Below are 72089 nucleotides of genomic sequence, written 5' to 3' on the forward strand. Positions count from 1 at the left end.
TGGATCCTGAAGACTCCCTGCTGACGCTTTACCCTCACCTTCAGTCTCAGCTCCTTGGAGTTTGCAAGCCTTTCCTTTCCCCTTATTTTTAACAACCCATTATTAAACATTACACTTCCCAGTGATGCTCTTTGTGAAAAAGTGCAGATGCTAGGTATGATTAGCGCACAATTTAGCACAAAATCTTTAGTCTATTTACATTGTTCCTGCTGACTTGAGCATATTTGTTTATATGAAAGGTTTTAAACCTAAAATGTTGCCATAGTATTTATTTGTATTATTTTATTATTAAGACACCATTTTAAACATGTGTATGCACAATCTTTATTGTGTCACTGAACTATTAGTGTATGTAATAATTATATCTCTTCTTAAAATTGTTAATGTTAGTTAATAAAATATGTCTTCTGTAACGTAAGGACAGAGGCAGTCGGATCCATATGCAGCACTTTATTTCAACTCACACACAAGTAGACATAAACTCCGGCATACAATTAAACAAGGGGCAATCCAGTAACTCGTAGTGATAACAGGCTTAGGTCGAGGCAGGCAGCACAGGTTCATACACAGTCCAAGAAGCAGGCAAGGGTCAAGAGTCCAGAGAAACACGGAATACTCAAACAGGGAAGAATGCTCAGAGATGTACGTTTACAGTGTGACAAGACCTCGCAAAGGACACAAGGATTACTCAGGCTTAAATAAGGAACTCAATAACCGGTAATCAAACACAACTGAAACATAATTAAACATGAGTCCATGGTGAAACATAATACCGGGAAAGAGTGCCCTCCAGTGGCTCACGCGGGCACTCCACATGACATCTTCATGTTAGTTCAGTGCATTAACTAATGTTAAAGGGATACTCCACTTTTTTCGGAAATAAGCTCATTTTACATCTCCCCCAGAGTTAAACAGTTGAGTTTTACCGTTTTAGAATCCATTCAGCCGAACTCCGGGTCTGACGGTACCACTTTTAGCATAGCTTAGCACAGATCATTGATTCTGACGAGTCCAGTAGCATTTCTTTCAAAATGACCAAAGAGTTTCAATATTTTTCCTATTTAAAACTTGACTCTTCTGTAGTTAAACCGTGTACTAAGATCGACGGAAAATGAAAAGTTGCGATTTTCTAAGCCTATATGACTAGGAACTACTCTCATTCCAGCGTAATAATCAAGGAACTGTGCGGCTGTACCATGAGTGCAGCAGGCGTAATGATATGACGCAGCGCCTGAAAATAGGTCTAATAGGTTAGACAAACTTAGTCCCGGTCACGTTGGAAGAAGTTACCGAGCTGGGGACTATTAATGTGACTGTAATGTGATTGGTTAATGAGACATAATGAGACACAGCTGACGCTCGTTGAGGATCCTCTTTCTCCAACGGCAGAGACAGAGGTTTGATCTTATATAAGAAGATCTGGAGGAGTTACAGCTGGAGAATGGCCGTCGTTCAGGTGAGTCTCTGTCCTGGTGAAACTCTTCCTCATCTTCCTCTCTGTTAGAGTCTCAGTGCTCATCATAAATGTCTGATTCCCTTTATAACACAGATTGCTGTAATGTGTTGCACACTGCTGTTGATCGACGATTACTCTGATATCAGAGTGTGCTCATTCCTCCTAGCATTAGCTATGGTCATTTATAATGGGAATGCTAATATTTCTGTATTTCTGCTGTGGTTTATTCCAGGTTTCTGAGTGATGTCGTGTGTGTGCTGAAGGTGTGACGGAAGCAGATAAAGCTGATCTCAGTACAGCACAGCAGGGTCTCAATTCTGCTGCAGAAACTCAGAGCAACTCCTGTTCTTACTTCAGTCTCTGACTTCTTACTTCTGTGAGTTTATTCATAATCATATTATCATTCAGTTTTAGAATATATGCAATATCTATATTTGACTCTAGGCAGCAAAAGAAATATGCACTGGGTCTTCTGAAAGATATTAAAAATTAATATTTTATTTAGTAAAATTTTTTTAATAAATTAAACTGAAATTCAACACTCAATTTGCATACATAAGCATTTTGAAGTGAATTATATGAAACCATGATTGTAATGGGAATTGTTTAGTTTAATTTAGTTTAACCCTGTTATTTTAGCTGTTATTTCTGTTTATTTTATGCTAATTTAATTTGTATTTGTGTACTTGTGCTCTGTTTTTTTAAATGAAAGAAAACACTCCTGCTCTAGAACCTTCGTTTATTTGCCACCGCCAGTAAACGCATAAAAGAAGAAATGCGGAGAACAACAACAGAGGATTTCATCATTCATCAGTGCGGACAGAAGACGGGTCAGGAGGTTTTCATTAGTGAAGGAAGCACGCGCCCAGGTAACACACACACATCTAGTGAAGCACGCGCCCAGGTAACACACACACATCTAGTGAAGCATGCGCACAGGTAACACACACACACATCTAGTGAAGCACGCGCCCAGGTAACACGCACATCTAGTGAAGCACGCGCACAGGTAACATACACACATCTAGTGAAGCACGTGCACAGGTAACACACACACATCTAGTGAAGCACGCGCACAGGTAACACGCACATCTAGTAAAGCACGCGCACAGGTAACACACACACACATCTAGTGAAGCACGCGCCCAGGTAACACGCACATCTAGTGAAGCACGCGCACAGGTAACATACACACATCTAGTGAAGCACGTGCACAGGTAACATACACACATCTAGTGAAGCACGCGCACAGGTAACACACACACATCTAGTGAAGCACGCGCACAGGTAACACGCACATCTAGTGAAGCACGCGCCCAGGTAACACACATCTAGTGAAGCACGCGCCCAGGTAACACACAACTAGTGAAGCACGCGCCCAGGTAACACACATCTAGTGAAGCACGCGCCCAGGTAACACACACACATCTAGTGAAGCACGTGCACAGGTAACATACACACATCTAGTGAAGCACGCGCACAGGTAACACACACACATCTAGTGAAGCACACGCACATCTAGTGAAGCACGCGCCCAGGTAACACACATCTAGTGAAGCACGCGCCCAGGTAACACACATCTAGTGAAGCACGCGCCCAGGTAACACACAACTAGTGAAGCACGCGCCCAGGTAACACACATCTAGTGACGCACGCGCCCAGGTAACACACAACTAGTGAAGCACGCGCCCAGGTAACACACATCTAGTGAAGCACGCGCCCAGGTAACACACATCTAGTCCAGCACGCGCACAGGTAACATACACACATCTAGTGAAGCACGTGCACAGGTAACATACACACATCTAGTGAAGCACGCGCACAGGTAACACACACACATCTAGTGAAGCACGCGCACAGGTAACACGCACATCTAGTGAAGCACGCGCCCAGGTAAAACACATCTAGTGAAGCACGCGCCCAGGTAACACACACACATCTAGTGAAGCACGCGCCCAGGTAACACACATCTAGTGAAGCACGCGCCCAGGTAACACACAACTAGTGAAGCACGCGCCCAGGTAACACACACATCTAGTGAAGCACGCACCCAGGTAACACACACACATCTAGTGAAGCACGCGCCCAGGTAACACACGCACATCTAGTGAAGCACGCGCCCAGGTAACACACACACATCTAGTGAAGCACGCGCCCAGGTAACACACGCATCTAGTGAAGCACGCGCACAGGTAACACACGCACATCTAGTGAAGCACGCGCACAGGTAACACACACGCACAGGTAACACACGCATCTAGTGAAGCACGTGCACAGGTAACACACACGCACAGGTAACACGCACATCTAGTGAAGCACGCGCCCAAGTAACACACACGCACGCACAGGTAACACACGCACATCTAGTGAAGCACGCGCCCAGGTAACACACGCACATCTAGTGAAGCACACGCCCAGGTGTAACACGCATCTAGTGAAGCACGTGCCCAGGTAACACACACACATCTAGTGAAGCACGCGCACAGGTAACACACATATCTAGTGAAGCACGTGCCCAGGTAACACACACACTTCTAGTGAAGCACGCGCACAGGTAACACACATCTAGTGAAGCACGTGCACAGGTAACATACACACATCTAGTGAAGCACGCGCCCAGGTAACACACACACATCTAGTGAAACACGCGCCCAGGTAACACACATCTAGTGAAGCACGTGCACAGGTAACATACACACATCTAGTGAAGCACACGCCCAGGTAACACACACACACATCTAGTGAAACACGCGCCCAGGTAACACACATCTAGTGAAGCGCGCGCACAGGTAACATACACGCATCTAGTGAAGCACACGCCCAGGTAACACACACACATCTAGTGAAACACGCGCCCAGGTAACACACATCTAGTGAAGCGCGCGCACAGGTAACACACACATCTAGTGAAGCACAGGTAACACACACATCTAGTGACACACTGTGAGTCTTGAACCTGTAACACTAGTGTTGAGGCTCTCGACTGCATTGCTAGTGTTAGCATGGCATCTTTAGTCTTTTAGTGTTGATTAGATGTGTTGTCATTCAGAGTTGATGTGCGGTCTATCATAGCATAGGATCACTTCTCTTTTGTTTCCACAGCCGTCCACCAGCACCATCCGAGACTCCGATACTCCAGCCTCCTCTACATCACCCTTTCTCCATCTTTGTCCTCAAGCCTTCGCACTCCCGCCTTGTGGACGAACATCAAAATAGAAGAAAGGAGCGCAGCATCAGCCGTTTACACTCATGGCCAGCAGAAGTGTTCTTCACTGATGAAGGCCAAACTGGACCACCTCACACGCTCAGACCACTCTCCCAGGTCACACATCCAGTGAGGAACTCTCTCAGCCGCTGCTGTTTCTGTGAGTTTACTCCTGTAACCTGTTGATCATCAGTACTGAGAATCTTGAACCTGTAACACTAGTGTTGAGGCTCTCGACTGCATTGCTAGTGTTAGCATGGCATCTTTAGTCTTTTAGTATTGATTAGATGTGTTGTCATTCAGAGTCGATGTGCGGTCTATCATAGCATAGCATCATTCGTTTTCTCGTTTTTGTTTTCACAGTCCTCTGTCCTCCACTCTGTCCTCCACTCTGTCCTCCACTCTGTCCTCCACTCTGTCCTCCACTCTGTCCTCCACTCTGTCCTCCACTCTGTCCTCCACTCTGTCCTCCACTCTGTCCTCCACTCTGTCCTCCACTCTGTCCTCCACTCTGTCCTCCACTCTGTCCTCCACTCTGTCCTCCACTCTGTCCTCCACTCTGTCCTCCACTCTGTCCTCAAGCCTTCCCTCAACGCTCCTCCACCTTCCCTCCATCCCCTTCCTCCTTTTTTTCCCTTAACTCTCCTCCACCTTCCCTCATCTCCTTCCTCAATCTTTCCCTCAACGCTCCTCCACCTTCCCTCCATCTCCTTCCTCCATCTTTCCCTTAACGCTCCTCCACCTTCCCTCATCTCCTTCCTCCATCTTTCCCTCAACGCTCCTCCACCTTCCCTCCATCTCCTTCCTCCATCTTTCCCTCAACTCTCCTCCACCTTCCCTCCATCTCCTTCCTCCATCTTTCCCTCAACGCTCCTCCACCTTCCCTCCATCCCCTTCCTCCTCCTTTCCCCTTAACTCTCCTCCACCTTCCCTCCATCTCCTTCCTCCATCTTTCCCTCAACGCTCCTCCACCTTCCTTCCCTCCATCCTCTTCCTCATCCTTTCCCCTTAACTCTCCTCCACCTTCCCTCCATCTCCTTTCTCCATCTTTCCTCTTAACTCTCCTCCACCTTCCCTCCATCTCCTTCCTCCATCTTTCCTCTTAACTCTCCTCCACCTTCCCTCCATCTCCTTCCTCCCTTCCTTCCTCCACTCCTCCTCCTCCTCCTCCTCCACCTTTCCCTCTACTCTCCTCCCTCCTCCACCTTTCCCTCTACTCTCCTCCCTCCTCCACCTTTCACAGCACGGGTCAGAGTCGGGCTGGAGGAGTTCCCAGAGGGGTCCGGGAGCAATAAGAGGGAGGCAGCGGCTCTAAAAGCTCTGGAGGAGCTGAGGAGAAGAGGGCCGCTGCCGGAGAGGGTGAGAGAACGACTGACACCACACAAACAGTGTGACTATAATGGTCAACGGTCCCCTTCAGATGATATTTTATTCATTTGTAATCAGTCATCAGTTATTGTAATCTAGTCTCTGTGAAAGATGATTGACACTGACAGCTAGTGCTAAAACTACTCCGACTAGTAGCCATCAGTGTCTGGGACTGTTTTCCATTGTTATTCCAGGTAAAACAGACGAGACGCACCGCAGTAAACCTGTAGCGACCCGTATGGCTTCTAGAGGAGACGCTTCAGCCGTTTAATACAGAACTAGAGTCAGACGTTCACTAACCGCTATTGCGTATCGATAATAATCACTAAAATGATATAGGCCTAAATATATATAACATAGACATATATAATAACAGACTTTAGTTCACGAGCACTTGCACAACTCTGAAGCTGCTTTTGATTTTCACAGATGGCAATCACTTCTTTAACAAGAAATATTCTTATTTTTTCACTGTCATTAATGTAGGTCCACAAGAGAAATATTAAGCCAGTAAATTAAGATAGTCGCTATACCGTTATATCCATCGTCGTCTCTGAGAGAACGTGGCGTTAATGCAGCGACAGATGCCGAAAGCTCAGTCCGTTTCTGCTTTCACTCTCAGGGAATGAGTGCGTTTACATGCACGTTCTTAACCCGATTATGCTGAATAAACTGACAATGCATCGACTTTTAGATGTTTGCCCCTTAATCTGGTTTCTCCCGGCATTTAAAATCCGGCATTAATCCGCGTTATTTGAGCTTATTGAAGTGCGCATATGTAAAGTGTAGGAGGACAGAGCGCACTGGTAGGACTCATATATATCAGATATATAGCAAACTCCAACTCTTTCTTGACCCAAGTAATTATTAAAACGTGTTATCTCGTGTAGAAGTAGGCTAGTCGAAATGCTGCATGTGTAACGGCATGAGAGGATAATGTGTGTCTGTAAATTTCCCGCTGAAATACTCCGAGTCAGACTCAGATACACCTCACTATACCAATACCAATAACAAGATCTAGCCTATTAATAGACTTCACCTTAGCAAAATAGAAAAATATGTATAAAACGAAGTAATAAAACAAGCAAATTAATGAGTAAATAAGCAAGTTAATAATCAAATAAGTAAGCCCCGCCCCCTCACGATAATATCGTGTATCGCCGATCTCACAGGCTGATGATAGGACGATATTGAAATGGAGCACATCACCCAACACTACTAACCACACGCTTTTATTCCCATCTGCTTCATTTTCTGTGTGTCACATGATGTAATCTAGAGTTTCTCTATCCTAGCAGAGACTCGGAGGACGGCCACGGCTGCAGGACTGCCTGCACCATCAGTCCCTCTCTGGCCTGCGGAGGTTTGCAGCCGCTCATGGGGAGGAGCTCACCCTGACATCAGTGGAGCGGACTGGGCTCCCCAATTCACAGAGGTTAGGGTTAACCCAGGGTTAACTCCTCATGAGGAGGAGCTGGTAGAGCAGACGGGCCCCCAATTCCCAGAGGTACACACGCTCACACACACTCACTCTCACTCTCGGCAAGTGTATTTATAGAGCACTTTTTATACACTATGGCAATTCAAAGTGCTTTACAGGAAGGAATTAAAATAATCACAAAATAAAAGGAAGAGGAAGAACGATTAAAATAGTCATAAAAGGAATTAAGAGTAAAAAGATTATACAAAGATAAACTTCTCATCTGGTAAAACACCAGTGCATCAATATTTTGCCCAGTTTTACTGTGAGATTTCCCCATGGTGATTACACTGTGTCTGTGGTGTTATTTCGGAGAAATCGATTGGACGTCTCCAATAGACCTGATTTTTCCCTAAAGTCGGACCGGCGGAGCCCTAGGACTGACTCACGGGGTAAACATCACTGAGCTTACTTAAGCTGGACTGTGACGCTATTTTCTTCTGGAAACAAACTTTGTTGCATTATTTTCCTGTTATCTCTGTAAAGCTGCTTTGAAACACTCTGTATTGTAAAATGTGCTGTATAAATAAAGGTGACTTAACTCTCTCACACACATCTGGACCTCACTTGTGTCCTCACTGTCATGATCCCGTTTCACACACCTGTCATCCACTCTTCTCACGGTCTCTCTGTCTCTCAGGGTCTCCTACCAGGTGATATTGGGCGGCCGCTCCTTCCTCCCCATGAGCGGCTCCTCAAAGCAGCAGGCCAGAGAGAAGGCGGCCCAAGCAGCCGTGGCCATCCTCCTCACAGAGGTCTCTCAGGTACTCACTCACTCACTCACTCACTCACTCGCTCACTCGCTCGCTCACTCACTTTGACTGTCAGTAGCTTTTCACACTGAAGCTTGATCTATGATGTCCACAGCATTCCTGCAGCTCCCGGAGACGGACCCCAAGACACAAACAGGCTCCCTGACCCTACAGTAGCTCCCGGAGACGGAACCCAACGGGCTTTTGGACCCGGACACAAACAGGCTTCTGGACCCGGACCCTGGGCAGCTTCTGGGCCCCACGTTAAAAGACTTAAGGTTATGATCATCATTAAGAATATTAATTTCATCAAGCTTTTCTATGAGCTCTTTCATTCAGCAGACTCTTGGATGCTCAGAAACAGTGTGTGTTTCAGTTCATCCTGTGATATGATTCAGCTTCTGCTGTGCAAATTATTCACTTGTGTTTGTTTCAATTTAATCTTCAGATGGAGCTGGACTGAAAAAAAATAAAAATAAATAATTAGAAATAATACAAATAATTAGAGTAAAAGACTATAGTTAATTAAAAAGACTAGAGTTAGTCAGAGTAAAAGAGTATTTGGCCCGAACTCTAGAAGAATAAAGATTATATTCTCCTTCCTCATCTTTCTCTCTGTCAGGTTCACGGTCCGGGTCCGGGTGGGGGACGAGGAGTTCCCTGAGGGGTCCGGGAGCAACAGGAGGGAGTCAGCGGCCCGATCGGCTCTGGAGGAGCTCAGGAGAAGAGGGTCTCTGCCGGAGAGGGTGAGAGAACGACTGACACCACAGAAAGAGTGTGATGAGAGAGGAACAGGAACAGGAGGAATGGGAGCTCTAGAAAGATGGAAACTGCAGGAGAGATGAGAACTAGTCCGTAGAAGTCCAAGATCCGACCGTGAAACAACCAAATGTGTTTCTGACCGACTGTGGCGTTTAGGTGCAGGTGCTCGTGGGGAGAAACTCACTGACATTAGTGGAACAAAAAAAAACACACACACACACACACACACACACACACCTTTTAGACCATCTCATTGTCCTCAGCACCATGAAGATCCATGTCTCTGTGTCTCTCAGGTGAAGATGGAGCCGTAATGAAGATTATTATCATTAAGAATATTAATTTCACTAAGCTTTTCTCTGAGCTCTTTGATTCATCAGACTTGTATGCTAAAGCGGCTTAGAAACGGTGTGTGTGTAGTTCAGAAACGGTGTGTGTGTAGTTCAGAAACGGTGTGTGTGTAGTTCAGAAACGGTGTGTGCAGTTCAGAGTTTCAGCTCATCCTGTGATTCACTTTCAGATCTTCTGCTGTGCAAATGATTCACTTGAGTTTCTGATTTACTTTCAGATCCATCTCCTCGTCCGGCCTCCTTCACCTCCTCCATCTCCCCCAACATTGTTTTTACTGTTCTTTTAACTGTTTTTATATTATGGGGTTCAGTTTTATGTCCTGGTTTAGAAACACAAGCTCATTTTAGCCATTTAAATTTTTTTTTTTTTTTTTTTTTTTGTTACCTCTTGTTTAAGTGTAATTATGTATTTTATTGACGCAGTGAGTTTTAGTAATGGTATGTTCCAAATAGTTTTAGACTGTTTTTAATGTTCTGTACTTTTAATGCACTTAATGTTTAATGTTAACTTAATGCTTTATTTATTTGCCTCTGCTTTTAAATAAACGTCTTGCTGCTTGTTCCTCATCTCTGCTGTGGTTCTTGTGTCCGTCGGCTGTGATCACATGATCTCAAACTCTACAGTCTGTAGGATAAAGTGTTTGTTTGGAAAATAAAGTGAAGCTTTTGTTACTTTTGTCCACTTTCAGAAGTATCAGTCCATCTAGATTTGTTCATGTTTTCTGTTCAGATTTCTCAATCATGTTTTATTGCTCATGTCATGTGATCTCTCCCTGTTATCTTTATTTGTGTAATTTAATGCTTGTTCAGAACTGGACAGACACTTAACATCCATATTTCCTCAATCTGTGTTTGTGTCAGAAATTAAGGTTGTATTTTAGATTAGATGCAATCTGAACCTTGTATTTCAAAACAGATAACTTGTTTAATGTTCCAGTATTATAATTCCTGATATTTAATAGTGATATTCTGCTGTTATTCAGCAGTGTTGGGTCTGTGGACTCTGAATATAATGCAGTTGTAGATTGTAAAGATGTTCAACAGTCGTTACTGACACTGTCATTTAGTCAGATATATTGTGTGTGTAAAGAGTCTTTGGGTTTGATCAAGTTCCTCTAAAACCTCTTTCAGATCCAGAAGACACAGAAACCCAGAGACGATCATCTCCAGAGTCTCTCAAACACAAAACAGATTCAACAGGCAAGACAAGAAATGAAACTTTCATCTGAACATCTTCAATAAAGCTTGTGATTCATGATTTGAAAGAAAACTCTTTCTCTGTCTCTAAACCGTTACTGTCTGTGTTTGTTTTCTGAAGATGGACATGAACACACATGGGCCGATAGATTACTCACTGACAGGTTAGCAGTGGCGGAACTAGAGTTTTATACATGGGGTGGCCACTGCTACTTGCGGGGGTACACAGTACACACACACACACACACAGTGGAAAAGCTTATGGAAGGAATTGGGTCACTTTGTTTGTGTCTATAAGTGTTGAACATCCAAAATATTTGCAGAAAACAAAGCTGAAGCACCAAGGAGATAAGATACCGTAGCATGTGTCTGTTATGAACTGGTGCATTTATTTACAAAAAAACCCCCATGTACAATTTTTTTAATTTTTTTTATTAGATATAGCAGGCTGATCAAGCAGACATGTACTTGAAAAATTTAAACAATTTTATTGCCCATCAATATAAAATCTTATCATAGGAAGATTTAATACAACATAATTCTTTCATTATAATAATTTATAATTATTCTTTCTAATTATAATTATTTAATTTATATCAAAAAAATTGTGTTCATTTTTTGGTGAACTATCCTTTTAATCTGGCAAAATCTTCTCAACTTAAATTCCTGAATTGGGTATGTGATTGACTGCCTGTGTCTGGTAGATGCTCTGAGCTGTTGCTGGTCCTGAAGTCTGACCACACTGACTCTGACTAGCCAGTGGTGATGCAAGGGCTGGGGTCTGTTTGCATCTGATCTGTCTGTTAGTCCAGTCATTTTAAACCAAAATGGGGGTCAACCTTGAACAAATTGCAACCGAAGCAAACTCAACTGATTTTGTATCCTCAATATGTCCTAAGTAAGGAAAAAAAAAAAAGTCCAGAAGAATCCCATTAGGGGAAAGTTTCGAAAAAGACCCAAATATAGCCTATTCATACGCCTATTCAGTCTTTCTCTCACATGAATAGGGTAAAAATTGTAACCTTTAGATATCACCATGAAAATTACTGAGTTGATTACTTACATCAAGATAAACAAAAAATGTATTACAAGTTTTTTTTTTATTGTTTGTTAACATGGACAAATGGTGCATAATCTAATTATGTATGTGCTAATTTGCATAAATACCACAACAGATCTAAACATTGGGTATAGCCAGGGGAAAATGTCTTGTTGAATCTTTTTGACACATAACAGTAAAATACTTTATGTTAATGTCTGAATGGAACCCATTTAAGATACCCATGAGCATTAATACATAGAGGCAGGAAGTACTTTAGAAACCAGCCTTTATTAATTATTATTGCAGTGATGGGGTTTGGGGCTGGGTCTGTGGGACTGTTTCTGGGGGACGAGTCTGAGGGAAGAACAGGAGACAATGGTAAGGAGAATGCAGAAGATAAAAGGTAGGCAAAATAAAAAGTGAATCCCCAGAAACAGTTTTCAAAACTTTCCCCTAATGGGATTCTTCTGGACATTTTTCCTTACTCAGGACATATTGAGGATACAAAATTATTTGAGTTTGCTTCTGTTGCAATTTGTTAAACCTTTTTTCATAAAATGACTGGACTATGTTTGTGTTTATTAACTAATATAGTTAACTAATGAAACCTTATTGTAAAGTGTTACCTTTTTCCCTAAACTTTTCTAGACATCAGTATTTAATGTGTTTTCTTCGCACTCACAGGTTGAGATCTTGTGGTATCTGGGATGGAGGTTGTGCTGATCTGAGTTCAGCTCTGAGATCAAACCCGTCTCTGAGAGAGCTGGACCTGAGTGGGAATGTCATTACAGATCAAGGAATGAAGCAGCTTTCAGCTCTACTGGCAGATCCTCAGTGTAAACTGGAGAAACTGGGGTGAGTGTCACTGGCTTTATTTCATATATTTGTTTTAGTAATGTCTGAAAGTGTTACACCCAGGATAGCCACCAGAGGGCACTCCTGCTGTCTCCTGTAGTGCTTTCCCATCATGAACTACACTTCCCATAATCCACTGCCTGGACTCATGTTCTGATTACTGCCACCTCATTTATGTTTGCCTGTTTAAACCCTGTCCACTCAGTCATTAATAGCAAAGTCTTGTTTAATGTCACTGCAATACTGAGCGTTATCCTGGTTCCCTGTGTGTTGGTTTTGATCTTCTGCTTGTCTCCTTGGATTTCCCTGTGTCTTGGACCTTGTTTCACAGGTTGAGATCTTGTAATATCTGGGATGGAGGTTGTGCTAATCTGAGTTCAGCTCTGAGATCAAACCCGTCTCATCTGAGAGAGCTGGACCTGAGTAAGAATGTCATTACAGATTCAGGAATTACGCAGCTTTCAGCTCTACTGGAACATCCTCAGTGTAAACTGGAGAAACTGGAGTGAGTGTTACTGGCTTTATTTCATATATTTGTTTCAGTAAAGACTGGAAGTACTATAATCTTTAGTAATAGTAGTTTTTCCCATACATTTTTCTAGATGTCATGTAATGTGTTTTCTTCACACTCACAGGATAAGATCTTGTTATATCAGTAACCGAGGTTGTGCTGATCTGAGTTCAGCTCTGAGATCAAACCCGTCTCATCTGAGAGAGCTGGACCTGAGTGAGAATTACTTTAGAGACTCAGGAGTGAAGCAGCTTTCACATATACTGGAAGATCCTCAGTGTAAACTGGAGAAACTGGGGTGAGTGGCATTACTCTGTGTGGTTTTTAAAGGTTGTTTTCAACAAGTGACAACACTCAGATCTCAGCAGAAATAACTTACTATACATCTCTCAGTCTCTGTGTGTGATAGTCTAATGCTTGATTTGTGTTTTACATGAAAAAATTACCTTTTAAATGTTTTAGATAAATGTTCACAGTATTAACAGACACAACATGTAAAATATAAATATGAAACAATTGAGATTTATCTTGCTCATTTTACCAGGTCTGCTTGTTTGTGTTGTATCCCTCTCTCATCCTGATTTTACTATTCTGTGCTCATCCGATTAGATGTCTCATATCTACAGCTCTCATCCATAATTCTAAAAACTCCTAAATTATACAGTATATAGCAAACCCATGAATATGTTAAGACATAACACCAAAACTTACTAAAATATCAAAATGATTAATTTCAGAACATCAGACTAGATTTGTACATGTTCTGAAGGAAATGTGAGTAGCGTTCACTCAAGCAAAACTGAGTTTAGTTAATCACAATTCAACTTTTCAGAATATAAATGCTCAAATTCACTATTTCGTATTTACAATATAATCCACACATGTATGTCAAACAGATATAGCACTGTAAAGTTAGTTTTAGTTTTGTACTCTTGCTTCAAAAATGTACACAAATGTGCTTTGACTTTTGTGATAACTGTTGAGAATGCTTATGTGACTTTAATCTTAGACTTCAGAAATATAACTGGTCTGATCTGTTATTACACTTGGATGGTGTTTGCCAGAATATCCTGTTCATAATTCTAGAAATGATCACATAATGATGGAGGGACTTTAGTCTAACCCTAGTTTAATCACAAATCATTAATGGACATTTCTAAAACGATTTCTTCTGGGAAAATTGTAGCTGTAAAAGTGTGTGTAATTTACTCTTAGTTTGTTACCTTTATAACCTTTTCTGCCGATGTGGCTTTAACTAATAAATGAATAAACTAAATAATGATTCAGACTGATTGAAGCTCTTCTGCTGTATAGCGTGTGTTCCCAGCAGAAACTGATCCAGTATTTTCTGTGAAGTTTGAGGATCGGTGTGATTGAGTGTGCGTGTGAGTGAGAGAGAGAGAGAGAGTGTGTGTGTGTGTGTGTGTGTGTGTGAGAGAGAGAGAGAGAGAGAGAGAGAGAGTGTGTGTGTGTGTGTGAGTGTGTGTGTGAGTGAGAGAGAGAGTGTGTGTGTGTGTGTGTGTGTGTGTGTGTGTGTGTGTGTGTGTGTGAGAGAGAGAGAGAGAGAGAGAGAGAGAGAGAGATAGAGTGTGTGAGTGTGTGTGTGTGTGTGTGTGTGTGTGTGTGTTGTTTTATGGTGTAAACACCTTCTACCTTATTTTATTTATTCTCAGGTAAAGTAAGTCAAATTCATTCTAAATAATAAGTATTTGAATGTCCATACTCATAACTTAGAAGAAAGACTTCTCCGTGGTTTAGTTCAGTTCGACTCTTTCATAAAGCAGAGACGTGTGGCAAGTTGGTTCTTTTTATATCAATTATTTGTAGTTTATTTTTACAATAATAATTGTTTTACATATAATAAGAATAATCAAAGTAAAGTTCAAGAGTTGTCAGTTCACAAGCTTCGCCAGCAGGTGTCAGGCTTGGATCATCAAACAAGGGAGAGGCCGTCTTCCCTCACAGCCTCTGCCTCTCATATGTTTTTTTTTTTTTTTTTTTGTTTGTTTTTATAAATGCACAGATACAAAAAAAACAATACAGATAGTATATAGATTGCTGTATACAAATAGACGTTGAGAAAACACAAAAAAAATAAAAATAATAATAAAAATAATAATAATAATAATAAAAAACACATTTAGAGAGGAATATATCAATCTGTCATAATGTTGCTGATTATACATAAAAGTCTGTCATTCTTCTTGTTATCTCGTACAATCCTAAGTGACTGAAGAAGTGAATCAATCTCTAACTTAAAGCTTTTGAAGCAAGGCAGCTTTTTTTGCCATTTTTGTTTGTGAATAAAGAATTTTGCTTGTAAAATAAAAAAGTTAACCATGTATTCAAATGATTTATCCGAATTCTCATAACCAATGATGATATCTTTGGCTGTGAGGGAATAAGGATTTTTTCATTTTTCAAAAAGAAAATTATTCAGACCATAGAGAAACAATTTGGTTTTTCCACATTCAACGAAAAGATGCAACAATGTTTCATCCACACTCTCACAAAAGGAACACTTAGGGCTTATATCAATATATTTAGCTTTACTCGTGTTGGTAGGGTAAATCTTATGAAGAATCTTGAAATGTACCTCCTTTACCTTGTTTGAGATGCAGTACTTATAAGGTAAAAGCCATGCTTCCCTCCACTGGATATCATTAAGTAGAGATGCCCAGTAGAACTTGCCCCTCGGTGAAATTCTGTGTTTAAGCTCAAATATTTGACGGATATGTTTGTTGTCACATTTTTTATCAAGTATATTAATTCCATTAAGTAAAAGTTGTGTCGGACTACTGGTTGGTAAACCATAAGAGAGATGGCATTTAAATGTTTGTGTTAGTCCTTATAGCCTTAATCAGTAAATTGAATTCCTTGAAGGGCACTGGGAAGCAATAGTGGGACAGAAATTGGTCAAAAGTCAAAATTGAACCAGAACAGTCAAATAAGGAAATAATATTATGAATACCTTTTTCAAACCATCTAGGGTAAAATATAGATTTCTTATTAATTGTGATCAATTCATTATTCCAAATAATCATTTTATGAGGTGAAAAATTGTGGATGAAACAGAGTTTCCAGGCAAGCAAACATTGCTGATGAAAATTAGATGTGCCTCTCATATGTCTCACTGTACTTTTTATAATTCATTACATCACACCCCTTCATTACATATTCAATCGCATATGGACAATTTATCCAATCCCAGGTCTGGAACAATTGTCAACTCCTTCAGTAACTGTAACTACTTCCATAAAAGACACCTTCCTTTGCCTTGTTTTCCTCTTACGAGCTCGGGCTCTCCACCGTCTTCTCTTCTTGGTCTAGAATACAACAACCAGGTAATACTTTTTCTTTTATTTCTCTCTATATATGCTTTCTAATACATAGCATCATCTCTACCTAGCTTATTACTTCCTTTAATAAATGATCAAAACACAAGACACCTATTAGTCATTTCAGTACTGTAATACTTCAATAAAACATTTTCAAATAAAAACATGTCTCCGTGTCTTTCATATAAACCAATAATAATGGTTTTCCTTTATATAAAGATTCCCCTTAAGGAATCTAGTACTCATAAAATAACAAATTGCATGTTTTACACAACAGTGTGTGAGAGAGATAGAGTGTGTGTGTGAGAGAGAGAGAGAGAGAGAGAGAGAGAGAGTGTGTGTGTGTGTGTGTGAGAGAGAGAGAGAGAGAGAGAGAGAGAGAGAGAGAGAGAGAGAGAGAGAGAGAGAGAGAGAGAGAGAGAGAGAGAGAGAGAGAGAGAGAGAGAGTGTGTGTCTCAGCTGCAAATGTCAGTGTTTCTCTTCCACTGAAATCACATTCAGTTTATTCCTCAGACAGAAGAGCTGCAGAATTACACACTACACACACACACCAAACTGATATATATAGACACAAGGAACACATTTAATATGGGTTTGGAATATATATACATATAGATGAGGAATAGAACTGAATAGTTTTGAAAACCTTTCCTGAGAACTTTTTCGATTTTCTATCAGATATTAAAATATTGTTGTAAGGAAATATAGTTAAATTATTGTATATGAAATAGACAGACAGTGTTTCATTTCTAGGGTGAGAGTGACTGATACTATTGAAACTTTGAGCTGTTTTAGAAACACAGTCTATTCGCAATGAAAGCGTTCAAACTGCAATATTAAACACACAGAACAACTGCAAAGAGTCCAATGTGTAAACGATATGATTTAGGCATTAAATCCAGCAGAAACTCCAGAACAATCTGCATATTTCTACACGCTCAGGACAGCCGTCAGTCCCTGAAGCTCACCGTCCGAGTCCAGCGTTTCTCTTTACACACTCTTATGATCCCAGTAAAGCCAGTCCAGCGTTTCTCCACTCTTACACACTCTTATGATCCCAGTAAAGCCAGTCCAGCGTTTCTCCACTCTTACACACTCTTATGATCCCAGTAAAGCCAGTCCAGCGTTTCTCCACTCTTACACACTCTTATGATCCCAGTAAAGCCAGTCCGAGCTGTAATGTGATTGGTTAATGAGACATAATGAGACACAGCTGACGCTCGTTGAGGATCCTCTTTCTCCAACGGCAGAGACAGAGGTTTGATCTTATATAAGAAGATCTGGAGGAGTTACAGCTGGAGAATGGCTGTCGTTCAGGTGAGTCTCTGTCCTGGTGAAACTCTTCCTCATCTTCCTCTCTGTTAGAGTCTCAGTGCTCATCATAAATGTCTGATTCCCTTTATAACACAGATTGCTGTAATGTATTGTACACTGCTGTTGATCGACGATTACTCTGATATCAGAGTGTGCTCATTCCTCCTAGCATTAGCTATGGTCATTTATAATGGGAACGCTAATATTTCTGTGTTTCTGCTGTGGTTTATTCCAGGTTTCTGAGTGATGTCGTGTGTATGCTGAAGGTGTGACGGAAGCAGATAAAGCTGATCTCAGTACAGTACAGCAGGGTCTCAATTCTGCTGCAGAAACTCAGAGCAACTCCTGTTCTTACTTCAGTCTCTGACTTCTTACTTCTGTGAGTTTATTCATAATCATATTATCATTCAATTTAAGAATATATGCAATATCTATATTTGACTCTAGGCAGCAAAAGAAATATGCACTGGTTCTTCTGAAAGACATTACTAAATAAAATATTAATTTTTAAAGTACTGGTTCTGGCAAATAATAATGTAATAAATTAAACTGAAATTCAACACTCAATTTGCATACATAAGCATTTTGAAGTGAATTGTATGAAACCATGATTGGGAGTTGTTTAGTTTAACGCTGATATTTTAGCTATTGTTTCTGTTTGTTGTTTTATGCTAATTTAATTTGTTTTTGTGTACTTGTGTGCTGTTCTTTGGAGCTCTTATTTATGTATTGTTGTTGTGTTTTTTTAATATTATTTAGAAATAAATAACTCCTGCTCTAGAACCTTCGTTTATTTGCCACCGCCAGTAAAGGCATAAAAGAAGAAATGCGGAGAACAACATCAGAGGATTTCATCAATTCACCAGTGCGGACAGAAGACGGGACAGGAGGTTTTCATTAGCGCCCAGGTAACACACACATCTAGTGAAGCACACGCCCAGGTAACACACACCATCTAGTGAAGCACAGGTAACACACACACCATCTAGTGAAGCACAGGTAACACACACACCATCTAGTGAAGCACAGGTAACACACACACCATCTAGTGAAGCACAGGTAACACACACACCATCTAGTGAAGCACAGGTAACACACACACCATCTAGTGAAGCACAGGTAACACACACACCATCTAGTGAAGCACAGGTAACACACACACCATCTAGTGAAGCACAGGTAACACACTCACATCTAGTGAAGCACAGGTAACACACACACATCTAGTGAAGCACAGGTAACACACACATCTAGTGAAGCACGCGCCCAGGTAACACACACATCTAGTGAAGCACGCGCCTAGGTAACACACACATCTAGTGAAGCACACACCCAGGTAACACACACCATCTAGTGAAGCACAGGTAACACACACACATCTAGTGAAGCACAGGTAGCACACTCACATCTAGTGAAGCACAGGTAACACACACACATCTAGTGAAGCACAGGTAACACACACACATCTAGTGAAGCACAGGTAACACACACACATCTAGTGAAGCACAGGTAACACACACACATCTAGTGAAGCACAGGTAACACACACACATCTAGTGAAGCACAGGTAACACACACACATCTAGTGAAGCACAGGTAACACACACACATCTAGTGAAGCACAGGTAACACACACACATCTAGTGAAGCACAGGTAACACACACACATCTAGTGAAGCACAGGTAACACACACACATCTAGTGAAGCACAGGTAACACACACACATCTAGTGAAGCACAGGTAACACACACACATCTAGTGAAGCACAGGTAACACACACACATCTAGTGAAGCACAGGTAACACACACACATCTAGTGAAGCACAGGTAACACACACACACACACATCTAGTGAAGCACAGGTAACACACACACATCTAGTGAAGCACAGGTAACACACACACATCTAGTGAAGCACAGGTAACACACACACATCTAGTGAAGCACAGGTAACACACACACATCTAGTGAAGCACAGGTAACACACACACACACACATCTAGTGAAGCACAGGTAACACACACATCTAGTGAAGCACAGGTAACACACACACACACACATCTAGTGAAGCACAGGTAACACACACACACACATCTAGTGAAGCACAGGTAACACACACACATCTAGTGAAGCACAGGTAACACACACACACACACATCTAGTGAAGCACAGGTAACACACACATCTAGTGAAGCACAGGTAACACACACACACACATCTAGTGAAGCACAGGTAACACACACACACACATCTAGTGAAGCACAGGTAACACACACACATCTAGTGAAGCACAGGTAACACACATCTAGTGAAGCACAGGTAACACACACACACCTAGTGAAGCACAGGTAACACACACACACACACACACACACACACACACACACACACATCTAGTGAAGCACAGGTAACACACACACACACACACATCTAGTGAAGCACAGGTAACACACACATCTAGTGAAGCACAGGTAACACACACACACACACATCTAGTGAAGCACAGGTAACACACACACACACATCTAGTGAAGCACAGGTAACACACACACACACATCTAGTGAAGCACAGGTAACACACACACACCTAGTGAAGCACAGGTAACACACACACATCTAGTGAAGCACAGGTAACACACACATCTAGTGAAGCACAGGTAACACACACACATCTAGTGAAGCACAGGTAACACACACACATCTAGTGAAGCACAGGTAACACACACACATCTAGTGAAGCACAGGTAACACACACACATCTAGTGAAGCACAGGTAACACACACACACACACATCTAGTGAAGCACAGGTAACACACACATCTAGTGAAGCACAGGTAACACACACACACACACATCTAGTGAAGCACAGGTAACACACACATCTAGTGAAGCACAGGTAACACACACATCTAGTGAAGCACAGGTAACACACACACATCTAGTGAAGCACAGGTAACACACATCTAGTGAAGCACAGGTAACACACACACACCTAGTGAAGCACAGGTAACACACACACACACACACACACACACATCTAGTGAAGCACAGGTAACACACACACACACACACACATCTAGTGAAGCACAGGTAACACACACATCTAGTGAAGCACAGGTAACACACACACATCTAGTGAAGCACAGGTAACACACACACATCTAGTGAAGCACAGGTAACACACACACATCTAGTGAAGCACAGGTAACACACACACATCTAGTGAAGCACAGGTAACACACACACACACACATCTAGTGAAGCACAGGTAACACACACACACACACACACACATCTAGTGAAGCACAGGTAACACACACACACACACACACACATCTAGTGAAGCACAGGTAACACACACACACACACACACATCTAGTGAAGCACAGCTAACACACACATCTAGTGAAGCACAGGTAACACACACACATCTAGTGAAGCACAGGTAACACACACACACACACATCTAGTGAAGCACAGGTAACACACACACACACACACACATCTAGTGAAGCACAGGTAACACACACACACACACACACACATCTAGTGAAGCACAGGTAACACACACACACACACACACACACACACATCTAGTGAAGCACAGGTAACACACACACACACACACACACATCTAGTGAAGCACAGGTAACACACACACATCTAGTGAAGCACAGGTAACACACACACACACACATCTAGTGAAGCACAGGTAACACACACACACACACACATCTAGTGAAGCACAGGTAACACACACACATCTAGTGAAGCACAGGTAACACACACACACACACATCTAGTGAAGCACAGGTAACACACACACACACACACACATCTAGTGAAGCACAGGTAACACACACATCTAGTGAAGCACAGGTAACACACACACATCTAGTGAAGCACAGGTAACACACACACATCTAGTGAAGCACAGGTAACACACACACATCTAGTGAAGCACAGGTAACACACACACACACACATCTAGTGAAGCACAGGTAACACACACACACACACACACACATCTAGTGAAGCACAGGTAACACACACACACACACACACACATCTAGTGAAGCACAGGTAACACACACACACACACACACATCTAGTGAAGCACAGGTAACACACACACACACACACACATCTAGTGAAGCACAGGTAACACACACATCTAGTGAAGCACAGGTAACACACACACATCTAGTGAAGCACAGGTAACACACACACACACACATCTAGTGAAGCACAGGTAACACACACACACACACACACACACATCTAGTGAAGCACAGGTAACACACACACACACACACACACATCTAGTGAAGCACAGGTAACACACACACACACACACACACACATCTAGTGAAGCACAGGTAACACACACACACACACACACACATCTAGTGAAGCACAGGTAACACACACACACACACACACACACATCTAGTGAAGCACAGGTAACACACACACACACACACACACATCTAGTGAAGCACAGGTAACACACACACATCTAGTGAAGCACAGGTAACACACACACATCTAGTGAAGCACAGGTAACACACACACACACACATCTAGTGAAGCACAGGTAACACACACACATCTAGTGAAGCACAGGTAACACACACACACACACATCTAGTGAAGCACAGGTAACACACACATCTAGTGAAGCACAGGTAACACACACATCTAGTGAAGCACAGGTAACACACACATCTAGTGAAGCACAGGTAACACACACATCTAGTGAAGCACAGGTAACACACACATCTAGTGAAGCACAGGTAACACACACACACACACACACACATCTAGTGAAGCACAGGTAACACACATCTAGTGAAGCACAGGTAACACACATCTAGTGAAGCACAGGTAACACACACACACACACACACATCTAGTGAAGCACAGGTAACACACACATCTAGTGAAGCACAGGTAACACACACATCTAGTGAAGCACAGGTAACACACACATCTAGTGAAGCACAGGTAACACACACATCTAGTGAAGCACAGGTAACACACACACATCTAGTGAAGCACAGGTAACACACACACATCTAGTGAAGCACAGGTAACACACACACATCTAGTGAAGCACAGGTAACACACACATCTAGTGAAGCACAGGTAACACACACACATCTAGTGAAGCACAGGTAACACACACACATCTAGTGAAGCACAGGTAACACACACACATCTAGTGAAGCACAAGTAACACACACATCTAGTGAAGCACAGGTAACACACACACACACACATCTAGTGAAGCACAGGTAACACACACACACACACACACACACACATCTAGTGAAGCACAGGTAACACACACACACACACACATCTAGTGAAGCACAGGTAACACACACATCTAGTGAAGCACAGGTAACACACACATCTAGTGAAGCACAGGTAACACACATCTAGTGAAGCACAGGTAACACACACATCTAGTGAAGCACAGGTAACACACACACATCTAGTGAAGCACAGGTAACACACACACATCTAGTGAAGCACAGGTAACACACACACATCTAGTGAAGCACAGGTAACACACACATCTAGTGAAGCACAGGTAACACACACACACACACACATCTAGTGAAGCACAGGTAACACACACACACACACACACACACATCTAGTGAAGCACAGGTAGCACACACATCTAGTGAAGCACAGGTAGCACACACATCTAGTGAAGCACAGGTAGCACACACATCTAGTGAAGCACAGGTAGCACACACATCTAGTGAAGCACAGGTAGCACACACACATCTAGTGAAGCACAGGTAGCACACACACATCTAGTGAAGCACAGGTAGCACACACACATCTAGTGAAGCACAGGTAACACACACACATCTAGTGAAGCACAGGTAACACACACACATCTAGTGAAGCACAGGTAACACACACACATCTAGTGAAGCACAGGTAACACACACACATCTAGTGAAGCACAGGTAACACACACATCTAGTGAAGCACAGGTAACACACACACACACACATCTAGTGAAGCACAGGTAACACACACACACACACACACACACATCTAGTGAAGCACAGGTAACACACACACACACACACACATCTAGTGAAGCACAGGTAACACACACACACACACATCTAGTGAAGCACAGGTAACACACACATCTAGTGAAGCACAGGTAACACACACATCTAGTGAAGCACAGGTAACACACACACATCTAGTGAAGCACAGGTAACACACACACATCTAGTGAAGCACAGGTAACACACACACATCTAGTGAAGCACAGGTAACACACACACATCTAGTGAAGCACAGGTAACACACACACATCTAGTGAAGCACAGGTAACACACACACACACACATCTAGTGAAGCACAGGTAACACACACACACACACATCTAGTGAAGCACAGGTAACACACACATCTAGTGAAGCACAGGTAACACACACATCTAGTGAAGCACAGGTAACACACACATCTAGTGAAGCACAGGTAACACACACACACACACACACATCTAGTGAAGCACAGGTAACACACACACACACACACACATCTAGTGAAGCACAGGTAACACACATCTAGTGAAGCACAGGTAACACACATCTAGTGAAGCACAGGTAACACACACACACACACACATCTAGTGAAGCACAGGTAACACACACATCTAGTGAAGCACAGGTAACACACACACATCTAGTGAAGCACAGGTAACACACACACATCTAGTGAAGCACAGGTAACACACACACATCTAGTGAAGCACAGGTAACACACACATCTAGTGAAGCACAGGTAACACACACACACACACATCTAGTGAAGCACAGGTAACACACACACACACACACACACACACACATCTAGTGAAGCACAGGTAACACACACATCTAGTGAAGCACAGGTAGCACACACATCTAGTGAAGCACAGGTAGCACACACATCTAGTGAAGCACAGGTAGCACACACATCTAGTGAAGCACAGGTAGCACACACACATCTAGTGAAGCACAGGTAGCACACACACATCTAGTGAAGCACAGGTAGCACACACACATCTAGTGAAGCACAGGTAGCACACACACATCTAGTGAAGCACAGGTAACACACACACATCTAGTGAAGCACAGGTAACACACACACATCTAGTGAAGCACAGGTAACACACACACATCTAGTGAAGCACAGGTAACACACACACATCTAGTGAAGCACAGGTAACACACACACATCTAGTGAAGCACAGGTAACACACACACATCTAGTGAAGCACAGGTAACACACACACATCTAGTGAAGCACAGGTAACACACACACATCTAGTGAAGCACAGGTAACACACACACATCTAGTGAAGCACAGGTAACACACACACATCTAGTGAAGCACAGGTAACACACACACATCTAGTGAAGCACAGGTAACACACACACATCTAGTGAAGCACAGGTAACACACACACATCTAGTGAAGCACAGGTAACACACACACATCTAGTGAAGCACAGGTAACACACACACATCTAGTGAAGCACAGGTAACACACACACATCTAGTGAAGCACAGGTAACACACACACATCTAGTGAAGCACAGGTAACACACACACATCTAGTGAAGCACAGGTAACACACACACATCTAGTGAAGCACAGGTAACACACACACATCTAGTGAAGCACAGGTAACACACACACATCTAGTGAAGCACAGGTAACACACACACATCTAGTGAAGCACAGGTAACACACACACATCTAGTGAAGCACAGGTAACACACACACATCTAGTGAAGCACAGGTAACACACACACATCTAGTGAAGCACAGGTAACACACACACATCTAGTGAAGCACAGGTAACACACACACATCTAGTGAAGCACAGGTAACACACACACATCTAGTGAAGCACAGGTAACACACACACATCTAGTGAAGCACAGGTAACACACACACATCTAGTGAAGCACAGGTAACACACACACATCTAGTGAAGCACAGGTAACACACACACATCTAGTGAAGCACAGGTAACACACACACATCTAGTGAAGCACAGGTAACACACACACATCTAGTGAAGCACAGGTAACACACACACATCTAGTGAAGCACAGGTAACACACACACATCTAGTGAAGCACAGGTAACACACACACATCTAGTGAAGCACAGGTAACACACACACATCTAGTGAAGCACAGGTAACACACACACATCTAGTGAAGCACAGGTAACACACACACATCTAGTGAAGCACAGGTAACACACACACATCTAGTGAAGCACAGGTAACACACACACATCTAGTGAAGCACAGGTAACACACACACATCTAGTGAAGCACAGGTAACACACACACATCTAGTGAAGCACAGGTAACACACACACATCTAGTGAAGCACAGGTAACACACACACATCTAGTGAAGCACAGGTAACACACACACATCTAGTGAAGCACAGGTAACACACACACATCTAGTGAAGCACAGGTAACACACACACATCTAGTGAAGCACAGGTAACACACACACATCTAGTGAAGCACAGGTAACACACACACATCTAGTGAAGCACAGGTAACACACACACATCTAGTGAAGCACAGGTAACACACACACATCTAGTGAAGCACAGGTAACACACACACATCTAGTGAAGCACAGGTAACACACACACATCTAGTGAAGCACAGGTAACACACACACATCTAGTGAAGCACAGGTAACACACACACACATCTAGTGAAGCACAGGTAACACACACACACATCTAGTGAAGCACAGGTAACACACACACACATCTAGTGAAGCACAGGTAACACACACACACATCTAGTGAAGCACAGGTAACACACACACACATCTAGTGAAGCACAGGTAACACACACACACATCTAGTGAAGCACAGGTAACACACACACACACATCTAGTGAAGCACAGGTAACACACACACACACACACATCTAGTGAAGCACAGGTAACACACACACACACACACATCTAGTGAAGCACAGGTAACACACACACACACATCTAGTGAAGCACAGGTAACACACACACACATCTAGTGAAGCACAGGTAACACACACACACATCTAGTGAAGCACAGGTAACACACACACACATCTAGTGAAGCACAGGTAACACACACACACATCTAGTGAAGCACAGGTAACACACACACACATCTAGTGAAGCACAGGTAACACACACACACATCTAGTGAAGCACAGGTAACACACACACACATCTAGTGAAGCACAGGTAACACACACACACATCTAGTGAAGCACAGGTAACACACACACACATCTAGTGAAGCACAGGTAACACACACACATCTAGTGAAGCACAGGTAACACACACACACATCTAGTGAAGCACAGGTAACACACACACACATCTAGTGAAGCACAGGTAACACACACACACACATCTAGTGAAGCACAGGTAACACACACACACATCTAGTGAAGCACAGGTAACACACACACACATCTAGTGAAGCACAGGTAACACACACACACATCTAGTGAAGCACAGGTAACACACACACACATCTAGTGAAGCACAGGTAACACACACACACATCTAGTGAAGCACAGGTAACACACACACACATCTAGTGAAGCACAGGTAACACACACACCATCTAGTGAAGCACAGGTAACAGACACACCATCTAGTGAAGCACAGGTAACACACACACCATCTAGTGAAGCACAGGTAACACACACACCATCTAGTGAAGCACAGGTAACACACACACATCTAGTGAAGCACAGGTAACACACACACACCATCTAGTGAAGCACAGGTAACACACACACACACACACACCATCTAGTGAAGCACAGGTAACACACACACACCATCTAGTGAAGCACAGGTAACACACACACCATCTAGTGAAGCACAGGTAACACACACACCATCTAGTGAAGCACAGGTAACACACACACACACACACACCATCTAGTGAAGCACAGGTAACACACACACACCATCTAGTGAAGCACAGGTAACACACACACCATCTAGTGAAGCACAGGTAACACACACACACACACACACACCATCTAGTGAAGCACAGGTAACACACACACCATCTAGTGAAGCACAGGTAACACACACACCATCTAGTGAAGCACAGGTAACACACACACCATCTAGTGAAGCACAGGTAACACACACACCATCTAGTGAAGCACGCGCCCAGGTAACACACATCTAGTGAAGCGCGCGCACAGGTAACACACATCTAGTGAAGCGCGCGCCCAGGTAACACACACCATCTAGTGAAGCACAGGTAACACACACACCATCTAGTGAAGCACGCGCCCAGGTAACACACATCTAGTGAAGCGCGCGCCCAGGTAACACACACACCATCTAGTGAAGCACAGGTAACAGACACACCATCTAGTGAAGCACAGGTAACACACACACACCATCTAGTGAAGCACAGGTAACACACACACACCATCTAGTGAAGCACAGGTAACACACACACACCATCTAGTGAAGCACAGGTAACACACACACCATCTAGTGAAGCACAGGTAACACACACACCATCTAGTGAAGCACAGGTAACACACACACACACCATCTAGTGAAGCACAGGTAACACACACACCATCTAGTGAAGCACAGGTAACACACACACCATCTAGTGAAGCACAGGTAACACACACACACCATCTAGTGAAGCACAGGTAACACACACACACCATCTAGTGAAGCACAGGTAACACACACACCATCTAGTGAAGCACAGGTAACACACACACCATCTAGTGAAGCACAGGTAACACACACACCATCTAGTGAAGCACGCGCCCAGGTAACACACATCTAGTGAAGCACGCGCCCAGGTAACACACATCTAGTGAAGCACGCGCACAGGTAACACACACGCATCTAGTGAAGCACGTGCACAGGTAACACACATCTAGTGACACACTGAGAGTCTTGAACCTGTAACACTAGTGTTGAGGCTCTCGACTGCATTACTAGTGTTAGCATGGCATCTCTAGTCTTTAGTATTGATTAGATGTGTGTTGTGTTGTCATTCAGAGTCGATGTGCGGTCTGTCATAGCATAGGATAATTTCTCTCTTGTTTTCACAGTCGTCCACCAGCACCATCTGAGACTCCTATACTCCAGCCTCCTCTACAGCCTCCTCTACATCACCCTTTCTCCATCTTTGTCCTCAAGCCTTCGCACTCCCGCCTTGTGGACGAACATCAAAATGGAAGAAAGGAGCGCAGCATCAGCCGTTTACACTCATGGCCAGCAGAAGTGTTCTTCACTGATGATGGCCAAACTGGACCACCTCACACGCTCAGGTCACGCATCCAGTGACGAACTCTCAACATCTGCTGTTTCTGTGAGTTTAATACTGTAATTTACCTACAACCTTTGTTTGTTAGCCGCCAGTAAATGCATAAAAGAAACGTGGACGAACATGAACAGAAGATTCAAAAAAAACAAAAATGGATCACCCCGTCTCCTATTTTCCAGTACGGCCAGAGGAAGGGGTTAGAGGTCGCCTTCATTAGCGAAGGCCAGCCCAGACCACTCTCCCAGGTCACACATCCAGTGACGAACTCTCTCAGCCGCTGCTGTTTCTGTGAGTTTACTCCTGTAACCTGTTGATCATCAGTACTGAGAGTCTTGAACCGGTAACACTAGTGATGAGGCTCTCGACTGCATTGCTAGTGTTAGCATGGCATCTCTAGTCTTTTAGTATTGATTAGATGTGTTGTCATTCAGAGTCGATGTGCGGTCTGTCATAGCATCATTAGTTTTCTCGTTTTTGTTTTCACAGTCCTCCACGCTGTCCTCCACGCTGTCCTCCACGCTGTCCTCCACGCTGTCCTCCACGCTGTCCTCCACGCTGTCCTCCACGCTGTCCTCCACGCTGTCCTCCACGCTGTCCTCCACGCTGTCCTCCACGCTGTCCTCCACGCTGTCCTCCACGCTGTCCTCCACGCTGTCCTCCACGCTGTCCTCCACGCTGTCCTCCACGCTGTCCTCCACGCTGTCCTCCACGCTGTCCTCCACGCTGTCCTCCACGCTGTCCTCCACGCTTCCCTCATCTCCTTCAATCTTTCCCTCAACACTCCTCCACCTTCCCTCCATCTCCTTCCTCCATCTTTCCCCTTAACTCTCCTCCACCTTCCCTCATCTCCTTCCTCAATCTTTCCCTCAACGCTCCTCCACCTTCCCTCCATCTCCTTCCTCCATCTTTCCCACAACGCTCCTCCACCTTCCCTCCATCTCCTTCCTCCATCTTTCCCCTTAACGCTCCTCCACCTTCCCTCCATCTCCTTCCTCCATCTTTCCCCTTAACGCTCCTCCACCTTCCCTCCATCTCCTTCCTCCATCTTTCCCACAACGCTCCTCCACCTTCCCTCCATCTCATTCCTCCATCTCCTTCCTCCATCTTTCCCCTTAACGCTCCTCCATCTTTCCCCTTAACGCTCCTCCACCTTCCCTCCATCTCCTTCCTCCATCTTTCCCACAACGCTCCTCCACCTTCCCTCCATCTCCTTCCTCCTTTCCCCTTAACTCTCCTCCACCTTCCCTCCATCTCCTTCCTCCAGCTTTCATTCTCCTCTGCTTTCTCCACTTGTCCTTTCCCTCTAGTCTCCCTGACCTTCCCTCCATCTCCTTCCTCCCTTCCTCCACTCCTCCTCCTCCACCTCCACCTACCCTCTACTCTCCTCCTTCCTCCACCTTTCACAGCACGGGTCCGAGTCGGGCAGGAGGAGTTCCCAGAGGGGTCCGGGAGCAATAAGAGGGCGGCAGCGGCTCTAAAAGCTCTGGAGGAGCTGAGGAGAAGAGGGTCGCTGCTGGAGAGGGTGAGGGAACGACTGACACCACAGAAACAGTGACCATAATGGTCAACGGTCCCCTTCAGATGATATTTTATTCATTTGTAATCTGTCATCAGTTATTGTAATCTAGTCTCTGAAAGATGATTGACACTGACAGCTAGTGCTAAAACTACTCCGACTAGTAGCCATCAGTGTCTGGGACTGTTTTCCATTGTTATTCCAGGTAAAACAGACGAGACGCACCGCAGTAAACCTGTAGCGACCCGTATGGCTTCTAGAGGAGACGCTTCAGCCGTTTAATACAGAACTAGAGTCAGGCGTTCACTAACCGCTAGGGTTGTGCCAATAGACGATAGTATCGCGTATTGACGATAGTCAGAGATATCGCAGATGCCTTTGACGAGATCAATACTGCAATATTGGCTCGTTTTCCCATTAATGCATTTTATTATTATTATTATAAAGCTAGTATTAGGAAGTACAAAATGTTTTTAAAACAGACTAAAAACACTTCATCCCCACATCAAAGTTTAATTGCAAGGTGATCCATTGTCAAGAGTGTTTGTTTTAACAGACGCATTATTCTTATACAGACTCAAGAATTGATTGACCCAAGAAATGATTCAAACGTGTTCTCATCTCGTGTAGAAGTAGGCTAGTCGAAATGCTGCATGTGTAACGGCATGAGAGGATAATGTGTGTCTGTAAATTTCCCGCTGAAATACTGTGAGTCAGACTCAGATACACCTCACTATACCTGGAAATAACAAGATCTAGCCTATTAATGGGTGAGTCCACCTTAGCAAAATAGAAAAATATTATCATATAAAAAAATGAAGTAATAAAACAAGCAAATTAATGAGTAAATAAGCAAGTTAATAACCAAATAAGTAAGCCCCGCCCCCTCACGATAATATCGTGTATCGCCGATCTCACAGGCTGATGATAGGACGATATGAAAATGGAGCATATCACCCAACACTACTAACCACACGCTTTCATTCCCATCTGATTCATCTTCTGTGTGTCACATGATGTAATCTAGAGTTTCTCTATCCTAGCAGAGACTCGGAGGACGGCCACGGCTGCAGGACCGCCTCAGCCGGCAGTGTCTCTCTGGCCTGTGGTGTTACGCTGCCGCTCATGAGGAGGAGCTCACCCTGACATCAGTGGAGCGGACTGGGCTCCCCAATTCACAGAGGTTAGGGTTAACTCAGGGTTAACTCCTCATGAGGAGGAGCTGGTAGAGCAGACGGGCCCCCAATTCCCAGAGGTACACACACTCACTCTCACTCTCGGCAAGTGTATTTATAGAGCACCTTTTATACACTATGGCAATTCAAAGTGCTTTACAGGAAGGAATTAAAATAATCACAAAATAAAAGCAAGAGGAAGAACGACAAATAGTCATAAAAGGAATTAAAAGAGTAAAAAGATTATACAAAGATAAACTTCTCATCTGGTAAAACACCAGTGTATCAATATTTTGCCCAGTTTTACTGTGAGATTTCCCCATGGTGATTACACTGTGTCTGTGGTGTTATTTCGGAGAAATCGATTGGACGTCTCCAATAGACCCGATGTTTCCCTAAAGTCGGACCCGAGGAGCCCTAGGACTGACTCACGGGGTAAACATCACTGAGCTTACTTAAGCTGGACTGTGACGCTATTTTCTTCTGGAAACAAACTTTGTTGCATTACTTTCCTGTTATCTCTGTAAAGCTGCTCTGAAACACTCTGTATTGTAAAATGTGCTGTATAAATAAAGGAGACTTGACTCTCACACACATCTAGACCTCATCTCATTGTGTCCTCACTGTCATGATCACGTTTCACACACCTGTCATCCACTCTTCTCACGGTCTCTCTGTCTCTCAGGTTCTCCTACCAGGTGAAATTGGGGGGCGCTCCTTCCTCCCCATGAGCGGCTCCTCAAAGCAGCAGGCCAGAGAGAAGGCGGCCCAAGCAGCCGTGGCCATCCTCCTCACAGAGGTCTCTCAGGTACTCGCTCACTCGCTCGCTCACTCACTCACTTTGACTGTCAGTAGCTTTTCACACTGAAGCTTGATCTATGATGTCCACAGCATTCCTGCAGCTCCCGGAGACGGACCCCAAGACACAAACAGGCTCCCTGACCCTACAGTAGCTCCCGGAGACGGAACCCAACGGGCTTTTGGACCCGGACACAAACAGGCTTCTGGACCCGGACCCTGGGCAGCTTCTGGGCCCCACGTTAAAAGACTTAAGGTTATGATCATCATTAAGAATATTAATTTCATCAAGCTTTTCTATGAGCTCTTTCATTCAGCAGACTCTTGTATGCTCAGAAACAGTGTGTGTTTCAGTTCATCCTGTGATATGATTCAGCTTCTGCTGTGCAAATTATTCACTTGTGTTTGTTTCAATTTAATCTTCAGATGGAGCTGGACTGAAAAAAAAAATACAAATAATTAGAAATAATACAAATAGAGTAAAAGACTAGAGTTAAAGACTAGAGTTAATTAAAAAGACTAGAGTTAGTCAGAGTAAAAGAGTATTTGGCCCGAACTCTCGAAGAATAAAGATTATATTCTCCTTCCTCATCTTTCTCTCTGTCAGGTTCACGGTCCGGGTCCGGGTGGGGGACGAGGAGTTCCCTGAGGGGTCCAGGAGCAACAGGAGGGAGTCAGCGGCCCGATCGGTCTGGAGGAGCTCAGGAGAAGAGGGTCTCTGCCGGAGAGGGTGAGAGAACGACTGACACCACAGAAAGAGTGTGATGACCGAGAGAGGAACAGGAACAGGAGAAGTGGGAGCTCTAGAAAGATGGAAACTGCAGGAGAGATGAGAACTAGTCCGTAGAAGTCCAAGATCCGGCCGTGAAACAACCAAATGTGTTTCTGACCTCCTGTGGCGTTTAGGTGCAGGTGCTCGTGGGGAGAAACTCACTGACATTAGTGGAACACACACACACACACACACACACACACACACACACACACACACACACACACACACACACACACACACACACACACACACACACACACACACACACACACACACACACACACACACACACACACACACACACACACACACACACACACACACACACACACCTTTTAGACCATCTCATTGTCCTCAGCGTCATGAAGATCCATGTCTCTGTCTCTCAGGTGAAGATGGAGCCGCAATGAAGATTATTATCATTAAGAATATTAATTTCACTAAGCTTTTCTCTGAGCTCTTTGATTCATCAGACTTGTATGCTAAAGCGGCTCAGAAACGGTGTGTGCAGTTCAGAAACGGTGTGTGTAGTTCAGAGTTTCAGCTCATCCTGTGATTCACTTTCAGATCTTCTGCTGTGCAAATGATTCACTTGAGTTTCTGATTCACTTTCAGGTCCGTCTCCTTGTCCGGCCTCCTTCACCTCCTCCGTCTCCTCGTCCGACCTCCTTCACCTCCTCCGGCCTCCTTCACCTCCTCCGTCTCCTCGTCCGACCTCCTTCACCTCCGTCTCCTCGTCCGGCCTCCTTCACCTCCTCCGGCCTCCTTCACCTCCTCCGGCCTCCTTCACCTCCTCCGGCCTCCTTCACCTCCTCCGGCCTCCTTCACCTCCTCCGGCCTCCTTCACCTCCTCCGGCCTCCTTCACCTCCTCCGGCCTCCTTCACCTCCTCTGTCTCCTACTCCATCTCCTCCATCTCCTCCACCACTGTTTTTACTGTTCTTTTGAACTGTTTTTATATTATGGGGTTCAGTTGTATGTCCTGTTTTAGAAGCACAAGCTCATTTTAGCCATTTAAAATTATTTGTTTTTTTTTTTGTTTTTTTTGGTTACCTCTTTAAGTGTAATTATGTATTTTATTGATGCAGTGAGTTTTAGTAATGGTATGTTCCAATTAGTTTTAGACTGTTTTTAATGTTCTGTACTTTTAATGCACTTAATGTTTAATGTTAACTTAATGCTTTATTTGCCTCTGCTTTTAAATAAACGTCTTGCTGCTTGTTCCTCATCTCTGCTGTGGTTCTTGTGTCCGTCGGCTGTGATCACATGATCTCAAACTCTACAGTCTGTAGGATAAAGTGTTTGTTTGGAAAATAAAGTGAAGCTTTTGTTACTTTTGTCCACTTTCATAAGTATCAGTCCATCTAGATTTGTTCTTGTTTTCAGTTCAGATTTCTCAGTCATGTTTTATTGCTCATGTCATGTGATCTCTCCCTGTTTGGCTTTGTGTAATTTAATGCTTTCCTCAAATGGAGTTGTTCAGAACTGGACAGACACTTAACATCCATATTTCCTCAATCTGTGTTTGCGTCAGAAATTAAGGTTGTATTTTAGATTAGATGCAATCTGAATGTTGTATTTCAAAACATAACTTTAATGTTCCAGTATTATAGTTCCTGATATTTAATAGTGATATTCTGCTGTTATTCAGCAGTGTTGGGTCTGTGGACTCTGAATATAATGCAGTTGTAGATTGTAAAGATGTTCAACAGTCGTTACTGACACTGTCATTTAGTCAGATATATTGTGTGTGTAAAGAGTCTTTGGGTTTGATCAAGTTCCTCTAAAACCTCTTTCAGATCCAGAAGACACAGAAACCCAGAGACGATCATCTCCAGAGTCTCTCAAACACAAAACCGATTCAACAGGCAAGACAAGAAATGAAACTTTCATCTGATCATCTTCAATAAAGCTTGTGATTCATGAAAGAAAACTCTTTCTCTGTTCCTAAACCGTTACTGTCTGTGTGTGTTTTCTGAAGATGGACATGAACACACGTGGGCTGATAGATTACTCTCTGACAGGTTAGTCTAGTTAAAGAGTCTGACCTGTGCTTGAACTGAACCAATGAGTGTGAAGATCAGTCCATTCAATCCCATCATGCATCTGGCCTCTGAGTAACTGCAGGCCGCTAAAGCTCAAGGCATCCATGCATTAAAACTCTCTCACGCAGAAGAAGATCAGGAGCAGAAGAACTCAGCGCTGCTTTACACCAGGAGAAACTTCACCTTCAACTCTTTAAATCACAGGAGTTTACTGTTCATTACAAACAATCCACTTCTGGTCCTGATGGAGCTCTGAACCTCCAACCCGTTCTGAACCACAACTGGATATCTAAAGATATTAAAGCCTATATATGATTATAAGTGGGAGATCCTCATATCTGAGAGTCCTGGGGTCTCATTTATAAAACTGTGCGTAGGAACCTTACTAAAAGTGTACGTGCGCCCGAAAGCCAAAAATGGCGTACGCAAAAAAATATTCGGATTTATAAAACCGTTCGTACGCCAGAACCTGCGCAGAATTCACTTTATAAATCCCAGTTAGCGGAAGATTGTGCGCACATGCGTCTCCACCCGAAATAACCATATATGGAGCTTACAACGCCTAGTTTTACTATGCAGATCCTCATCTGCATATCATTTGCATATGATTATTCATCCACGTGATAACGTTTAACGGTACAAGACACATTACATTAATAAAAATCAAGTAGTTGCCTATATCTTGCCTTGTTTTTGAATACATAAATCAAATAGTGTAAAATACATTTCAGAGAAAGTTTTTCTCACTCTTTTCCACTGGCCGAATTGTATTTTTAATTGATATTTTTAATGGAAACAGATAGGCCTTGGGCATTATTTGCACGAAACTATTTTCTCAGACAATCTGGTATTATCATGATAAGCAATTATCTCTGTGGTTAAAACATTAAAACAGCACGCCACAGGAAAAGTGTTCAAAAACACCGCATCCACAACAAATATTTCTATTGACTGAATTTGAATATAAAAATGTTGTAACTTCTCAGTAATGATTTCATGTTTAAGTGCTTAACTCCATTAATTTGAATGGCATATTTAATCTAAATGTTTATATCTAAAGTAAAACATAGTTTAAATCATTATTTTATTTATTTAAACTGTTATTTGCGTCAGTTTCACTAAACGGCCAACGTGCTCACTGGCGCGGACATTTAAGAAGGGATGGATGCTTCAAGTGACAGGCTTGGTGAGTGAAATTATATTTGTATTATCTTTCTGTATATGTTAAATTTTCTTTAGATTTTCTGTCTAAAAGTGACCAAAAAGACACTTAACTCCAGCTCACCATCGGTGTCGCCAATTCCCTTTGTCTCCAGAATGTGCACGGCTCAAAGTTTGCTTAAAGGTGCGCACATTCTCCCGTCAAGTTTGTTTTTTATAGATCACAACCTTTGCGTGGGAACTGGCGTACGTACGTTTCCAGACCCGTTTTGTGCGTACGCACGCTTTATAAATGAGACCCCTGGTCATCAGAAAGTATAAAGTTTAGTATTTCACAGTCCCATGTTCAGCTCCACAGCTTCTGTAGCTCTAGATAACTCTATATTGTCTCTGCTGGTGTGTGTGTGTGTGTGTGTGTGTGTGTGTGTGTGTGTGTGTGTGTGACGGTGTTCTCCTGAGCAACAGCTTCATCTGGTCATTCACCAGACCGTCATCATGACAGTGAAATCTCTTCGTCTGCTTCAGGAGATGTTCAGAATCAGATATTCTGGCCACATTCATCCTGACATTCAGTGTTAATCTTTCATTCAATCCGGCCAGTAAATCAGTTTCTACTTTCAATATGTGTGTTGTCCTGTAATGTTATGCTGGAGTTTTAAAAGACTGTTAAACTTGTGCATGTGTGACATTATATATGACATTATACTGTATGTGTTTAGTCCTCTTATAGGTCTAAAACACTAATGAACAATGAAGCGTGTAATAGTGGTGTTCAGTAAAGTGTTCTAGTACCAGATCATCAAATTAAACACCTTTCTCTTGTGTGTTTACAGTAGATTACACTGATCTTACACACATTAACCTGTCCTGATTCATGCAGCAGAATTAGTGTCAGAGAATGAAGCGGGACTAAAGATGCATCTGGTGTTCATTAAAGTCTTCAGCCTCACAGATGAACAGATTAACACTTTTCTCTTTTGTGCTATTAGAGATTTCTTGATTCTTAAAATGTATTTTTACATAATTTTCTACATAATTCACAAAATGTAGAATTTCACGATATATTATCAATGGATATAGTGATATAGGCCTACCACACTGTAAGAAAAGGGAAATAATAATAGAAAAACGGAAGAATTATTGGTAGCCTAATATTTTGCCAGGGCTGTAACTCTAAAACATAGAAGAATGTCAGTGAAATAAGCCAAACTTATTTATTCACTCTCTTTGTTAAACACAGATTTGTGGAACATAAATTATCAGACACGCTGCTCTTTAACTCGACATTAATAACTCTAGACTTTACATTTACAGATATTACACATCTAATCCAGTTCGACTGCGATGAAGGAAGCAAACGCCGCGCGAGCGTCACTACGGGAAGCAGAACGTGTCAAACTTCACCTCTGTTTCTGCTGTCACGTGTTAAAGACACACTTTAGAGAGTGACTGAAAGCGAAAGCAAGACAGTCCGAGGAGAGAACAACCGCGGAGAGAAAACAGTTCAGGTACGTAATAATAAGTGTTTGGAGATGTGGCTTTACAGACGGCAATGCGATTTGTTAATCTTCTGATTTAGGTCATTTAATTTTCTCAATAAATCATAAATATATATTTAAATAGAAATAGGCGTCAAACACGAGATAAACTTTCTAGTTCTACATCTGTGATGCGGAAGCGCTGAAGAGGAGGACAGGTAAGCGAACAACATTATGAAAGATTTAATTTCAGAGAGAATTACACACTGGCTCAAAGATTCATCGCTGAAATAATGTACAACGGGCCTAAAGGGCGGCACACCTTAAGACAAATGTGTCTTTTTAATATTCCCAAAGGCAGAAAAAATATATACATGTTTGAATTGAACATTGATGGAGCAAGATTTTGTGTGAAAATAAATCATAGTGGTTCATTATGTTTAAAACTCTTATAAATGTATAAGAGGGCGAGGTTTGTCTTTTATCCCACAGACACACAGGAAAAAAAACAGCCTGAGGCAAAATACACACAGTAGCCCATTGATACAAATACTGTAGCAAAGTTAATATTTGTTCAAAACAATCACTTTAGCAAAGTTTTTTTTTCTATATATAATTTTTTTAATTATTTAAAATAATTAATGTTTGTTCAATAAATAAACTATCATTAAAATATGTTAATAATAATAATATATTTTAAAAAGTAAAAATTCTGAAAGCATTGAAGGAGATCCCATAATAATTTAATATAGATTTACAGTAGCCTAGCAACAATACATTATATTTTAATTATATGATATGATTAATATCATATTTTTAAATATGGTTGTTTTATTATAAATATGGGTATTATCTCTAAGGTGGACACTCAACTTAATATAATTACCATCTGAATCTAATCATGTCATGTCCACAACTGGAAAAGTCAGTCAGATATTTATTATCATGTTTATTGTTTTGCCCCAAATACCATACTTTTACATATTCTTCTGTTATTGAAAAACTGTTGCTTTAATTACCTTGAATAAAACTGAAAACCATTAAGACCTTTGTTTCAAAATTAAAATTTAATTTGATTACTTAAATCTACAACTTCTAAAAAACATCAAATATTAGATTTTTTTAGTTTGCGCTGCTGCTCGCGATCGCGTCACAGATCAGCCAAATTTCCACGTGCATCTTGAAAAACGGATCTTTAGGAAAGTATTGTGGAAAGTTTTTGTGCCTAGTGAATCAGAGAAGAATAAAATCAAAGGCGCCTTTAGGCCCGTTCTACCCTACATCTGTATTTATAATTTTTTTATTTACTGTAGCATTTTTACAATATTTTGCCATTAAAATCACAAACAATCATTTTATACAGTGTATAGAAGCAGCCAACCAAACAGTTCTGTCTGTAAAGCCTAAAAAACCTTCAACATTTTAAGATGTATTTGTACTTCTGTTTACTTTCAGTCAAGCCTTTATCAATCCTTTCTTCAAACTTTGTCTTGACATGTTTCTATTTTTTACACTTACTTTAGTTTTATGAAATTCTTTTAATTTCAGTTTATTGTGAATCTGCATCCTTAAATTCAAACTAGAATTGGAATTCTGCATCCTGTTTGCCCCCTCAATTCAAATTCTGAAATGTAGAAATCATTTTTAATTCTATGCCTAATGTGGCAGCAGTATGGTTTATACTGGTAGTCAGTGACTTAAAATAAGTGATCAGGATCAGTAACTGGTGTGTGTGTTTGTGTGTTTAGAATGGCTACAGTGGGAGTGAACGTGATTGAAACAGCGGCTCTAGGGAGACCCTTCCAGCTGGGGATGCTGTATGACTGCAGGAAAGATGCTCTGATACCAGGTACAAAACACATCTTGGGTTACAGATGTAAAAGAGGTTCCCTGAGAAGGGAAAACGAGACACTATGGGGAACGCTTCAGCGTGACCGATGTCTGAAGCTACAAATGTATTGCTCAGCGACAGCCTATGACGTCTCTACCAGTGTGACCATGAGTATAAAAGGGCTCCTGAGGAACACGTCATTCCCTTCTTCATCTGAAGGAGACGGGACAGGCAGCCCGAAAGAGATGCAGGGTCTCGTTCCCCTTCTTAGGGAACCTAGGTTACATTTACAACCCGAGACATTCCCTTTGAATGGGAACACACACTCATCTATGGGGAACAAATACCTACTCCCTAAATGCAGTGGCCTATTGGCCGTGACTAAGCACTAAAAAAGCTGACTTTCCTGACCTCACTGTCAGAGTCAGATTCCCCAAAGGTACGCACCAGCAAGCTGTCAGTGACACTATTCCTTACAGCCATTGACCAACCTACATACCCTAAACGAGGAAAGTCCTTGCTGGGCCAAGTGTTAGGACTAGGATTGGGACTAGGATTCCAGAGACAGAAGTAGTAGAAAGCAGAAACTTAGCTTATCAACCCTCCATGCGAGGGGAGTAACTCTGAAACTCTGCTCTGACTTGCAGAGGAGAACTCTACATGATCAGCCTCTAGAACAAGGGAAGAACTGACCGACTCACTGGAGTAAGTTTATCAAGGAGGCCTACAGAAAGTCCTTCAATTTGACATAATTATGTTGTTAAAGGAGGCCCTAGCAGACCTACCATTAACTATCCCCAGGGAGCAAAGCACTCAGCATACCAACCCTCTCAAACGAGGGGAGCACTACACAGACTCGGCCCAAAAAACAGTTCATCCATGAGGCTGAAAGCCCATCACTAGACAATACTGCTATAGGGACTCTAGAGAGCAAGGCACTCTGCATACTGACCCTCTAACAAGGGGTGTACCAAACTTAGCCTACAGGAGTATCTTAAGGAGGCTCACGGACAGCCTAACAACTCGAGACTGCAGATTGTGCAGAGCCCTAAGGAGCAAAGTACTCTACGTAATGACCCTCTAATTGAGGGGACTACTAGCTAATACACTAGACTTAACCTATCAGGGAGGCTTACAGAGAGACTTTATACTTGATACAAAGGTACACTGAATGTACTTAGTATAGTGACCCTTCTCAGGAAAGGGCAGTATCACCCATGTTCAGCCTAAGAGAGCTCAGCTGGAAAAGGGGGTCTCTGATGGGCAGAGGACTCAACAGGATGACTAGCACAAGAGTAGGCCTAACTACGTATTATACTAGAGACAGCCTTACCAAGAACAGAGCTCTCGGAGAATCATGCCACTGGACAAAGCTGTCCTGGCGGAGGTCAGGGATTGCAGAATTCTGCAGGAAGACTCTCTAAACGAGAGGAGGTAATATTACCTCATGCTAAGGCTGTTTTTGTCCATCAAAGCGCATCCAACCATGATTAAAGTGCTCCACACATCTCAAGGGGTTAATAAAGGCCTTCTGAAGTGAAGCGACGCGTAAAAAATATCCATATTTAAAACTTTATCAACTAAAATAACTAGTTTCCGGCAGACGGCCGTACACAACGATTTACGGCGAAAGAGTAACCCTTGACCTTGACACACAACGGTTGCCCAGCCCTGTTTGTTAGAACCACGAGAGACGTCAAAGCTCACGCTACTCCTACATCTACGTCTCACATCGTCAAGTGTTACTCTTTTGGCATAAGTTGACTTGCATACGTCCGTCCATATAAGCACACTTCAGAAAGCTTTTATTTTTTACACAACAGATGCACATAGCCCTACAGTGGGATCATTTAATCAATATTGTGTTTATAGACCTATATATTGACTCGACTCTCTTAAACACTTTATACTTTTGCAGGAATCACACTGTGGGATCAAGAAAAGCTACAGCAGAGTCTACGAGTCCATCCCCAAATTAACACAAATTCCAAAGTCACAGCTTCAGACTCCATTAAGGACAAATCAAACTTACTGAACATTGACGGCTCTCTGAAACTGAGTGTTTTAGGTGGACTCGTCAATGTCACTGGAGCAGCCAAATATCTCAACGACACCAAGAGGTCCTTCAAACAGCAGAGACTGACGCTTCATTATCATTCAACCAGCAGGTTTGAAGAACTGAGCATGAATTACTTGGCACCTGAAAATATAGTTCATCACGAGGTGTTTGATAATGACGCAGCGACACACGTGGTGACAGCAGTGCTGTATGGAGCAGACGCCTGCTTTGTGTTTGATAGAGAAGTTTCCTCAGATGAGGAAATAAAGACAGTAGAAGGAGAAGCAAAAGTGGCATTTGAGAAGCTCAAACTAATTTCAGTAGATGCAAACGTTAATCTGAAGATGAATGACGCTCAGAAGAACGCAGTCCAAAAATTCATATGCACGTTTTATGGCGACTTCCAGTTACCGTCTAACCCGACCTCTTTTGAAGATGCGTTGAAGGTTTTCACTGATCTTCCAAACCTGCTGGGAGAAAAGAAAGAGCTGGCGGTTCCTCTGAGGGTTTGGCTTTTTCCTCTGGACAAACTTCTCTCAAAAGCTTCCAAGCTTCAGAAGGACATCAGCATGGATCTAATCATTAAAACTGAATCAGTGATTGAGAGTTTGAATATAACTGAGATGAAATGCAGTGACCTTCTGGAAGACTCGCCTGCCTCGACTTTTGCTGCATTTCATGATAAAATCCTGCAAATGAAGCAAAACTGCTACAATTACAAGTTGAACCTTGTGAAGAAACTCGGCTCTCTCCTGCCAAACATTCGTGGAGACGTGATGAAGGAAACTGACCTGAAGGATCTTCTACAAGAACATGATGATTCTCCATTCAGAGGACGAGACCTGGCAGAATGGCTGAAAGAGAGAGAAAGAGAGTCTAATATCATTAAATCAGTCCTCAGACAGCTGAAGGATGCTGGTGCACAGGTAGAAGACAACATAGATCTGATCTTGATGGATCTGGAGGTTGGAAATCTGGTCTGCTACACATTCACATCACTGAACTGGTCGGATGTTCTGCTTAATAAACAAACCATCTATCTAAATCCTTCAACAAATGTAGACACTGATGAGAACAGCCCTGATCCAGAGCAGAAGTCTTGGCTCACTCCTGAGATCCAAAAGACACTGAGGAGCAACTTGAAGATATTTAAGAACTTGATCGATTCAAAAGACCGTAAACCAGCCAAGTTCATTGTGTCCTCAAAGGAAATGAAGAATAATCCAGGTTCCTGCATTCTGCTGTATGAAAGTGAATGTGATGAAGCCGTTTGCTTTATTCCTCCATCCAAACCAGCCTGTCCAATCACTGAAGAGGTCAAAGATAATAGTGTGGTTCTGAAGGTTCCTCCATCATGTCCTGAAACAGTGGAGCTCAGAATACTGTACAAACGTAAGCAGGATAAAGTCTGGAGATCTAAACCTGTGCTGAAGGATCAACTCACAGTTACTCTGACTGATCTGAGAGAAGCTGAGTATGAGATCAGATGTGCAGCGCTGGGGAAACTCGACTACACCGTATACAGTGACGTCACTGAAGTTGTCTCAGAGGTATGATGATCATTTATCAGCTGAAGAAAATATACATGAGAAGCTGTGTGAGAATGAGTAAACGGTAACTTCTTATCTTGGTTGTTAATTATTATCAAATATTTCCTCTAGGGAAAGGGCAGTTTGATTACTGGTGAGTCAAATATTTGTCCTGGCCATAATTATTTTTCTTTAACACTTTGTTGAATTGTGGTGGTCTGTGAATAACAACAAGAGTTGTATTTGTGTGTGTTTCAGGCATTGACTTTAAAGGAGAGGGTCACTCGATCCCTTCTACTGCCTCCGAGAGCTGTTGGTCTCCAGGACCTCATAAATCTTTTCAGAGTATGTGCCTCTTTTTCATAAGAATTAAAAATTTTGGGGGTGAGACTACCATTCTAGGTGAATAAACTTATGTTACAGACACAAATCCAGTGGGTTAGTTCACTGCTACTTTGGTTGACTGCCTTACATTAGTTGATAGATTGGATATCACTTTGCACAGACTAGGTCTATGGCACTATGTTGATACCTTGGATGTTTAAGTCTTGTGGCTTCACATTATGCCACAAATACTGTCAGTAGAGCTTAAAGAGAACGTACACCCCAAAATTATCATCCTGTCATCATTTACTCACCCATGCCAAACCTGTATGACTTACATTCTTATGTAGAACACAGAAGACGATATTTTGAAGAGCACTGGGAACCAAACAATATCAAACCACTTTGACTTTCATTGCATGGCATTTTTTTGTCATTTTTCTAAATGTCTTCATGTTTCACAGAAGAAGGTAATACAGTTCTGAACATGGATCATTCCATTAAATATGTTGGCTGTTCCAGCCTTTTATCCAAACTCTAGTAGCACAGAAGTGACTTCTAGTTCAGTGTTGAGTGTTTAAAGATCTTTATATAGACTAGGTAATGTTACTGATGTAAATGTGATAAATGAAAAGCATGTGAAGTGAAAGTAGCTGAACTGTGTTTGTGTCTCTGTAGTATCAGAGACGTTCAAACTGAGACTGATGGAGGAGTTTCGGTATCTGAGTGAAGAAACATCACCTGGTCGAAGACAACTACTGAATGATGTCTTCATTGAGCGGCACATCACAGAGGATCCAGATTCTCACATCATTAATAAAAAAGAAATAATAAGCAACAACATTTTCGAAATCAGGACCGTTTTGATGAAGGGTGAAGCTGGCATTGGCAAAACTGTGGCTGTGCAGAAGTTCATCCTGGACTGGGCTGAAGAGAAATCAAACCATGATATCGATTATATATTTCTGATCCCTTTCCAGAAGCTGAACATTATCATAGAGACGGTGAAGGAGTGTAGCTTCATGGAGCTTCTGCAGCGATGCTGTGAAAACACTGAACATCTGAATCCTGAGTCTAGGATAATGCTGATCTTTGATGGACTAAATGAGTTTAAAGTTCCTCTAGATTTCCAAACCACAAAGAAGATTACAGATCCAAACAAACCAGCCTCAGTCTCTGATCTACTGACAAACCTCATGATGGGAAATCTGCTTCCAAACACTCAGATCTGGATCACCAGCAGACCGGCAGCAGCCAATCAGATTCCTGCGGGGTTTATAGATCGTGTGACAGAGATCCAGGGCTTTAATGATGAACAGAAGGAGGAGTATTTCAGAAAGAGCATCAGTGATCACAGTATGGCCAATAAAGTCATCAGCCTCTTCCAGAAATCTCCACGCATCAACAGCATGTGTTATTCACCAGATTACTGCAGAATCATCGCAGCGATTCCAGAGGAAATCATCAGTACAGGCGGTTCAGATTTCCCCAAGACTCTCACTCAGATGTACAGCAAACTCCTGTTAGCTCAGATGAACCTTAATCCAGAGAGAAGAGAGACCATCATCGCTCTGGGGAAAATAGCGTTTGACCTCTTGGTAAAGGCCAACTCTCTCTTCTGTGATGAAGATTATGAACTCAGTGCTGAATGTGTTAAAGCAAGCTCATCAATCATAAAAGTGATAGATGAAAAAAGAAAGTCCTTCTGTTTCATGAATCAACGAACACAGGAGTTTCTGGCAGCTTTGTATGCGGCTGATGTCATTAATGGAGGAAACCCACTCCAGCTCAGAGATCTCTCCAGTCTGAAGCTTGAGCTCGGAGAGAAGAGCTTCACAGACTACGATTCACTCCAGAAAGTGATGAACATCGCTTTACAGAAACAGATGGATCTCTTCTTCTGCTTCTTACTGGGTTTCAGACTGGTGTCTGACCTCCTGACACAGAGAACAAGCTCTTCATCCAGTCAAGAAATAATTCAACACATCAAAACAATGATCATGAATTCCTCTTCAGAAAATGCAGTCGAATGCAGTCTCCTGTTCGACTGTTTGAAAGAGCTGGATGACCGTTATCTAATCCAGGAGATAAAGACACATCTGAAATCTGGACTCAGACTCTCTCCTGATGAGTCTTCAGCTCTGATGAGTGTGTTGCTGAACCCAGAAGAGAAGCTGGATGAGATTAAATATAATCAATCAGAGGAACTGAAGCTTCGACCAGCCGCCAAAACATCTGGAGAACATGAGTGAGTAAATACATATGAGCTGTGTACTGCATAAAAATAATAACTTTCCTTTAACTGTCTAAATGTTTGAAATTGAGTGATTATATTCTGTAGCCCAGCAGGAACATTTTTAATTCAGTGTTTAAACATTGCTCTTATTTAGTTCTATCAGCTATATGGAAAGCCTATAATACGCATTTGGTATCCGTTCAGATCTTCAGTGATTGAGCTGGTGTAACTCTTGTCAGTCGAAGGTTCTGTAAGGATGAGTTGATGGAGACAATAGAAAAGCATTGGTTGCATGTATTCCGGCCATTCACAAAACACCAGAATACATGCAACCGTTCCCTGGAACGACATCCCTCCGCAAAACGTACTCGGTTACCTAACGTATCCTCGGTTCTCTCTAGAAGAGGGAACGAGTATTGCGTAAGTTGCTTACGCTATGGGTAAAGTTAATCTTTTCTCGAGATATTGAAGCCAAAACTCAACCTTAATTTTGTATATATTGTCAACGCAGTGCAGCAGCTAGCAGACCTAGAGCAGGCTGTCTAGCGCGCTCATTGGCTGCCCTGTCGCAACTGCAGCAGCCAACCACATATCCCCGAGTGATGTCGTGCCCTCCCGGCAGGTTACGCATAATGCAGCTCAACCAGGAGAGCTAAGTCACGTGATAGTAGCCTGCACACGAATACTTCTGGGCAGAACATACATACCACTCAGACTAACAAAAGTTTAGCCTGCAAGGCGGGAACATCCAGGTTGTAAAACCGAAAAAATGTAGACGGGGAGGCCCAGCCTGCCGCCATACAAAGAAATCCCGCTGGACCAAGCCCACGAAGAGGCCATGCCTCTGGTGGAATGAGCCGTGATGTCCAGAGGGCATTGCAGGTGTTTAGACGCATGGCTGCCGCAATAGCGTCCACTATCCATCTGGACAGACTGTGTTTCGAGGCGGCGAGACCCTTGGTGCGCCCACCAAACGAAACAAAGAGCTGCTCCAAGTGCCTGAAGGCGGCGGAGTGCGTGATGTAAATTCCCATGCGCTCTGACCGGGCAGAGGAGGTTACTGAGAGCTGAGAGCGAAATGATCTGCGCTCTGAAAGGGGTGCCGATCACTTTGGGGACATAACCATGTCTCGGTTTGAGGATGACTTTAGAGTCATTAGGTCCGAACTCGAGACACACGGCGTTAACAGATAACGCATTTGACTGATGACAGGGCTATCAGAAAAAACGTTTTTTAGCGTGAGGTATTTCAGATCCGCAGTTTCTAAGAGTTCAAAGGGATGAGCTTTCAGGGCCTCCAAGACCAAAGAAAGATCCCAAATAGAAACCGATGGGGGCCGCGGGGGATTCATCCTCCTGGCTCTTTTAAGAAAGCGGATGATGAGCTCGTTCCTTCCTATTGCCTGGCCGCGCGTCGACTCTGCGAACGCTGCAATAGCCGCAACATATACTTTGAGCATGGAGGGGGACCTGCCCATGTCCAGTAGCTCTTGAAGGAAGCCATTTAGTAAACACAGACCATTTAGACGCGTAGAGCCGTCTCGTAGAGGGGGCTCTAGACTGCGTGATCGTGTTCACAACCCCTTCCCGCAGAGCAACGGGTATCCGTTGATTATCCATGCATGCAGAGCCCAATGCCAAATCGTACCGTCGGCTTGAGAGAGGAGATCTGCTCTCACCAGGATCAGCCATGGGGCTAAGTCTGACAGCCGCCTCAGCTCTGGGAACCACTTTTGGTTCTCCCAGCGCGGGGCACCAAGTGGCTCGCTTCCTTGATTCTCCTGATGACCTGTGGTAACAGTGAGATCGGGGGGAAAGCGTACAGCGGGCAGCTGGGCCAGGTTTGGGCCAGTGTGTCCTCGTTCTTCGAAAAGAACCTTGGGCAATGATCGTTGTCTTCTGACGCAAAGAGGTCGACTTTCGCTTTGCTGAAAAGACCCCACAGTGACTGGACTGTCTGCGGGTGCAGGGACCACTCCCCCGGGGGAACATTGTCCCTGGACAGTTTGTCTGGGCCATCGTTTAGGCACGTGCGCGGCTCTGAGCGAGCACAGTGAGTGCTGAGCCCAAACGAGAAGGCGTTCCGCCAGAGCGCAGAGATTTCTGGATCTGACACCTCCTTGGCGACTGCTGCAGCTGACGCCATATGGCCCAGCATTCTCTGAAATCTTCTGAAATCAAAGCTGTCCTTCTGGAAAGACGCGGCCAGGTGCCGAACACGGCGCATGCGCTGTTTCAATAAGCGGGCCTTCATAGCCACAGAGTCCAGCTCTATTCCCAGAAAAGAGGTTGACTGACGGGGCAGCAATGAGCTCTTGGTCCAATTGACCGTGAGACCCAGGCTTTCCAGATGGCTGAGAAGCACTGTTCTGTGAGATATGAGTTCTCTCTCTGACTGTGCCAAAATCAGCCAATCGTCCAAATAGTTCAAGATTCGCATACCCTGACTTCTCAGGGGAGCGAGGGCCGCGTCCATGCACTTTGTGAATGTACGAGGTGCTAAAGACAGGCCGAACGGCAGGACGGTGTATCGAAATACCTGACCGTCGAAGGCGAATCTCAAGAATGGCCTGTGACGGGGTATAATCTGAATCTGAAAGTATGCGTCTTTCAGATCGAGAGAAATAAACCAGTCCCTCGGACGAATCTGTGCGAGGATTTGTTTGGTCGTGAGCATTTTGAACGGCCGTCTCATGAGAGTTTTGTTCAAATATCTCAGATCTAAGATAGGTCTGAGAGCTCCTTCCTTCTTGGGTACGAGGAAGTAACGGCTGTAAAAGCCTGACTCGCTCAGAGAAGGATGTACCGGTTCTATCGCCCTCTTGCACAGCAGCTTTGCTATTTCTGCTCGAAGTAGGTGTGCTACTTCCAGATTCACTCTCGTCTCAGTCCGGGCTCGAAAGCGCGGGGGCCGGTGAGCGAAATGTAGTGAATAGCCCTGCTTTACAGTATTCAGCACCCATTCTGACATGCCCGGAATCGCTTCCCATGCTTTAGCATGGATAGCTAGGAGTAGAATGGCCTCTGGGTTCTGATCGCCGCTGCGTGGGATCTAGAACCTGTATCAGAGGTATCGGAGCGGCGCGCGCGCTCTCGATGCCTGAATAGGGCGGCTCGCTGGCAGCGATGGCTGACCGCTATACACTCAATGACTCGATCACTTTGGACGGAGAACATATTGTGGCGAGAAAAGCGGAACGCGTGAGCGGCGCCGGGGGTACAGTGTTTATCAGTAAGTGTGAGCGCTCGTGAGCGGGCACAGGGCTTACGTTCACAACACGGCCGGTATGCTTTGCAAATTTTGTCCCCTGAGATAACCGTGTAACAGAGCGGGCAGTGGGTAGGTGTGGGCACTGAAACGTGGGCACATTTCCTACATTTAACACTAGAGCGGCATGTGCCAGCTTTATGTGAGTGGGCTCTGTGGGATTGAGGGACACAGGGGTAATGGTGCTTGTGTGAAGGGGTAAACACTGGGACGTGGGCACGTTCTCTACACTCAGAACACCATCGGCATGAGCCGGATAACCAGACATTATACTCTTTTTGAGATTTATCTGAGTCGCCGTAAAAACAGCGTTTATGTGCAGGCAAGCGAGTTGTGCAACTGACTCATTGGCTGCGGTATACACTACTGCAGTAGCCTTTAAGGGGACTGACAGAGCGGGTCGTTTTGATGGTGGCCCGGCCACGGCGGGACTCGACCATCTTCTTCTCCTCGCGGGTGCTAGGAGGACTTCGCAGGCTCAGGTTTCAACGCCATCTTAGGCCGGGGTCCCCGGGAGGGAGGCGGCCTGTGATGGTTGGTTGAGCGCGATCTAGGGCGGCCGCCCTGTTGTCGCCGCAAAGAAAAGGGAGGAGGCTGAGACGAGCGCTGCGAAGAGCTTCGTGCAGGAGGCTGGGCTTGAGAGCGGCCTGCAGTTGAGCTCGAGCGTCGTGGCAGGAAAAGATGGCCTGCTAGCTGCTGCACTGCGTTGACAATATATACAAAATTAAGGATAATTTTTGGCTTCAATATCTCAAGAAAAGATTAACTTTACCTGTAGTGTAAGCAACTTACGCAATACGAGAGAACCTCTCGTAAGAGAACTCATTTATTTCCAGCCCTGTATAAGTATAGGGATACCTATTTGGGGGTGCGGGGAATACACACTCTGTGTGGAATTGGTGTCAAAGCTTGTGCTGATCTGAGTTCTTGTTAACAAGTAATTTGCCTTTTATACTTTTCTAGACATCTGTATTGAATGTGTTTTCTTCACACTTACAGGTTGAGATCTTGTGATATCAGTGATGGAGGTTGTGCTGATCTGAGTTCAGCTCTGAGATCAAACCTGTCTCATCTGAGAGAGCTGGACCTGAGTGAGAATAAAATGACAGAATCAGAAATGAAGCAGCTTTCAGCTCTACTGGAACATCCTCAGTGTAAACTGGAGAAACTGGGGTGAGTGGTGTTGTTTTTGGTCATAAATGTTTCACAAGGAATATTATTGTTGTTTATATTTTGCTGTGAAAAACAACAAAAGAGTAAAAAGTGGAAGGACAGTGGTTGTGAGTGGGGGTCACTAAGCTTGTCATGGTATACGGCAATACAAGTTATGCTTGGTATAATAGATGATATTAGTATGAAATGATATACTGGTTTAAATCCCTGTTCAGGGACTCATTTTTCCATTTCTGTTCGTCAAATGTCTGTAAAACGTTTTCCATTTATGTCTCAGTTGTTGAATGTTCATTCAAATATTTACACATAATAAGACATTTGCTGGAATTAAAAGCAGTTGAAAGTGAGAGGACATTTATTTTTTGGCTGAATATATTAGGAATATGGATAGATATGTTTGCATTTTTGTTTTTTAATTCCACTGAAGCGGATAGCAGCTGCTGAAAACTTGTCTGAGAGTGTAAATCTACATATATACTGTATATATTTACAGTCAAAACACCTTCCCTTCAAATCAGAAAATTAATTTGAAATAGTTTTCATATTTAGAAAAAAATATATTATGTCTCTAAAATACCTTTCAACAACTGTTTTTAATAATTACCTGGTTTTCATTGTATTCTGACTTCACCATATTTGTATTTCTCTCATACACAGGTTGAGATTGTGTAATATCAGTGATGGAGGTTGTGCTGATCTGAGTTCAGCTCTGAGATCAAACCCGTCTCATCTGAGAGAGCTGGACCTGAGTGGGAATAACATCACAGAATCAGGAGTGATGCAGCTTTCAGATCTACTGGAACATCCTCAGTGTAAACTGGAGAAACTGGGGTGAGTGGTGTTGTGCATATTTGTTAATACAAAATAACACAATCTATCACTGTTCAATGTAATTTTAGGGGTTCAAGAATGAAATGCTGAAACCCTATTGTAATTGTGGGCCAAGCACTGAAGATGTGTATGTACTAATTGTATCCGCTGGCGTTCTTATTATTCTTCCGTTTCTTCTTCTTCCGCTCTGGGAGTCTATGGCAGCCCATCGAACCGCTTGCGGCAAAGTTATGAAATTTGGCAGCAGATACAATGAAATTCAAGTTCATTTGTCGAACCGTTCTCGGATAACTCGCAAAAGAATTTAATGAAGAGCACACCAAAATAAACGTGAAGGTATATTTCAGCAACACTTTAGTGTATTCTGACCAAACTTTGTGTGTTATGACAAGCATGAACTGAGGCTACCTGGCCAGTTTTGGCACAGTGCCACCTAGTGGTCAGGAGATATGAAAAAATTATTTATCTGATTTCATTTCCGAAATGCAATTTGTTTCTGCCATCTTGGATTTTCTGAAAAATATACTTTTTCGAACTCCTAATAGGCCATTTGTACGATTCACTCAAAACTCGGCATGCACCATGTAGAGACCTTCATGGAAAAAAAATTTCGATCGGTGATTCACACTTGCGACGGGATGTTCGAACTTTCACTAAAATGGCTAGAACTCTTGAACACAATGAGATATATTCACCAAACGTGTTATACTTATGTAAGAGCTAATTCTGTGTTCATGCAAAAATAATTGCGGCTATTCACCACTTAGTGGCACTGTAATACAAAAAATTTTTAATTATGCAACCGTTAGTCCGATTGACTTGAAAATGGCATGAAGTGTCTTTGTCCAAGTTGCCATGATGATTTAATAAAGTTTGAGCACCTATTAGACCAGGGTAATGGAGGCCGAAGAATTTTGTGTAACACTTTATAATAACTGTATGCTATGAATAAGTAGTTAAGCATTAGTAAATAGTTCATTTATAATTTAAAAGCATTAATAGACATTAAGCAGTTTATAAATACAGCTATAAATGCTTTATTCTTGATTTATAAGCATATCTATAATGTGTTTAATAATTGTATTTTTATACTTTTTTAATGATCAATTTATCATTTCTAAATTAACAATAACATAATTTACAGTCCAGTTATTTAGGAGTTGTTAGTGGTTCATAAGATCATTTAAAGAAAGCGTTAGTAAATGATTAATAAACAATTTAAATGTACATATACATCTTATTATTTAGACGTAGGAATAGTTACTCAGTGTGTGAATAAATGCTTTATTAACATGTATTTCTACTGTAATTCATGATTAATTCAGGTAGTTATAAAACATTTAGTAGTGGTCAGTGAACTATTTTTGTGAGCTCATCTAAAGTGAGGACTAGTTACGCCTTATAAAGCTTTTACAAAGGGGATTTAAAGGCTCAGTTCTCTTCTAAACAGAAAAAGGAAACACACACACAACAGTGATACAGAACATAGAAATGTTTATTCAAGATGCAATCAATGACACTGTACAACTGCACACTTGATATAACATGAAAAATAAACCTGAGGTGAAATCCATGTGGGGAACGAATTTCTCTCTCTAAATCCCCGATTGCACAATCCTAATGAGATGATGCTGAAATCGTCTTTTTTAATTAGCTCCTGTAGCAGTAGCAGAAACAGCCAATCAGGCACACTGAAGCTGTGTTTGAGTAAGACGCACAGGGCTGCCAGTTGAGGTCATAGGAATTGATCAGCTGATATGTTGATACACTTTTGTTAACTCAGCCAGTTTAGTCACAATTATAGCATCCAATTGCATTTGAAAGCTAAATAAAATATCATGATTATTTAATTTAATTTAAAAATTTTGTTAAAATAAAAAAATGTTTATTCATAGCACCAGCTAACGTCCAGCCAGCACTAATACCGGTGTTACCAATTTGAACACAGATACTATATTATGTAAATGATTATATCTTGGCAGTCTAGCACACACACACTTTGCTCTCTGAGTGAGTTTGTCATTGTCTTATCACTTTATTCACTGAAAACAGGATAAGCTCTTGTGATATCAGTGACAGAGGTTATATTGTTCTGAGTTCAGCTCTGAGATCAAACCCGTCTCATCTGAGAGAGCTGGACCTGAGTGAGAATTACATTAATGAATTGGGAGTGAAGATGCTTTCAGCTCTACTGGCAGATCCTCAGTGTAAACTGGAGAAATTGGGGTGAGTGTCACTGGCTTTGTTATATATATTTGTTTGAATGAAGACAGAGTGAACCTGTTAGTTATGATCAACAAGTAGGTTATTTTCTTAAGTTTCTCTTTTATCAGATACACATGAAGATGGAGAAACATTTTTCCCCCCTTTCTTCGCACTCACAGGTTGAGATCTTGTAATATCAGTGACGGAGATTATGCTGTTCTGAGTTCAGCTCTGAGATCAAACCTGTCTCTGAGAGAGCTGGACCTGAGTGGGAATAACATTACAGAATCAAAACTGAAGGAGATTTCACCTCTACTGGCAGATCCTCAGTGTAAACTACAGAAACTGGTGTGAGTTGAGTAATTAAGAGCCTGTCTGGTCTAGATGGAGTCAACAATTTGTTTATGTAGAGCTCGGGGTCGGCAACCTGTGGCACACATGCCAATATCAGCACACAGAGGGTTAAATTTACTCATTTAGATATACATTTAGAGTTAATCTTTTCTCATAGACACACATCCTAACTTAACTTGTGAGCTATACATACTCTTTAGTGCTCTGGGTTTGAGAAAAGCGCAATATAAATAAAATGTATCATCGTCATCATTAAAGTGTGTGAATTAACCTGTTAGTCAGCAGAAGCGATTGAGTGAAGGACAGTGTGATCTGCTGGAGCTTTCAAAGCAAAATAAATTACTGATATCAATGTTGGAGATTTTTAACTGGGTATACAAAGTCCTTTACATTCCACACACAAGTCAGGAGATGCACAAACTACAGCAATAATGCATGTGGTGGGGTTCAGTACGGCCATACTGCAAAACTGTTTTTAAAATAAAACTTTAAACATTTCATCAAAAATTGCTTCAGAAATAAAAGTCAGTCTTGCGTTACTAATCAAATAAGCAAGTTTGAGATTTAGTTGATTTTTCTATTACACTTGAACCTTTAAAGATAGTTGTATACAATATATTTATATAATTATAAATGTGTAAATGTGATATAAGGCAGGAAGAATGTGTGTGTCCAGCGATTAACTAGAAACAACTAAAATGTCACTTAATGACAAAAAACTTGCTGACCCCTAATTTCATGAAGTACAGACAGATTTATTAAAATGGTTCATTATATCAAAGCAACATGTCAACAGAGACAAAATAGGTTTAATGATGAATCTGATAAACAGTTTGAGGTGAACTTGCCTGATTCTCATTATTGTAGATTAGAGTTTAATAATTACTTGTTCTCACAGGACAGTAACACATGCTTCTCTCACACACACAGGTTGAGATCTTGTTATATCTGTGACAGAGGTTATATCAGTAACCAAGGTTGTGCTGTTCTGAGTTCAGCTCTGAGATCAAACCTGTCTCTGAGAGAGCTGGACCTGAGTGAGAATAACTTTGGAGATTCAGGAGTGAAGCAGCTTTCAGCTCTACTGGCAGATCCTCAGTGTAAACTGGAGAAACTGGGGTGAGTGGTGTTGGCTTTATTTGATTTAGTAAAGACTGGAAGTACAATAGTTTTTAGTTATAGTTAAGTTAACACTTTACAATAGGTTTTCATTTGTTAACATTAGTCAAGGTATTAACTAACATGAACTAACAATGAGCAATACATTTGTTACTGTATTTGTTAATCTTTGTGAACGTTAGTTAAAAAAAATACAGCCGTTCATTGTGTGTTCATGTTAGTTCACAGTGCATTAACTAATGTTAACAAAAATACAACTTTTGATTATAATAATGTATTAGTAAATGTTGACATTAACATTAACAAAGATTAATTAATGTTGTAGAAGTGCAGTTCAGTACTAGTTCATGTTAACTAATGAAACCTTATTGTAAAGTGTTACCTTTTTCCCTAAACTTTTCTAGACATCAGTATTTAATGTGTTTTCTTCGCACTCACAGGTTGAGATCTTGTAATGTCAGGGATGGAGGTTGTGCTGATCTGAGTTCAGCTCTGAGATCAAACCCGTCTCTGAGAGAGCTGGTCCTGAGTGAGAATAAAATTACAGATTTAGGAGTGAAGCAGCTTTCAGCTCTACTGGCAGATCCTCAGTGTAAACTGGAGAAACTGGGGTGAGTGGTACTGGCTTTATTTGATATTGGTTTTAGTAAAGTCTTTAAGTGTTACACCCAGAATAACCACCAGAGGGCACTCCTTCCGTCTTCTTGTGAAGTCTTGTTTAATGTCACTGCAATACTGAGCGTTATCCCATTCCTGGTTCCCTGTGTGTTGGTTTTTATCTTCTACTTGTCTCCCTGGATTTCCCTGTTTCCCTGTGTCTTGGACCTTGTTTCACAGGTTGAGATCTTGTGATATCAGTGATGGAGGTTGTGCTGATCTGAGTTCAGCTCTGAGATCAAACCCGTCTCATCTGAGAGAGCTGGACCTGAGTAAGAATAAAATTACAGATTCAGGAGTGAAGCAGCTTTCAGCTCTACTGGAACATCCTCAGTGTAAACTGGAGAAACTGGGGTGAGTGTCACTGGCTTTATTTCATATATTTGTTTCAGTAAAGACTGGAAGTACTTTAATCTTTAGTTATAGTAGTTTTTCCCCATACATCTTTCTATAGACATCATGTAATGTGTTTTCTTCACACTCATAGGATGAGATCTTGTTATATCAGTAACCGAGGTTGTGCTGATCTGAGTTCAGCTCTGAGATCAAACCCGTCTCATCTGAGAGAGCTGGACCTGAGTGGGAATGTCATTACAGATTTAGGAATAAAGCAGCTTTCAGCTCTACTGGAAGATCCTCAGTGTAAACTGGAGAAACTGGGATGAGTGGCATTACTCTGCTGCTGTGTGGTTTTTAAAGGGATGTCAAGAACAGATTTATTTTTCATGAAAAACAAGTCTCTCAGTCTCTGTGTGTGATAGTCTAATGCTTGATTTGTGTTTTACATGACAAAATTACCTTTTACATGTTTGAGATAAATGTTCACAGTATTAACAGACACAACATGTAAAATATAAATATAAAACAATTGGGATTTATCTTGCTCATTTTACCAGGTCTGCTTGTTTGTGTTGTATCCCTCTCTCATCCTGATTTTACTATTCTGTGCTCATCCGATTAGATGTTTCATATCTACAGCTCCTCCTCCACAATTCTAAACACTCCTAAATTATACAGTATATAGCAAACCCATGAATATGTTAAGACATAACACCAAAACTTACTAAAATATCAAAATGATTAATTTCAGGACATCAGACTAGATTTGTACATGTTCTGAAGGAAATGTGAGTAGCGTTCACTCAAGCAAAACTGAGTTTAGTTAATCACAATTCAACTTTTCAGAATATAAATGCTCAAATTCACAATTTCGTATTTACAATATAATCCACACATGTATGTCAAACAGATATAGCACTGTAAAGTTAGTTTTAGTTTTGTACTCTTGCTTCAAAAATGTACACAAATGTACTTTGACTTCTGTGATAACTGTTGAGAATGCTTATGTGACTTTAATCTTAGACTTCAGAAATATAACTGGTCTGATCTGTTATTACACTTGGATGGTGTTTGCCAGAATATCCTGTTCGTAATTCTAGAAATGATCACATAATGATGGAGGGACTTTAGTCTAAACTTAGTTTAATCGCTAGTCATTTTGAACAGTTTTACTGTGTTATCTATTCTGGCCCGAACCATTAAATTCATCACATAAATGTTTTTCTTGTGTCTCACTTTTTCAGCAGCTCAGTTCTCATATTTGTAGAGCCTTTATAGTAACAGATACATTCTGAATATATAATATATGCTCTTTCATTTTAACCTGAGGCGTCATTCTTCTCTTCATTGCTGTATGTGTACTGATGCAAACCAAATGTACAGTGAAACTTAAAATAAAAATAAAATCTTAAATGGCCCGCTGCATTAGTCTGAGGTGTGTGTATGCCTGGAGAAATCATCTGATATCTGATCTGTAAACCAGATACAGGACTGTCAACATTTTGGTCCATCAATATAGTCACTGAAACAGTTGCCCAAACACATGTGTGGCATTTTTGTGAACTAAAAAGCCCTTAAAGTAAGATCCAATGATTACCTCTGGATGATGCTTGAACGTGTGTAGTGTGTGAGTCTCAGCAGCAGATGTCAGTGTTTCTCTTCAGATGAAATCAGATTATTCCTCAGACAGAAGAGCTGCTGAATTACACACTACACACACACACACACACACACACAGCTGAAGATATACAGACACCATAGGAATACATTTACATTGATCAGAACTAAAACTCTTCAGTCCTGAGCCTGTTTAAACATTCACCAGAACACAGTAACGCTCACTGAAGTCACAATCACATGATGGTTCAGTTTGGATGATAACGCAGATTTTATTGGACTGTCCTGCTTTACAAGATTTTAGGCAACAGATTTATCCAGAAATGTCATTAATGGACATTTCTAAAACGATTTTTTCTGGGAAAATTGTAGCTGTAAAAGTGTGTGTAATTTACTCTTAGTTTGTTACCTTTATAACCTTTTCTGCCGATGTGGCTTTAACTAATAAATGAATAAACTAAATATAGTGTGTGTTCCCAGCAGAAACTGATGCTGTATTTTCTGTGAAGTTTGAGGATCGGAACTATTTTCATTTAGAAAATTTAAAGATTTGAGTGTGTGTGTGTGTGTGTGTGTGTGTGTGTGTGTGTGTGTGTGTGTGTGTTTGTGTTTGTGTTTGCATGCACTGTTTGGGGTCTGTTGGCAGGACGACAGCACAGACTTCACAAGCATCTGAGCAGTGGGGTGTGTGTGTGTGTGTGTGTGTGTGTGTGTGTGTGTATGTATGTGTGTGTGTGTGTGTGTGTGTGTGTGTGTGTGTGTGTGTGTGTGTGTGTGTGTGTGTGTGTGTGTGTGTGAGAGATATTTCCTCTTGCATCTCTTTCACACCAAGAAAAGCTTTTCCTTTTTTCCTTTTTACCTTTTTTTTTTTTTTTGCGAAGATTGTATAATCCGTAATAGCGCCCCATGTGTTTGGTCACACTTCATCACAGCTTCTCCATCCATCTGTAGGTTCATCAACCGGATCTCCATCCAGGAGTCTCGGAGTTAAACTCACACACCTTCACCTGGGCTGTTAAGTTAAATAAATAATGATTTGCATGTATGCTGTTGTATTTCAGACTCTGTAGGATCACAGGCGTCTCGTGTTTCTGTCTAACCTCTCCTAGAAACTCAAGAGAGTCTGATTTGACAGTCGTTAAACTGAAGCTGTCATTAATAATTAATCGTTCATGTTTCAGCGGGAAACACACACACCTGGAGGATTCACACACACTCATCTGGGGTTTCTGCTAATAAAAGTGCAGCTCGTGCGAGGTACTGAGGCTTTTATAGGGTCGTAACGGCCTCGATTAGCTCACGTTTATGTGTGTCCAACAGTGTCACCAACACAGATGTCACACACACACTCTCTGAACATTACAATATTTGAGCTTCATGACCTTTAAATGTAAAGCAATCGCTGACTTGATCCTGAGATGCATTAATATTCCTCTAATACGCTTGAAGTCTCTTTCATGAAGTCTTCCTTTAATGATCATATTTCTGTGTGTTTTGGGTTCACTGATGCTCTCTGGTTTCTTCCTCTCCCAGTTTGGCTTCACTGGGACTGAAGTGTGTGTTTCCCGTCTAATGGAGGCCCAGTAGTGATATTTTCTGCTGTTATTGAGCTTTTATCTTTAGCCGGCGTGTCATTAGCTCTTTACGACCTCACCAGATCCCATAAACTATACAGCAGCCTCAGCAAAGTTTGGTCATTAAGAGACATTTAAACGTAATTATTTATTGATAGCTCTTATGATTTACTCTCTGGGTGAGTTTTTATGCGGCATGTCTGCGCTGCGAGATTGGAGACGCGGGTTTACGGTCGTTTAAAGACCGCAGTGTGGAAAGAGCTTTTAGCACAAACACTCGCGTTCTTCTGAAATCATCAGATCTCAGAACTGAAATAAGGTGTGTGTCGTTTTAAAGGTACTTTTGATCTGTTCGACATCAGTAGAAACACATATCAAGGGCAGTCGTTTAGATATAAGAAACTCCTGCTGGTCAAAGGTCATAATTACATGCTTCATGAGTTTAATTTTCAGTTATTCTCGAGTCGTTTTGGATAAAAGCACCTGAAAAAAACAATTATTATTGGTATATTAGTGTATATGAAATTGACAAATATTTCTAGGTAAATGTTTATGTTCCTTCTATATTAAAAGTTTTAAATAAAGAAATGTTCTGTTTAAAAAAAATCTATCAAATCTTTAAATCAATGGCTTAACATCCGTAAAACTCGTTATTCCCTGCAGCTAACAAAAATATATTCTAAAAATGTTTTGTTAATGTTCCCATTAAGTTATGAATATAATTTCTAAATGTTACATTTTTTGAAAACAGTGTTTAAAAAAAATTTTTTTGGTTATGTGAACATTGAGGGAACGTTCCATTGTATCATTCTTCACACATTCTGGAATTGTTACTTTTGAATGTTCTCTGAACATTCTAAAGACAAGCAGTAACATTTAAAAAAACATTTTAAAAACATTAGACAAACGTCCAACTGACATTTTTCAGTAAAAAAATGTTTTTTGTTCTAACATTTTGAGAATGTTGAATGAATGTTCTATTAATGTTAATAGAAGAACATTTGTTCATAATGTTGAGAAAAACGTTCCTGTTGTGATTATTTAAACTAAAGACAAAGAGGTTAAAATCCCAGTTTCACTTGATAAACAATTAAATGGTTTGTGTTTTATTAAGCAGAGCTAAAATATGTCTCTTTAAACCACTGTATCTGGTGCTCCAGTCATAAACCAGCATGTGTGCGGCCCTCTCATATTTAATACTCAGTAATTATACTGGAGTTGCGCTGTAAACCACTCTTCATGAAATTAATAGCACAATAAATGGCCGATTTCATGCGAAGTGAGAGTTTATAGTGCGTTTTACATGTGTGTTTGACAGAAGCCCCAGCGCTAGCATTAGCCGGAGCGCTGGAGATGAAACCGCTGAGACGAGGCGTTTATGAAGAGGTTTCTCTCACTGAGACGTTTATGATCTGCAGGAGAGGCTGGTTTCAGGATCTCTGAGCTGATCGGGCCCTGAGGGGCCAACGCTTCAGTTCATCTCACAGCAGATTCACACTCCATCTGAAGACACACACCATTAACCAGAGCTTTACTGAGAGCCTTCATTTAAACGCCAGGGAATGATGTTCTTCCTCAGTGTTTCTCATTCTCCAGCACACACATCCTTAAATCAAGATACCTTTTGGTTTGATTGATTGGTTTGTTAAGCTTGATCAGGACAGAGCCACAACATCTCAGAATGAACCAGTTTATTGGAAATTGGAGTGTTTTGTCATAATGCTGACAACTTATAAAAGCAATAATGCAATAATGTGTTTTTACAGTAAAACAGCCGTCATAAAAACATGTCTTCTTCTGCATTGTTGCGTTATTTCATCAATATCAGTGTTGTTAAAGCTATCAGTTCAGCAATAATTGGACATACCAATATATATATATATATATATATATATATATATATATATATATATATATATATATATATATATATATATATATATATACTTTTTTTTTCAATATTTAAGCAATTTGTTCTTATAGATATTTGTTATAATATCAGATTGCACATAAGATCATCATTATTGCAGTGAACTGGATGTTTTACTCTTTACCCTTAATAATCAACACAAGTGTATAGTTTTAATAAATTAATTTATTTAAAGTTTATACACTTCCTTGTCATTTATTTATGTTCTCAATTCAACAAATATCTGCCAATGGAGTCAAAAGTAATTCATAGGGAAAACAAGATTATTTTTCTGACTTCATTGATATTTATTCATAAAGACTTAATTTGCATCATTTGTTTCACTTTCACTTTTTTATACTAATATTTTGACTATATTTTTCTATAATTGTTTTTGCACACACACACACACACACACACACAGTGATAAAATATAATGAAACTGAATGATATGTTTAAAACCATGTCAGAAAGTTTTGATTGATGCATTGATGTTTTCCTCCATTATGCCAATTTTCAATATTTTTTTACCAGTTTTACTTATACCAGTTACACAGTTGACCAATCACATTAGAGCATTCAGCAGAAGCCCCGCCCACTAATATAAAAGTGTGATCTGCAGTGATAAACGAGTCACTTCTGCTGCTGTTAGACAGGCTTATTTTGAAGCATATTTTTGTTACATTTTTGTATATTTTCTATTGTGTTCTTCAACAAAAGCTTTTCAGGGCAAACTGAGTCAAAGCGCTTGCTGGAGTTTCTCTTCCCAGCAGAAATCTCATCTGTAAATCCAGCTGGTTTATTCTGAAACAGTTTCCATTACAAACTCCAGAGAAGCACTCGTGTCAAAGGTCATCAGAGGTCATGTGTCCGTCAGCGATTCAATATAAAGCCCAGAATTACAGCGAGGATGTTTTGATTCAGTAATTAAAGCGCGAGCAGATCGAGGACTCACATTAACCATCTGTACGGCACCGTTACTCATGCGAGATGAGTTTCTGCACTGGTTAACTGAGGTTTTAATGACTAGTTGTGCCTAATGCAGAGAGGACAGAGACGAGCTAATGGCTCTCAGAGGCTCATGCTGCAGTTTCCCCTTTACACGTGAGAAGTGTGTGTGCACAACCTGAGCGAAACAGAATACACAATCAGAGGGATTTAAACAGAAATGTGGATTTATTAAAAATCAGTTTCGATTTCATGTTGATTTTTATGGACCTGAGGGTTTAAAAGACATTTAATATTCAGAATTATTATTATTATCAGATGAGAACAAAACTTGAACTGAATTTATCTGAATAACGACTCTATTGTCTTCTTGTTTCATAACTGATCAACTTTACACAGTTATTGAACTGAACCGAATGAATATTGAACTGAACTAAATCAACATTGAACTGAACTGAATGAATATTGAACTGAACTGAATGAATATTGAACTGAACTGAATCAACATTGAACTGAACTGAATCAACATTGAACTGCACTGAATGAATATTGAACTGAACTGAATCAACATTGAACTGAACTGAATGAATATTGAACTGAACTGAACTGAATGAATATTGAACTGAACTGAATCAACATTGAACTGAACTAAATCAACATTGAACTGAACTGAATGAATATTGAACTGAACTGAATCAACATTGAACTGAACTGAATGAATATTGAACTGAACTGAACTGAATGAATATTGAACTGAACTGAATCAACATTAAACAAAACTGAATGAACATTGAACTAAATTGAATTAACACTGAACTGCACTGAATCAATATTGATTGAACTGAACTGAATCAACATTAAACAAAACTGAATGAACATTGAACTAAATTGAATTAACACTGAACTGAACTGAATCAATATAGATTGAACTGAACTGAATCAACATTGAACTGAACTGAATCAACATTGAACTGAACTGAACTGAATGAACATTGAACTGAACTGAATGAATATTGAACTGAACTGAATGAACATTGAACTGAATCAAGACTGAACTGAATTAATCTGAATAATGACTCTACTGTCTTCTGTAGAGCTGTTTTACAGATAAATTTGAATTTGTCACATATTTTATGAATTTTGCATCATTGATTCCGTTATTTTCCTGATTATCTCTGTGAAGCTGCTTAGAAACGATCTGTACTATATGAAGCGCTTTAGAAATAAAGCTTAAATTAAAACTTGACTTGACGATGTTAGAAATGAAATCCAGATTCAGTATGTCAGTTATGTGAACGTTAATGGAACATTTAATTTCATCATTCTTCACACATTATAGGACCGTTAACTTTTAATGTTCTCTGGATGTTCTGAAACGAACGTCCAACTAAACGAGAAAAACATTCCATGAACGATGTTTGAATAAACTTTTTGAGAACATTATGAAAGACCAGATTACTGTGAATGAACGTTCTTTTAACGTTACTTGAGGAATGTTTGTAACAAGAACCCTTCCAGAACGTTCCCAGTTCTCCGGGTGGATGTTGCTCTGTGAGCGTAAAGGCTTTGAGTGTTTAATTGCCTGAAAGTAGGACATATGATTCATATCAGTGCGATACTGCACTTCTGATCAGTGTTTCATGTATGAGCTCGTGTCTCTGTTCAGTAATGAAGAGCATCAGTGTTTCAAACACACACACATACACGCAGTTTGATGTGGGATTGGATGGAGGTCAGTGTGTGTGAGTCCTGAGTCTGTGGGGAAATATACAACACTGGTAAATATAACACTGGTAAATGTCAACGCTTCTTCATCCTGGTCACAGATCCTGCGTTTGTGTGTGTGTGTGTGTGACTGAGCAGGATGAAGGATTGGCCTTTAGAGGTTCAGAGAGGGTCACGTCAGTCTTCATGAAGTTCACATCTGCTGTTTCAACTGACACTGCATGTGTGTGTCTTTCTGAGTAATATAAACATATTTTCACAAATGCAGATCTTGCTCTGTGACCCCGCCGTGACCTCAGACCTGAAACAGCTGGTGTTCAGACCACAGTAGAGTTTGATCAGCTGATATCAGTCAGGGGTCCGGAGCCACTGCGGCGCAGGATGAAGAAGAAATAAAGAAAAATACTAAAATAAAATACTTATAAAATAAAATAAAATATTAAAAATAAAATAAAATACTTTAAATAAAATAAAATACTTTAAATAAAATAAAATAAAATATTAAAAATAAAATAAAATACTTAAAATAAAATAAAATACTTAAAATAAAATAAAATAAAATACTTAAAATAAAATAAAATAAAATATTAAAAATAAAATAAAATACTTAAAATAAAATAAAATACTTAAAATAAAATAACATAAAATATTCAAAATAAAAAAAAATACTTAAAATAAAATAAAATATTAAAAAAAAAAAATACTTAAAATAAAATACTTAAAATATTCAAAATAAAATAAAATACTTAAAATAAAATAAAATAAAATATTAGAAATAAAATAAAATACTTAAAATAAAATATTATTTGTAAAAATGTATTTATTTATTGAATTTTTTTTAATTAAATATGAATACAATATGTAATGAAAACAATGTAAAGTGCAATTATTTTTATTTTACCCCAAAACAACAAATGTTGTTTATTGAACTATTTTTTATTTGAATGTATTAAAATAATCCAGCTGAATTAAAATGCTAAAAAATTTAAATACAGTAAAAAACACAGTGATTTTTTAAAATCATTTAGATTTTTTCCCCTCAACAACTGCTGTTATGATTGTTTTTCATACTGTACATACAGAATCAATCAAATAATTCTGGTTTATTAATTTAATCTCCCAGTTTGTAATGACAAAAGAGTTTGAAAACAAGCAGTTTTGTTACTTGAAATAAATGTTAACTCAAATAAAATATGTAGTTTATGTAGTTTAACTGTTGTATGTTAAGTTATGTAGGCCTACTAAAATGACAAAAAAAGAGAAAAGAATAAAAACTATATATGCACAGTACTACAGTATATATATATATATTAATACAGCAAAAAAATAAAATAAATAAAATAAAAATAAAAATAAAAACATTCAAATCAATAATAAAAACTATACACCAAAATAACACTGTCTCAAGATTGAGATCTCTACTCTGGGATCATGAACAGTCATTTTATTTTCGCACATTTGCTTTAAACAACATTTTCATTCCAGATACGTTTGTTTGTTTTGGTCAGACTGGAAACTTCAGCAGAAATCACGAATATGATGAGCCTCGTCTCAGTCCAAATATCTCCTGAAGTTATGAGTTTTATTGCTAAGGGTTGCCATAGCGACCCGCCTCTCCCTCAGACGTGGAGTGGGAGGAGAGATATGGAGAGAAGGTCATGAGATATGAATATAATTGCTTTGGGTTGCCATGGGCTCCTCGAGAGCCAAACTCAGGCTCTGATCAATGAGTTTCTTTAGAAGAGCAGACAAATATACAGAAAACAGGAGGATTTTGCTGTGAGGATAGTAATACTGGCTGCTGATTGGCTCCTCAAGTGCCAGTCAAAAGATCAGACCACGCCCCCCTCATGATTAATGCATAAAGTTTCTGTTTACAGAGTTTCTGTAGAAAAGCTTATGTAGAAAATGTGATAAATATCAGTGGCGAGTGAATTCAGAAAATCTATTAATCATAAACATTTCCTACTGACTATAAACCTGATGATTTGTATTAAAATATATATCTATGTCCTGATAATAACCGGATAATTTGGCTCTATCATGTTTCACATTCTCCACATTAATGAAATAAATTGTGTAGACTTCATTTTTACTGTCATTTGATGAGTGTTTATTTCGGTGTTTATGGCACTGTCACACATCAGCGCTTTTGGAGTAATATAAACATCCATTGTATAAAATTAAACCTTTATATGTTGTTAAAACTGTAACTGTGTTGACTTTATGTTCTGTTTCATCCCTGAGAATGTGTTTACAGGGACTTTTACTGTATATATTTGCAGTTTTCTGTTTCCTCCACAGCAGGAAGTGCAGGGACTCTTAACAAGGAGCCATCTTGAGTGAATGCAGTGAGTCAAACATTCGTTATCACTGGATTATATGAATTATTATACAAGTATTTGACTAATAACAGTGTCTAAATGTATTTAGTAACTTGATATCAAAAGTTTTGCTTGACTTTGACTCAGTTGTGATGGTTTGGATGACAGATGATATCACATATAATATCCTTGAGACTGTTGTAAGGAACCTTTCATTTTTCATAATGACAAAATGTAGCCTAATATTGTATTGATTTGTGTAACCAAAATCATTCTCTTATGATGCCCCCCCACTCCCCCACTCCCCCACTGTTAATGTCTGTAATCTTTCATTTGCAATAATAATTTTAAAAAGAGATCTCATTTCCCCACTGAAGCAGGAAATGAAGGGACTCACTGCTGATTGGCCGTCACTCACTTCCTGTCACACACACACACACACACACACACATCAGACGTCACTGATACCATCTCTGCGCATCTCTCTTCTTTAACTAATTGAAGTTAATCAGAGGAAGTGTGCGTGCGTGCGCGCGCGTGTGTGTGTGTGTGTGTGTGTGTGTGTGTGACGGACGGCCCGGGCGGGTTTACTTCGTTTAGAACACCTCCGCATTTCCTAATTAGCAATTAGCGTCCGGGACTCTGTGTGAATCAAGTGTGACAGCTCATTAGCAGCACTTCATCACCGTACGCATGTGAGTCGGTGTAACACAACTAAAACATTGGAGAATCAGATTTAATAGTGTTTACTAAGTCAACATCACTAATATTTGATCAAACTTCATTGTGAACGTCTTGTTCTGAAAGACTGTGCTGATATAATTAAGTCTTTCATTAGTCTATGAGGCATTATAAACGTGTGTTAAAAGTTGGACTCATCTGTGTGAATATATTGTGGATGATACTGTGAGGCTCTTGGTTTAGTGTAATGGTCTGTTATGACGTCTTTATGGTTTATTAAATCATGCAGTAATCAACATCTCAGCAGGTTTCCAGGTCAGTGGTTTTATAGTTGATCTGGTGTAACTGTGTTGAAGCGGCTGTGGAAACACTGATGATCTACTGGTGTTGTACAGCGCCTGAGATCCAGAACCAGCTAACCGAAGCTAGCATTCCCAGTACAGAATGAAAACGCTACGGTAACACTGTACAATAAGGTTCAGTAGTTACATTAACTACATTAGTTAGCATGAACTAAGAATGAACTGCACTTCTGTTAATGCTAATTGCAACATTCATGTTTTTGTGAATAATGTGTAAGATGTCCTCAGATAACAGGGAAGATCTGGCAAGATTCACTCAAAGTCATGAACAAATGTTCTTCCAGTAACATAAATATAATGTTCGTTCAATGTTATCTGGTCTTTCATAATGTTCTCAAAACGTTAGCACAAAAACATTATTTATACATCTTTCATGGAACGTCTGAAACATTTTAGTTTTTATAACGTTTTTTTTTTTTTTTATGTTACTAGTTTCGGAAGTTTCAGAGAACATTGAAAACATAAAAAAAAAAAAAAAAAAACTGGATGTTTTGAATATTCAGAAGTAATGTTTTGTGGTTATACTTTTGATATTCTACTAACTAACTCTCATTAGAGTATCAGTAGACTGTTAGTTTAGGGCTCAGGGCTGGGTTTCCCGATAACGTTGTCTCTTAGCGCGCTACGAACACTCTTAAGGTTTAACTTAAAGGTGCAATGTGTGATATTTCTGAGGATCTAATGACAGAATATAAGCAATATAAGATCCATAACTATGTTTTTAGTGGTGTATAAAGACCTTACTTAATGAACCGTTATGTTTTTATTACCTTAGAATGAGTCATTTATATGTACATAACCGCGGCCACCCCCTTCTATGAAGGTCGACATATCGTGACATCATGTTTCTACCGTAGCCGACAGCGAACAGACAGCGCTACAGAGCGCGTTTCATCACTAACTTGAATGAGAAGCAGCAGAAAAAGACGTGGCTTCCTACGTCGGCCACCGTAGCCTCTCATTCGAGTTTGAAATTTCAAGGAAAGGCCGCGAATTATTGACCGGTTGCAATTCGCAAATCTCACCACTAGATGCCGCTAAAAATCACACACTGCACCTTTAACTGAAGGTATAGACCATTAGGCGCGTTCCCCCGAACTATACCTTAGGAAGCTGCTTAGGATATTCCTTCTTACGTGCGACGTTACCCGCTGCTGTCCGTGGCGATGCTGCTGAATCTGCTGATATCGACGGCTCGAGAATCAGTTATTCTCTCGTGCAGGGGCTGTTTATGTGAGAAAGCGGTGTTCTTTATAAAAGAAGCACTTCAGAAATAGTTGAAATTGCATGTATTAGGACTCATGGGATATTATAAAAAATAATCCAAACTATAATAGCCTATAATAGCCTAGCCTACATATTTTAAAATTGTATCATATATTGCTGCCATAATAACCATTTCAAATGTTTACATGCTTTCTTCTCTTTCCCATGTTTGTTCGCCGAGGTGGAGCTGCGATGAAATGTTGTTCTTGTAAATACTTTCCAGCATTTCAGTAATAAAAGTGTGCATCTTACGTACGGTGCCCTGCAGTGATCAAAAAGGGTTTAAACAGTGGATTTTGAATCTCTTCTTCAGACGGCAATTAAATCCCCACACGAACTGTTTGTCAAAAAACAGTAGGTACTAATTTGGCCGGGGATTTTTATGCGGGTTGGGTGAGAAAAAACACTGATATTATGGATTCGGACAGCACTAAAATCACCGACTCACCCCTGTAAATGTTTAAAATACCGGACGAGCCCATGAGAAACAATATTAGCGTCTGAATAGGACTTAACTGACAGTAGCCTGTGCTTTCACTGGCTTTTAAAAGCGCCTTTTAATTAAATTAATAATATTGAATAATAATATAATTAAAAATCTAACAGCAATCCGTATAATGACAATTTTATTCTTTGCATGAAAACACTTGAATTAGCCTAACTGAACACTGTCTGTGTGTATTACAACTTCAGAGTTATATTCGTATAGACCTGCAACAGTGATAAGGTGAAGCTAAGAGCGGTCCAGACCAACCTTACGAACGCATGACTTACAGAAGGTATACTTAACTAAGAACGTTTCGGGAAACACGTATTAACGATAAGGTACAGCTTAAGGTGTAACTTAAGAACGACGCAGCGTTAAGAAGGTTTCGGGAAACGCAGCCCAGGTTAGGAGAATACGCTGACCTTTAGTTGTAAAGTTACTAGTAGTCAGTAGAATATCTGTTGAGGAGCATCAGAATAAAGAGTCAGTAGATATTAAGCATCAGTAATACTCTAATACTGCTAGATTGTGTTAGCGGCCCCTAAGTTACAGTTTTTTTCGATTGCTAAACGACAGTGAGCACAACTGGAGCTACATGTGCAAAACTCTAACTACAGTCTGCTCTACCAACAGTCTCCTGAGCTCAACAGTTCACATCACCTGCAAAACTCACTCCAAGTAACACAACTCTTAACACACGGCTCAAAACAGGCTCAGTGCAGCTAAACACTATGCACAACCCTCACTGAGATAACACACACTGTCACTCAGAACACACTGAGAGGAAAAACACTAGCACAACCCTCACTGAGATAACACACACTGTCACTCAGAACACACTGAGAGGAAAAACACTAGCATCAAACACCAATACAGAAAATACAAACTTTTCATCTTTACAGTTTGAACAATTTCAGTGACTTCATACAAAGTAATATTTTCTTCAAAGAAAAGAGTGACATTCTTTCACATGATTTATTTAAATTTTTAGAACATAACAATTCTTTAAGGTAAATGAAAATGAGCAGTTTGCTTCAATAGTCTGTAGTAATTTACAGAATTACAGTAATGAGAAAAAAGGTAGAAACTAAAAGTACATACTGTAATTCGAACAAATAATTGAGGGGCTAATCCTGCCTCTCTCTAGCATCAGGCCACAGGTTTTCATCAACATCACATCTAATGTTCTCTCTTGCCATGCACCTGGGGAAGAACCTTCTGGAGTGCCTTATCCATCCCTGGCAGTCCTCTGGACACATGTCCTCACATCCGGCACGCATGGCTTCCAAAAGAGACATTTGGTCATGTGGGTGGTGACCAAACACTTTCCACCTCCACCCATACAGAAAAAAAAAATATTGAAATATATTTTACAGTAAAGTGTAAAAAATATATGTGGCATATTTTCCAAATACATTGAAATATATTTGCATTGTTGGTCACTTATATTTATCATTTTGAAATATATTCTGAAATATAACACAAATATATGATGTTACTGTAAGTGTGAAATATATTTACATATATTTACTGTAACTAAAATATATTTATTGGGCCAATTTCGAATATTTGCATATATTCCAAAAATATATTTCAAATATATTTATTTTGTGTATGGGAGCCTTTCAGCTGAAATTGCAATCAGCAGTGTGTGAAAGGCACAAGGCTGAAATCTATTCTGTTTTGAATGTGTGGTTCACAGTTTTGACAGCAGTGTGTTAGCATTTGAACAAAGTGCTGTAAATCCACAGTGTTGTGCAGGTTGTGGTTAAAGTCATGGGATAAGTGTGTAGAGTTTTGAAAACTGTGTTCAAGCAATGAAAAACGAACTAGAGTTTGGTCCACATGAACTGCTGCTGTGCAGACTGTAGTTAGAGTTTTGCACATGTGACTCCAGTTGTGCTCACTGTCGTTTAGCAATCGAAAAAAACTGTAATAACTAATGATCTTTACATCAATCAAAACTAACTTTATCTGGACAATAACTTTATTCTAGATCTGCTGTAAAGCCTAAACAATCTTTGTTACTGTAATCTCCTGTTATCACTTTATTATATGTCTGATATAATTATAAATGATAAAGATATTATATCTTATATAATTATCACTCTGCTTTGGAAGAGTCCATATTGTTAAAGCGCTGTATAAATGAAGGAGACTCGACTGGTTTTGTCAACTCGAAAACTAATCCTGTAACCCTGAGTTTGTTCAACTACCATCATGGAACAGGCCCCAGGTCATGACAGATATTTACCTGCCTCAGTGTGTGTGTGTTTCCAGTGATTCTTGAGCTGATAAACAGCATCTGTGACCTCGGCCGGTGTGTGTATTGGTCCGCAGTCGATGCCCTTATCGCCCGTCGCTCCAGTGCCGGTCCGGACACAGAGCCAGTGCATCTCCTGGAGTTATCAGCGCTGGGCTGTCAGCGTCGGGGATCTGGAGCTGATGAACGCCTCTGGCCTCGTGTCCGGCGCTGATAAACACCAGCGTCTGCTCCACACAAGCTCACGCTGCAGAATGGATTCGCCATCGATCCCAGCAATCCTCAGATTGAGTTATTATTTTTCCCAGTGCCATTATATCGGGATGATGGACGTGAGATTGTGATCGGCTCAGCTCGAGAGAAGAGTTCGGGATTAATCACAGCGTTGCCATTTTGCAGAATGTCCACAAAAAACACGCTTCAGCTGAGAATGCGAATAACGCCACGGAAGAGTGATTTTACTGTTTACTGATTTGCATCGAAGAAACTGAATCGCTCTCATTATAATCCATGAGGCTCTCGTCTGAACCCGGCTCTCGTTTCTGCTGGGTGAACTGCTGAAATAAAAGGTGTTTTAAACAGATGCACGGGTTGAATTATTGGTTGTTTATGTGTGTATGCTGGTCCTCAGGTCAGTGTTGCTGATCCATATTGATTTTCATGTGTTGTTGAGCGTCTCTCGGGCACTACAAAGTAAGCACACTTCATGTCGATCTGCCCTGAGGTCAGATCTATAACTTTAGCATAATACTAAAGGCTGTAACTGGTGTGTGTGTGTGTGTGTGTGTGTGTGTGTGTGTGTGTGTGTGTGTGTGTGTGTGTGTGTGTGTGAAGCTGAAGTATCGGCTTTCATGTAAGTGTGTGTCCTCACGCTCTCACTAAAGCGCCGGTTTAAAACACGAGGCTTGAGTCGAGCTCACGGACTGAGTGAATCAGGACTGTCGACGCCGTCATGCTAGTTTAGCGACCGCGTTTCAGCGTTCTGCAGTGATCATCCAGCATTCGCTCATTGATTTACTGTTAGCTGCGATTATCCTGACGTTTAATG

At 41.1% G+C, this 72089-nt stretch overlaps 3 protein-coding genes and 1 long non-coding RNA gene across 13 annotated transcripts in view; all 4 read left to right on the top strand.

Moving 5' to 3' along the window:
- LOC311283504 (uncharacterized protein) overlaps positions 1–5566 on the top strand; it is a 333540-nt gene extending 327974 nt beyond the window's left edge. For all 4 annotated transcript variants that reach the window (XM_084397942.1, XM_084397939.1, XM_084397941.1 and 1 more), the window contains 5 exons: positions 1–1456; positions 1689–1832; positions 2169–2325; positions 4559–4821; positions 5025–5566. The exon at positions 1–1456 is cut by the window's left edge and continues 6170 nt beyond it. The gene's annotated coding sequence lies outside the window, so the exon portion shown is untranslated. The remainder of the gene's footprint in view (positions 1457–1688; positions 1833–2168; positions 2326–4558; positions 4822–5024) is intronic.
- A 2103-nt stretch (positions 5567–7669) lies between these two features.
- Positions 7670–10122, top strand: LOC311283518. Its single transcript, XR_014626082.1, has 3 exons — positions 7670–8273; positions 8377–8539; positions 8884–10122. It is a non-coding gene; the product is annotated as an uncharacterized lncRNA (long non-coding RNA).
- An 8353-nt stretch (positions 10123–18475) lies between these two features.
- Positions 18476–34843, top strand: LOC311283515 (uncharacterized protein). Its single transcript, XM_084397977.1, has 9 exons — positions 18476–18538; positions 28887–29058; positions 29193–29301; positions 30420–30535; positions 31576–32139; positions 32390–32512; positions 32596–32758; positions 33110–33232; positions 33893–34843. The coding sequence occupies exons 2-5, from the start codon at positions 28921–28923 to the stop codon at positions 31732–31734; spliced, it is 522 nt and encodes a 173-aa protein (XP_084254103.1). The 5' UTR covers positions 18476–18538; positions 28887–28920; the 3' UTR covers positions 31735–32139; positions 32390–32512; positions 32596–32758; positions 33110–33232; positions 33893–34843.
- Positions 34844–37887: 3044 nt separating this feature from the next.
- Positions 37888–57259, top strand: LOC311283506 (uncharacterized protein). 7 transcript variants are annotated; one of them, XM_084397943.1, is made up of 14 exons: positions 37888–37990; positions 39709–39809; positions 41710–43400; positions 43512–43533; positions 43638–43724; positions 44382–45951; positions 50207–50380; positions 51038–51211; positions 53264–53437; positions 53596–53766; positions 54701–54889; positions 55330–55500; positions 55727–55900; positions 56034–57259. In XM_084397943.1, exons 2-14 carry the CDS (start codon positions 39710–39712, stop codon positions 56209–56211), a joined length of 4875 nt encoding a protein of 1624 aa, XP_084254069.1. In that variant the 5' UTR covers positions 37888–37990; position 39709; the 3' UTR covers positions 56212–57259. The 7 variants fall into 7 exon arrangements, with proteins under 7 accessions (XP_084254069.1, XP_084254071.1, XP_084254072.1 ...); XM_084397944.1 differs by lacking the exon at positions 37888–37990 and adding an exon at positions 38031–38178; XM_084397945.1 differs by lacking the exon at positions 53596–53766.
- Positions 57260–72089: the final 14830 nt, after the last annotated feature.

Source organism: Rutilus rutilus (genome assembly GCF_951802725.1).
Source record: "Rutilus rutilus genome assembly, chromosome: 23".
Classification (NCBI taxonomy): domain Eukaryota; kingdom Metazoa; phylum Chordata; class Actinopteri; order Cypriniformes; family Leuciscidae; genus Rutilus; species Rutilus rutilus.

Bases quoted from the DNA above. Each gene is read 5' to 3' on its own strand.
- LOC311283515 (XM_084397977.1), top strand. From the start codon at position 28,921: ATGGAAGAAAGGAGCGCAGCATCAGCCGTTTACACTCATGGCCAGCAG. The intron at 29,302-30,419 runs GTGAGTTTACTC...CACCTTTCACAG, and splicing joins TCTCAGCCGCTGCTGTTTCT to CACGGGTCCGAGTCGGGCAG. The intron at 30,536-31,575 runs GTGAGGGAACGA...CTATCCTAGCAG, and splicing joins GAGGGTCGCTGCTGGAGAGG to AGACTCGGAGGACGGCCACG.
- LOC311283506 (XM_084397943.1), top strand. From the start codon at position 39,710: ATGGCTACAGTGGGAGTGAACGTGATTGAAACAGCGGCTCTAGGGAGA. The intron at 43,534-43,637 runs GTGAGTCAAATA...TGTGTGTTTCAG, and splicing joins AAAGGGCAGTTTGATTACTG to GCATTGACTTTAAAGGAGAG. The intron at 55,501-55,726 runs GTGAGTGGTACT...CTTGTTTCACAG, and splicing joins TGTAAACTGGAGAAACTGGG to GTTGAGATCTTGTGATATCA.